The sequence below is a fragment of the Gordionus sp. m RMFG-2023 genome, chromosome 5, assembly GCF_954871325.1.
Source record: "Gordionus sp. m RMFG-2023 chromosome 5, tfGorSpeb1-WG-v2, whole genome shotgun sequence".
NCBI lineage: Eukaryota > Metazoa > Nematomorpha > Gordioida > Chordodea > Parachordodidae > Gordionus > Gordionus sp. m RMFG-2023.
The window spans coordinates 21,501,852-21,562,799 of NC_088779.1; the positions used below are offsets into that span (position 1 = coordinate 21,501,852).

Genomic DNA, 60,948 nt, shown 5'->3' on the forward strand with positions numbered 1-60,948 from the left:
GTTGCCGAAATTTGATTAAGGTTGTAGATTCTTCCGCATTCCACCAATTTTGTTTATCAAAGATATCATTTATTTTTATCCAAAATTGTTAGTTGCCTATATATGATCAATTATTCTATTGGACATATATCACACAAAGTTTCTTCAACGACAGACGATTTTAAAAATTTGTTGCACATTTTATTAAAAAAGATCACTTTGCTAAACTGATTATATTTAATTGTGATGATATGGCATGCTGATTTCTGTAGCTGGAAGGTACTACAGTTGGTATATGTTTATTTTTAAAAAATTTAACATTTTTTTTAAATAAAAGATACCTGAGAATTAAATAATTACTCGATCTTGATAAAATATTTTAGAGTATTTGACCGGTCAATTGACCTGATTTAACCCGTCAATTAACAGGATTGCCAATCCTGAATTAAAATGCTAAATTTAAATACTTTTTTGTATTCATAATTAGTATTTATTTGAATAACTTATAGAGTCTTTCTTTAGTATTTGTATTTTAAATGCTTAAAATAAATAGTATTCATTATTTTCTTTTTATTTTATTATATTATAATATAATTTATTTAAATATTATTTTTGTGATCTAAGTTAGAGAAAAAGAAAATCGAGCCCATCTAATTCATCCTATTTTATCGAAATGTGTGACGTTCATTTACTCAAGAAAAATATTTTTAAAAAAATTGAATTTGATGATATAAAGCTAAACAGTAATAAAAATCAGGTCCATATTTTTTTAGATGGACTGATATTTAGAAGATCAATCATATTATATAAAAAAATCTATCTTGCAAAATTTATAATAAAATTAAAGCACAATTATATATTAGAAATTATTTTATATATTTGCTTTTGCTCAAGGATGTGCTCCTTCAAAAAAATGAGTTCTGGTTTAGGTTCAGGGTTCGGTGACCAGAATATAACATTACAGAAACATCATTTTTTATAAATTTATTTTATTTAGTATTACCATAAAATTAATTCACTCGGGTTGTTCGGGCTCGGTTTGGTGCTCGTCTGTGGATTTGGTCGACTTTGGTTGGATTGGTTCTGGTTCATTCTTTCGACCAAAAACCCAACCAAAAATCTGCTAATTCCAACCAAGCAATTTAACCACACTACTTAATCTATCCTAGATAGATATTATTACATTTAATCATCATTTATAAAAAAACTTTTAAAATCTGCTTTGCTGGGTAAAATTTAAAAATTTTTACGAAAAATGGCCGACACTTAAATATAACAAAAAGGATTGCACGAAAAAATGATCAAATAATGTTATTTTTAAATTTATATATTTTTTGAATAAAAAAAACGATTGTTTCAAATAGGAACTCTTTTTAAAAGAAATCTTATATAAATGAAAATCGTAAATTACATGTTTTTTTAAATTATATTATTTTTATTTAACATATAATTTAAAATAAATAAAATGTAAGTTAAAATAAAAAAATAAATTTTTTTAAAAAAAAAGTTTGGACCCTGTGAAAAAGGTTTTGGGTTTGGGTTCAGCGAAATATCGAGGGTTCGGGTTCTCATCCCTGCTTTTTATGTACCTTTATATTATACGAATGTGAAATAGAATAACTGCAAATTTTTTGACCCGATTGTATTAATTACAAAATTTCTGACTTTTGATGACTGGTTAGTAAAACTCTTATAAATAAATAAAAATCTTATATGTATAGGCTACTATAAAAATCCTTTTCAAAAGTATTTATATTTAAATAGAATACATTTTTATTGAAAATCTCTCCAACCTTTTTTGAAACTGTCGTATTTGTAAATACGTTTACATTATATATTTTTTTCACATTAGATATAATTGTAGTTATAAATATATATAGTGTATATTATAACACGTCACTCATAATCACGTGTTTTTTTTATGTAATGTTGTAGTTATATAATATAGATTTGATATTATAATTATTATTATTTTTTTTGGAATTAATTTGAAAAATATATAAATTATTGATATTATCTTAAATAAAGATTTATTATTATTGACTTTTGAGTTATTTAAATTTTGGATTGTCATTTAGTTTTTCTTGGTTTTCTGATTTGTAATTTCGTATAATCTTTGATAGTTGTTTTTTTAGAAGGGTTGGGTTTAGTTTCGAGGATTTGTTTAGGTAGATTTAGTATTAGTTTGTGTTTTTAGGGTTTTTTTAGAAACACAGATTGTAAATTAAGAAAAATTGCTCGATATAAAGAATAGCCTAGATTATACACTTTCTTTAAAGGTATCATGTTTAAGGCCGCATTTATAGTGCCATCCAATCGGATACGATTTAAAAGCGGATCGATTTTATAAATCGGTTCATTAAGATCAATTTTTATTTAAGATTATTATAATGATTAAAATTAATATTATTAAAGATATATTGATCTCATAAACAAATTTTTAAAACTCGATCAGCTGTTAAGTCGTGTCGGATCGGATCCCACTATAAATGCGGCATAAGATATTTAGTTTAAAGACACATTTTTAAAGTCGCTTTATTATAAAATTTGTATTAATTGCATCATTGTCACATATGTTTCTTAAAATTTAAAAAAAAAATTATAAAAAAATACAACTTAAAATTCATTAAGTATAAAAATAATTATAAGTATTTAATTTTAATAATTCGTAGCAAAATATGATTATAAAAAAAAATATTTAGTCATAAATTTCTTTTCTATATATCTGGTGTTAATTCGTGAATCTGTTTTAATTATTCTTTCAAACGAAACATGGGTCGCCAATAATTAAACCGAATTGTTGATCAGGTCCGCCTATGTCAGCGACTGCAAGATCGAGGATAGGAAGTCTCGAAGTTTTTGAAGAGCTTATATGAATCACAGTTTGATGCCAGTTGCCGTCTTTTATCTTTTTTTTTTAAAAAGAAATAAATTTTATTAGTGCCATATTTTTATATTCCCATTTTTTAAATATAAATTATCAAGTTTCTCGCAAAGAATTCATAAAATTGGTTAACCACCATTTATTTAACTTCTAAAATAGATATTCTCAGAAAGATGTTATTTTCTCCTATAGCAAAACTTATATTTCTTTTCAAATAACATTTGAGGGGAAAAATTTGTTTTTACGTGACAATCATCTTGAATGATTTCGTATTCGAAATTGGGGTGATTTTTGGCCATCAAAATGAGATCATTGTTGGTAAGGAGTTTTATGGATTTTTCATAAGGAGCATCTGCATTAACGGGATCGAAGTAAGCTATGGAATTTAAGCAATTGTAAGTTATATTTTGACTGGCAGAGGAACTGAGTAATTGCAAGAAAGCTAACTGGATTTGATCAACTTTGTAAGTGAACTTTATTTTTTTATGTATTAATTTGTATAGAAAATTAGACAAAATAAGTAATTTTAAGTTAAAAAAAATTATGCCTTAATAGTTCCGTTAAAATATTTTAAAAAAGTTATCCTATCCCTTTCATTAATTTGTAGCACCATTTTATGGTTTGCACTTCGACTAATTATCTTATCTATCATTATCATAATGCCATTTAAATCGGCTGCAAACCAAAAAATGGCGTTAGAGCTAATTCCTACGTATGTACACTTTTAGATGCAAGAGCCGCGAATCTAGTGGTGTATATACACATCATTGTCTATCCCTTAAAAATAAGATAGTGAAAAGAAAACTTTTAACCCACACACCCCAATGTGGCTTATTTAACCCCAACCCCAGAAAGATAAAATAATGCGATTTAAAAAATCTGGGCTCCGAATTTTTTAAAATATTAAATCATATGAATTAATGAGTTGGAATATCATATAAATCGCTACTCATATTTTCGATATATTTTTGCAACAATTTACAAAATATTATATTTAATACCTGGAATCCATCGTCCATTTCTTTACTAAACCACACGTGATTGGAAGTTTTAGTTCTAAAATGTTGATCCTTTCTTACCTTATAATATAAAATATGAATTTAAAAAAATAAAAATAAAACTAGTTTGAGAATAATGTTATAATTTTAATTAAGGCATTTAATTATTTTTATCTCCGTTCCTTGTTTATTGTCCCCTTCCATTAGTAATATTATTGAATATCTCGAATTAATTTTCATATCATTTTAAACCAGGCCTTATTCGAAAATGCTTAAGAAGCGAATAATGATTCTTTCGTAATTTACTTTTTGTATAGATTACGAATAATAAATTTGGATACTCTTATTCGATTAGTATATTTTAGAAAATTATTCAATTTGTTTAAAAGAATCGAATACGAATAATTTATTATTCGGGCATATGAGTTTTTGAATAGGCCTGTCGTGAGAATAAAAATTAGCTTAAATTATAATTATTATACCAATTTTTTTTTGTGTAGATTTTTGTAATTGAAATGTTTATTAAATTGTTTTTTTGGTATATTGTTTATGTGTTCACCGTTGTTTTAAAATATTTTTTATTACCATTTTGGGACTGGAGAAAATACAAGTCGCATAGGTTTCTCGGTTGCAGTAAACTTCGATAGAATCGGTGGAAGATCCTTCATTGGGATCTATCCAATACATACCTTAAAAAAGATAAGTAAATTCAAGTTGTAATATTTTTGACTAATTCATTAATCAGAGTTAGAATTCGCCGCGAATTATAAAAAATACGCTGCATTTTTTGTATTCTCAACCACACGCGTTAACCATGAATGAGTGGTAATCCTCGGAATCTCTCAATTTTAAATTTATATACGAAGGCAGTTTTTAAATTTTAACCGAAATATATTCGACAGATATACAGATCTCGTAAAAATTGTTCTGAAATTTATAGGGTAATTATTATATTCATGCTAAGACCTTTTAAAATGGGTTAGGAACCGAGCTGAAGCGAAAGATCACCTTCTCCAGAAAGAAACTCAATATGATATAATTAACGTCAGTTTATTTACCAGAAGTCTTTTCGGGAAACTTGGCAAACAGATTTTTACAAGTCTTCGCGGGACTCTCTTTGCTTCCGTCCTTGCGCACAAATTTATCGAAATCGAGTTTGACCTTGTTCCATAGTTCAATCAATTTGAAAGGGTCTATCTGTTCAGCCTGCGCATCTTTCCCGTCTTTATCGCTAGACGACTTCCTGCCATGAACTGGCACAAATGGACTGTCTGCTTGAGTTAAATGATCGTAAACTGGTGGGCCCTTGGTCTGAGATTGGGCAAATAAAGCGGCCAATGTAGCGGCATCGAAAGAGTAACTGTCTCCTGGTGGTCCCTATTATAAAAAATTTTTAAATCGATAAAGACAAGATTTTACTATCAAAATATTTTAATATTGTCTAGATTTTTAAAATATTTTTTTTTTTGAATAAAATTATGACATTATAAGATAGAATAAAAATTTATTATTTTAGTCATAATGAGGTTTGGGGTAAAATTATTATTACACTTAATTTTTATAAAGTCTGCTGCATTATCTATTGATGGTGAATTAAGATGAATGCATGAATAAAATGTTGAAATTTTTGCCTATAAATTAAAGCTCTGCATGGACTACGGCGGAACTCGGATACGTCGGATTCGGACAGACATTCTATCGGCTTTATACCATCATTTTAAAATGTATTCCGAACCCGATTCCGATCTCTATACAAAATTATAAAGTATTTTATTTTTTCAATATTTTTATGAATGAACATGACAAATACCCATTCAGCTCTTAGAATTTTGCCACTTTCGTAGAAATATTATACGGATCTCAGATCAAGCCTGATTTTAAAAAAATGCGTCAGGTGCAGAGCTCTACTATAAATAATTATGATATAAACTTCTTGTGTAGTTATATATATAACTTTCTTTTTTAAATTGTAATATGTGTTTATTTTTATTAAATTACCGGAAGTCCTGGTTCTCCTCTCACTCCTATTGGTCCCTAAAATATAAAAAAATATATAGAATGATTTTTTTAAAAAAAAATTACTAGATTTTTGATAAACATAACCTCAAAGTTTTGATTATTAGAATGAAATGAACCCTAATATTTTATTTTCTCTTCTATAATGCGAGAGATAAGATATAATTGAATGATAAAAAAAACCTTTGGCCCATATTCACCCTGTGAGCCCGGCAAGCCAATTGGTCCACTAGGTCCTCGAAGACCTGGTTCTCCGTCTCTGCCTGGGAGTCCTCTTGCTCCTCTCTCTCCCTGGATAATTTTTTTAAAGATAAATTTATAATAAAATAAATGAATTTTAAAAAAAAGTGTTATAATCTTATTTAAAGAATAATAATTAAATATAAAATATTGTTTTACCGATACTCCTGGTGGTCCAGGAGCTCCATCTTTTCCTGGGGGACCAGCTTCACCCTTTTAATAAAAAAAAAAGAAGAGTCTAATTCATATTTTGTTAATTCAGAAATTTTCTGGAGACAATATTTAAGAAATTTATTTTCAAAAAAAAATGAATCGGCAATTTTGGATTTTATAAATAAGAGAAAACCATAATATATTATGGAAATTATAATACCAGAAATATAAGCGTTAAATGGCTGAAAATCTTTAAATGGGGAATTATTTGTAAAATATAAGATTTCCGAGACCAGAAATCTAATCAATTCACAACACTATAATCTATTACTATAAAATATTTTATACCGAAGGACCGGGCACTCCTGTCATTCCGATTAGACCCATGTGTCCTTTGCGACCCTTTTTACAAAAAGAAAAGAAAAATACAATTAGTTACCCAATTTTTTTTTCTTCAATCTTATAATTTATAAGATACATTTTTTATGGGATCATTTAATCTTTTTTAAGTCACATTAGTGCCCCTTTTTCAAAGGCAAAGTAACCATTTGCAATTTTATATTATTCATTTTTCCATTTACATGTGTTTAAAGGAGGCTATATGACTAAAAAAAATCTACATAAATAAAATATTTACTTGTTTTCCCTCCGCTCCAGTTTCACCTTTAGTTCCTTGTTTTCCAGGTGATCCCTATATGAAAAAAGGAGAATTTTATCATAAGATTTTTCTACACCATAATTATTGTTCATTACCTGGGATCCTATAGGTCCCGCTCTGCCTGGTATTCCGGTTAAACCTGTATCACCCTAATAATAAGAGTTTTATAAAATATATCATATATATATATACACACATCTTTTTACATGAAATTATTATTTAGTTATAAAAATTGAGTAATAAAATTGATATAAAATGTGTTTATATTATATTACCTTGGCTCCTCTATCACCAGGAGTTCCAGCAGCTCCAGTTCCTCCTATAGGTCCCTTTAAAATTGATTTAAAATTTTATCAATTAAATTTTCATACACTTTATATTAAAGTTATTTTTTTAAATTGATATTTCAATCTTATTTATTTAACATCATTTTGAATATTAAAACCTTAATATTTGATTTCCCAAACTTATATTTGATTTCCCAAACTTGATTCACCAATAAATTGTTTTAAAAAAATGCTAACGATTCTAAAAATTTATTCAACTCATATATCTTATTGAAGTTGATTTGGTATTAGGAGGAGTATATGGAATGAACACCTGAAAATATCAATCATCTTAAAAAAATGTAAAAATATATTAATCATTTATTAACTATAGATCCGGGTGGCCCAGGTTGTCCGGTAGGTCCTGTTTCTCCTTGACTTCCAGTTTCACCTCTCAAGCCTTGAGGCCCGGACTGACCATCAGATCCTCTGAATCCCTATATTTTTTAAAATAATATACACCTTTTCCAAGTCATTGTGATTGATTGAATTAAATTTTGTAATAATAATAATAAACCATGCAAAATAATTATATTTGGTTTTTTTCAAACATTTGATATAAATTATAAATAAGCATTATTTATTTAAAATTAGCTTTGATACAAATGTTCTTGAAGTGTCGTGATCTCAATTTTATCATAAATCTTTGTAAATATCTAAGACTTTCGAAGACACAAAAAGATTTCTAAAAATCTTTCTTAAAATTCTTTATAGTGAAAAGAAAATTAATATAATTATTACAACAATTATATAAATAAATAAACCTTCCCATTTCTATTATTTAAAAATGCTTTTTTGATACATTTTATCAAAACTTCAACTTATAGTTTTTTTGGTAGGGGGTTTAAAAAGCCCGACTCGGGTCAATTTTTAAAAACGTCCCGATTAAAATTTTAGCCAAAATAATATTATCTAAGCCTGGAGATTTTGCTCATAGATGGCATATAGGTTTAGACCACTCGAGGTTTATATAATATTATTTTGGCTAAAATTTTAATGGGGTCGGTTTTCAAAATCGAACTGAATCTTTAACAACCCTACTTTTTGGTTAAGATTTATTATTTATTTTAAACGAGGAAAAATTAATTATAGAGGGCAAAAAAATGAGAATCCTAACTTTATTTTAAAAATTCTTTCCATTTATGAAAAGTGTTTCATTTGATAAGTTGAATCCTAAATTCATTTCTCAAAAATATTAAAATATTATGTAAATTCGTGGATCTAATATTAGCTCTCATATAGACTTTCAACGGAAATTATTCGCCAAAAAAAAGGGTTTAAGGTATTATTTTTTAGCACTTTAAACAAAAGTATTATTAACAAAATCATCCAGTCACTTGAAGAAAAGAAAATCAACATAACAGATTGCAGCATTTTTTTTACATTTAATTATTTTATATCTTTTACACATCCCATCTATATTTATTCTTCTTATTTAAGTTGTACATTTATTTATGACTAAGTTATATTTTTTTGAAAATACTGTTTATTCGATTTATATTTAAAATAATTTACAATATTTTAACCAGAAATAATTTTTTAAAAGACTATTTTGGACACCCATTTTTTTATATATTTAAAAATCACGCTTTAGCTTCCGAAATTATATATTATATCCCATAGGACAAGACCATCTAGTTGGCTTCGGAAAAAAAACGTGGTTCTTTCTGAATACTTATCCAGAAACATCGGGTTGAGATACACGCACTCAACCGACTAAACCACAGAAGATCAACGAAAATGACTATTTTTTTAATATAAATAAACATTGGTTATCTCGACGATCGTATCAGAATTTAATTGGTTCAATGTCTCATGAGTTTAACATTAACCATACACGAATTAACTAAAATTTATGGTAACATATATAATTTGGGCAATTCTCGACGTTCTAATACTATCTAGCATTTTTTTTAAACTATATATCTTTTTCCGTTTTTTGTGGGGGTCATTTGAATAAATTCATTATTTATTGTAAAAAATATACATATAAATGAAATGTTTAAGGATATGAAAATAACTCACTGGGGCTCCTTGTTCTCCGGGTAATCCAGGTTCTCCCGCGGTACCTTGAAGTCCTGTAGAGCCCCTCTCTCCTTGAGCTCCTTTAGCGCCCTGTTTTCCAGTTTCTCCCTAACCATTGTTTTATAGTTTTGATCATAATTTTTTTTGGTGTAAGTTAGGATTATAAAAAATTTGAAATATGTTAGAAATTCAAGTATAATACAAAAATACTCTGAGATGCAAAAATCATTAGAGTCTTATTATTTTTTTACCGATTTATAATTTTATTTAATTTCATAAGGACTAATTTTTGGTAATCTTAGGGATAAATAATGGAAATGTACCAATAAGCCTCTAAAGCCTTGGGATCCTTTGATTCCTGGCAAACCTTGCAATCCCGGAGTACCAGATTTTCCCACTGGTCCTGCAGGTCCTTTCAATCCTTGTGGACCCTACAAAAATTATAAAATCATGTTTGAATTTATTGAAAATTGAACCTGAGTAATTTTAAATTTTAACAATGAAAAAGAGTAAAAATCAGGAATGTGACCCTAGATATAATTAATTTCACTTTGTTTTTGAAAATATAATAATCCTTTAATTTCGATCTGTCGTGCATAGTGTTATGTTCAAATTATCATATTTGAATCTCACAATAAATGTGTGTTGTTCAATGACATTAATTATTATCCTAGACTAGCAATTCATTGATTAAAGGTGTGTAGGGAAAACCGGGGATAGTGTTATCCGGTCAGGTAAATTCTGCTAAAACATGCCCCACTAAAGGCTAAAACGTTCCCTCTGTATTTCTCATAACTAATTTTCTTTTAAATTTATGATTATTAAGAAAAATAGGAAAGTGTTTAAATATTCATTTCTACTGTAGATAAATATATAAATAATAAAACAACGTTATTATTATTTCGATAAGTTACTTCTTCTTTTTTTATAGCCTCTCAATATTTTTTAAACAATATAGGTCTCTCCTATACATAGAAATTAGCTGTAATCAGTAATTGGCAGTAGTAGACGCTCTGAAAGACCTTTCATTGTAAATCTTTCACACCTTCCAATAGTGGAATTAATGCGTGTACACTTTTTAATGCTTTTAATGAATTAATGTTGTCAGTCTAGGCTAGTATTAATGTTAATGGTGTTGATATAGAACACGAGGTATAATCCCTAGTGAAGTCTGAAAATAATTTATCATTATACTTATAGGAGATGATACCTTTCAAAATAAAACTGCATTATCAAAATCAACTCCCCTTTTGTTGTGTGTATATAAAGTTTACTAAATCTCCAGTTATGCCTTTTTCTCCTTTGATCCCTTGAGGTCCTGCTGGTCCATTAACTCCGTCTTTTCCATTCTGGCCAGTGTAACCGATCTCACCTGGAGAACCTTTTGCCCCAGAAGGGCCTCTAGAACCTTGTGGACCTGCTTCTCCTTTGATACCCTAAAGGTTATGATATTTATTAATTATCTTTTGGACAATGAACGGCATTTAATCTGACCTTAAAAGGAAAAAAATTTTTTTTATTCTTACATTTTATAAAATACGTAAATAATCTCATTTTTAATGAGATTTCTTTTGAATAGTAAAAAATTAGCCAAATAAAACTTACAGATGGACCTTGAGGACCTTGTGGACCTGGAAGTCCTATTCTTCCTATTTCACCCTATAGTTAAAAATCAATATGTTAGAATAAATATAATTGATTGCGATAAAATATTTCATGAGATTTTTTTTAATTCTAACTCTAAGAATATCTTATAAAATGAAACTTACCCTAGGGCCTGCTTCACCTCTTCCGCCTTTCGCACCATTAGATCCTGGAAATCCCTTTAAAAAATTAAATTATACATTGAAATATATTTTATTATGTTCATATTATATTGTATACCAAAAACTTTGAAATAAAAATTATACCCTGAGGCCTTGTGAACCTGTTATACCCTGTGATCCTTGTCCTCCCATTTCTCCCTATATTATATTTTTTTTTAAATTAAAAATATTTTCTAAAGTTTTCATGATCTAAAAATAATATATGGGGCATAAATTTTTTTTTAAAAAAAAATTAATTTTTAATTATGGATTTTTGTTTAAAATAATTTTCAAATTAACTTTTGGTCCAGGTGAGCCATCACTTCCTTTAGCTCCTTGAGGTCCGTGTAAGCCCTAAAATGTTTAAGTAAATATGTTTAAGTTTTTTAAAAGAAAAAATATATATAATTTCTTACAATAGGTCCAGTAAAACCGTGCGGGCCTTGAGCTCCGGTTGGTCCCTTCATGCCCACATCTCCTCTTGGTCCTTGTTCTCCGGGATTACCTTGCGAACCTACTTCACCCTATAAAGAAAATTTTAAAATTAATTTTTATAAAAAGTTATTCACACAATTGCAAAGATTATACATTATATTATTATCGGAAATGTTGGCGCAAGTTTCTTTTTGGAAGCGAACTAATTTTAAAAAAAAACTTCTAAGAACTTCTAGATCGCGCATTTTATGGATGAGATTAGGGATGTCCGATATTATTTTATCGGATCGGGTCACCTTCTTTAAAATATCGGTTATTAGACAATATTCAGATTCGATCCGATAAGATGACCTCTAATTTCTAAAAAATTTATTTCAAATTTTGTAATATATATGTTTTATTACTTATTATTTAAATAAATTAATTTTATTATATAAAGTGATTTATCAATACAAATATTTTATATACTTTTAGATTCATGAATATAAACTAAAACTGATTATTATAATATATTTAAATGACTTTTATATGATATAGTTAGACTTTTTTGGTTACGCCGAAAACGCCGCCGTTTATGAAAATCACGTGGGGGCATAAATTTTTTCATATTTTATACATTTTTATTCTAATAATAATTAAAATAAAAAATTATTAATGTGAAAACTTTTTTGGTATTTTATACTTAAAATCTCATCAAATGAATTAGAGAAATTATTACTTCTCTAAGATATAAAACTGCAGAGGTTGAATTTGAATTATAGGCAGATCAAAGAAAATTCCTAGGTACAATAGATCAAACATCAGATATGTTAGATCTTGACAGCACTGATCCATACCCTGCCAGCAGGCCCACACCCGGCCCATTATTATATTTTCTAGCGAGTCTGGGCCGGGCCTGGATTTTTAAATTTTTTTTTAATGGGCTTGGGCTGGGCTTGGGGCTAAAATTATTAAATTTAAATTTAGATTATTTAAAACAGTTGCTAATTTAAACAAATATTGCCTTTTTTCCTCCTAATAATAATAAATGTCAGTATTGTAAACAAAATGATTGCCTAAATATATTTAAATATTGTTTATTTTCATTAAATAAAAAAAATTAAATTTTTGGATACGGGCTTGGGCAGGGTTTGTGAAATTTTTTTGAAATATATCACGGGCTTGGGCCGGACTTGGGAATTTTTTTTAACATTAGATCTGGGCCGGGCCGGGCTTAGGCCTAAAAAAAATTTTACTGCGGCCTGGGCCGGACTTGGTCAAAAAATTAAGGCCCCATGAAGATCTCTGACCCTGATACCGATATTCAAGTTGGTAATTCCAATGATAATAATAAAAATAATTCCACGAATATGAAAACCTTAAAACAAATGCAAAACCAGGTGGCAGATTATATTAATTATGCTAGAAAGCATATCTGGATTAAATAAGAATTTAATTAATAATGTTTTGAAAAGAAGTGGAAAATTTCTCAAATGAACTATTAGCATCTTTAAAAATTCAAAAAGACTGTCAAGTTTCTTCAAAAAGGGCCTAAATTTAACTTGGCACTACTTATTAGAAGTGAAATTGAAACGCATTTAATAGTAAATGATTTTGATAATTAGAAATAATTTCACTTAAGAAAAATATACAAAAAAAACTTGCCTTATGATTTTCGATTTGTCTGCAAGTAATAATATAATTTAAAAGATTATCTAGGTATTAGCTTCTCTTCTAGATCCCAAAGTAAATAATAGAGGAACATTGCTCATCTTAGAAATTTAAACATCTTTAACTTATAGAGAATGATAATATTCGGGTATTAAATATATCGATTGAGGATCAAAGGGGATTATTTAATTTAAGTTATTTAACAAAATTGGCAAATAAACATTCAACAAATAATTATGATTCCACGTTAGGTAATTTAGAACAAAATGTCACATTCGTAAAACGCTTCACAATGGATATTCTAAATTTCTGGAGTCAAACGAAGGGTTAACTTCGTAATCTCTTCATGCTAGTCATAGATTTACCAGTGGGGTTGACGTTGAATTTAAGGAGATGGTCATTATATCCCGAAAATTTAAATAAAATTATTTTTATATGTGATAATTATAAAATTATGAAATCGATTTTGGATTTATGAGTTTTCTCTTAAATAAAGATTTAAAAAAATTTGCCGATATATCTGTAATGTATATTTTATTTTTTTTAAAAAAATTAATTTGCAATTAAAAAAAATGTATGTTATAAAAATTTAACTGCCCCGATTTACGCCGCTTTTGTTGACTACGGCTAAAAATCGGCCGAAAATTAGATTTTTGAAAATTAGGTCTACCGCCGATAGTTTTATCGGTGCAAAGGTTTAGGTATAGTTAAATCATAAACTATTAAAAAGTATCTGAGACGTGTATATGTATGTAGAGTGATGCGAAATCGTTCTACTTGAGCCTGCTTTTAAAACATCGGAATTCAATATTTTAGTAAAAATATTTCCTGCCTCGAGATTTTGCCAATGGATGTCCAAACCTTTATGCCATCTAGGAACAAAATCTTCAGACTTATGTAAATATTTTTTCTGGATAAAATATTGAGTTAGCCGTTTTTAAAAATCGGCTCAAATGGAGCGATTGTACAATACTAGATGTATTAAAAATTAAAACGATTAATATGTTTACAGAATACAAAATTCGATATGATATCGGATCGGTAATCGGCCATAATTAATTTAATATCGTTAATATCGGATCAGATCGACCTTCAAATAGTAGTATCTGTACACCTCTAGATGATATATAATGCTTATATGGGTTTAATCCCTAAATGAGCTTGATAACGCGTAATCTTATAATTAACATTATATAATATACATCATCTTATGAATATAATTGGAAATAGGAGAGTTTTTTTATAATTTCAACTTTTCTTAAAAAATATTTATGATATCAAAATAAGTGTATTTTCGGTATGACAGGCAAGAATTTAATATGGGATATTTATCATTTCTTCTAAGTTTGGAAGGGGGATCAGAAATCTTCATAAGCCGGGTACTAGCCGGCCTGTGGCTCATAGGCTGGGTAAGGGCCTGATATTATAATTTATCTGGCCTGGGTTTATAAAACTTTTTTAATGGTATTAGGTCAGGTATGAGACTTGAAATTTTTCACTTAATTAGCTTATTTAAAAGAGTTGCAAACTTATAAAAAATATTGCATTTTTTTTCTTCTAAAAATAAAAACAAATTTCAGTATTGAAAACAAAATGATTCCCTAATAAATTAAATATTGTTTTTTTTTTCATTAAAAAAATACAATGGATATGGGCTTGAGCGGGGCTTGGGAAAAATTTTTGAAAAACTTATTATGGGCCTGGGCTAGGTTTGGTAATTTTTTTTAATATTAAATATGGGCCAGGCTTGGATCCAAAAAAAAATTTTTACTGATGGCCTGGGCCGGGTCTTATCAAAAAATAAAGGGATGAAGCTCTGAGTGAGAGGGAAAAGAAAAATATTAATTAGGACAAAAATTTTATTTAATGATCAAAATATTATATACATGTGATATTACATGTATAACTAACCTTCAATCCTGGCAAGCCTATATTTCCTGCAGGTCCACTAGGGCCAGTTGTTCCCTGTTCTCCTTGTTTACCTTCTGGTCCTTGTTGTCCCTGTAGTCCTGTTATGCCCTGTGGAAAATAAATATATGTAAAAAGTAATTTCTAGGATCCTTTTCTACTATTTATTTAGGTATTGTCCTGTGTAATGATATAGGAAATATAACACCAATATTATCATATCATTTAATAACTTGCAAATGCTTGTATCTGATTTGAATAGGCATGAAATTTAGTCACAATAATTTAAAACATGATTAAAATTTTAAAAAATGTATCACTTACTTGTTCTCCTTTGGGTCCAGCTTCTCCTGGGCTACCTCTTCCACCTGGTATTCCCTTTAAATAAATATAATAGACATTATTAGAGGATAGATAGTTATTATATTGTAGAAATTTATACACCGGATAAAAAATTAAAGAAGCTTTATTAAAAGCAATACTGTATATAAGAATATGACGTAAAAAAAGTTCCTAAAAGAGATGACTAAAAAAAAGGAACTCTATAAAATATAAGTAAGTTATTTTTAAAAAAATTGCTAGTTATGAGTTAATTTTTATGTTAAAGGGTTTATTTTGATTATTTTTAATTAGACTTTCTAATTTTACACTAATAACCAACTACATTCAAATATTTTATATTAATAATTATAATTGAGAATTCTGGCACACTACTAAATTCTTCTAAATTTTATAAAATTTGTAATAATATCTTAAATTCAAATAACAGATTTATTTCGACTTAGATATTATAAATAAGCATATCTGAATGTTCCATAATGTAGAGCAATCACACTACCAAGAAACTTCGTTAATAATTATCAGTAACAAAAATACTAAAAAAAATATTAAAATTACTTACTTTGATAATTGATCATTCTGTAAGATTTTATGCTTATAATTCTTTCTTTTTATAATTAAATTTTTTAATAAAGAAATAAAGCATATAAGATCAAAATTTAAATATAATTATAATAGTAAATCTATAGGCTAAATTTTTAATGACCTCATAAAATTTTAGGCATCAAGTCTGCTGAGGAACTTGATGTATATTTAACAAAAAAGTGTACAATTAATCCCCATCTCCTTTGATGTCTTTATAGAGCTCAGAAAACGGATGGCGGTATCATCCCCATTGCAACGAGCTCGATAATAAGCAGGATTCTTGCAAAATAATAAGAAATATGGACAATGCTCAGAAATCTGTGGGGTAATCATTAATTTTCTTAGAGACTGTGTCAAATAGAAAATCTGATCAAAGATTCCTGGCCCCATATGTATTCTCCCCATTACATATATTCGAAATATGCTAAATTACTAAAAAATAATTGGAAATCTGATAAATGATTCTCCTCCGTACTCAGCAAAAATTATATCAACTTGGTTCCAAAATAAAAAGTGAATCTAAGGCTGCCTTCTTAGTCAAATATTTTTGGAATGCATTGAAAACACATACTAACTTAAACTCGATTTTAAGAACACTCATGTTTCTTCCTTATTTGCCAAATATTCTAATTTCTTTTTTATTAGCAGTTATCCTCAATCTTCCATGTTTATAATATAATCAAGATCCAATTAAATCTGAACAAAGCATTTAACAGAGATCTCTAATCCTCCTTTCATCTTGCATTGGCATTTCGAAAATAATAAACAAAGTCCACCTTCTCCGCTTAGATCCTAAAGTTTGTCTACAAACTCCTTAAGGTTTTTAAAACATTGTTCATTGTCTCATACCGGACATCGATGAATATGACAATGTTTTGCAAACACCCCATTTCCTTAGAATCTCTCATTCTGGGTGATTATAAATAACCTTAACTCATTTAGGAACTCTTAAGCTGCCCTAATACTGTAAATATCATAAATTTGTTCTCGGCTAGTCCTGGCACAAAAAGTTCGGGATAAGGTTTAGGACAAGTTGGAGAAGAGAATTTCCAATGAACTAAATGTTCACGTGATAAAATAACTGAAAAATCTCGCCAACTTTAAATTTGCAAATCTTGATAGCAGTTAAGAATGGATTAAAGTCATCCCCTGCCATAACAATATTTGCACAGAATGTGTCATATTTGCTTATACTGTACCAATATACTGCAAATTCTCAAATGGCTTTCTTTTTCGATAAATAAAACAAACCATTACCACTTTCTTTCTAGCTCCAAAACCCATTGTTTTAAACACATTAAATGGGAAAAGACAAATAATTTAGCCTTTCATATTTTAGAAGGAAATGAGGGACATGTCATGGGGCTAAACCTCTATTAGTATAATTGTGAAATAAAATTTAAATGAGAAGTACATTTAACAACAAAAAATATATTCAATATTGGACAACATCTTTTTTGTTCCAGTGGCCACATGGATAATAGGCATCTTTAGACCACAAGGTTCTTTCCTTCCTAGAGAGACTTAGTTCAAAGAATGAGGCGTTTTCTTTCTATCAGAAAGTATTTTACCTTGGCCAAAACATCGAAATCTATAGACTATATATTTTTCATCAAAGCTCGGCTCAAATGTAGCCATTAAATTTTTTAAATTATTTAGGCAATCTTCCATTTAAAAAAGAAGTATTTCATCATTGCTTTTTGTTCTAATTGAACGAAAAAAATCAATCTGATTAGTTAAGTTAACTTTAGTTATTATAAAAAATTCAAAATGTTTACGATAATTCCAGGAGTTCCTGGTAATCCCTTTTCTCCGATCAAACCTTGTTCTCCCTAAAATAAAACAATATAAAATTATGAAATAAACATATTTTATAGAATTAATAAAACTAAATTATAAATTTTTTTAAGATTAATATTCAAAAATTAACAATTAAAATTATTTGGGTGATTAATTATTATAATTAGATATAAAAAGGAATTAATAAAAAATTTTTAACTTTTTGGCCTTCAGGTCCAGCACTTCCAATCGCTCCCCTTATACCTTGAGGACCACCTGGTCCTCTAGCCCCCCTTTCGCCAGGTGCACCTCTATCTCCCTATAAAATTATATTTGTAAATAAAATGACATCATTCATTCATCTTAGATTTCTATTTATGTATATATATTTTTTAAAATAAATTAATATAAAAACAATATAAAAATTAAAATATTAGTTGTATATTTTTAATGCCTTAAGAGATAATTAATTCAAAAATTAAGAAAATTATTTATTAATATAAAATTCATATTTATAATTACCCTAGGTCCGGCGGGTCCAACTTCTCCTCTTTCGCCCTGTTGTCCAGGATCCCCAGATTTTCCTTGGCTTCCAACTATACCAGGCAACCCCTGTAGACCTTGAAAACCTTGTGCTCCTATCAAACCAGGAGTTCCTCTTGGACCGGTTTCCCCCTTTTTTAAAAAAATATTTATACATGAAGAATTTTAAAAAAAACAAGTTATTTTTAACAAATTGGAAAAATAAAAATCTAATAATATCTAAGATATTGGCTTATTCTGCCCGCCCTAACCTCCTTCGCGCTAAGCTTGTAGTAAATTATGAAATATATAGTGAAACATTAAGACATAAGTTTCGTAAATTTGAAAGATTATCGATCTCCTTTTCATGATACAATAATTCTTCCTTCTTTTAATCATGAATATAATTTATTTTTAAAATACAAATCTAATCATATTTAGTTGAACTATGATATAATATTTACATGTGGTCCGGGGAGTCCAATAGGTCCGATAGTGCCATCTTTTCCATTCTCGCCTTTAGGTCCCGTAGGACCAATCGATCCGTGCAATCCATCATGGCCTGGTAATCCCTTTGAGAAAATGTGTTTTGCATTTTGTTGTAACAAAAAAAAACTAAAATAATAGTTCTAGTGCTCTGGCCTATTCCATTCTCTAGTTAAATATTACTAAATGTAAGTATAAATCTAAAGGTAGATATGTCAATATTCGAATGGTGTAAAAATAAAATTAAACATACCGTTGTTCCCCTAGGTCCACTTGGCCCAATCATTCCTGGCAATCCTTGCAATCCTCTAGCACCTGCTTCACCTGGCTTGCCATCTTCTCCTCTTGACCCCTGATGATAGTTTTATACTTTCATTATATGATATTTATTTTACTTGAAAAAATAATTTAAGTATGTAATTAGTTCTTTAGTTACAGAGATGCATTAGCTGTTAGGCTCAATATTTAAAAAAATTTAGGATAAACTTGTTTAATAATAATTTAATTTGAAAATATAAAAGAATAATGGCTATTTAAAATTATTTGTATGTTCAAAAAATATTTTTTATCTTACTGGTAGTCCTTGTTTTCCTATTCTACCTTCAGGTCCTTGATTTCCGGGTAGTCCCTATGTATATAAGGATAATTTAGTTTTAATTAATGTTTAAATCTATCTATCTTTCTTTCTTTCTTTCTTTCTTTCTTTCTTTCTTTCTTTCTTTCTTTCTTTCTTTCTTTCTATATAATTTGTATACAAAATTAGTTACTCTAAATCCTCTTGGTCCAGATTTTCCTTGAATACCTCGATCACCCTAAAAAATGAGATATATATAAAAATTTATTTCCAACGTTAATATAATAAAATATAATATTGCCTTTTTATAAATCTAACGTTTCTTTTTAAAAAAAAATCACTTTTCCCATTAATTATAGCATATGATTAAATGTTATATTTAAAGTTATTGAATTTTTTAAAGATGCTTGGAATAAATGGGATATCAGAAACCTGCAGGCCCTACTCTGAACGGCCTAAACGGTTTATAAAATAGTATGATTTGAGCCAGGTTTAAATATTTCCGAGCCCTAAATATTACTTTAAAAAAAACCAGGATCGGGCCAAAAATAATTTTGTTTTAAAATTCGGGATAAGCCTAAAAATTTGACTTATGAAAGTCTCTGACATATATTATATATATTTTATACAATGATTTATAGCTTAAAATTACTATAAATTTGTTTATTGAAATATTCCAAGAAAATGAGATAACTTTAGGATATAAATATAATTTACAAAAGTTAGTTATAATAAAAAACATTTCTTAAGGAAAGTATAATGCTATAATTTATTTCATTTTAAATATACCGTCGGTCCTTTACCCCCGGTCAGACCAATTAGCCCCCTTTCTCCCTGTAGACCTCTTGGACCACCAGGTCCTGTTAACCCGGGTAAACCTAAATCTCCTGGTAGACCCTTGATTTTATATAAAAAGAATATAGAATCAATTTTATCATTCATGCAGAAATAGATTTAAAATGTTTTGATTTTTAAGTATTTATTAATTTTGTAACTAATTGAATAAACCGATCTTTTCTGTTCTACATATACTATTAAACCCGTAAAAAACGAAATTTTCCAAAAATGTAAAACCCATAACAAATTTAAATATGTATGTCTATTATTTTTATTGATACTGGTTTAACTAAAATTAAATACCCTATCTCCTCCTGGTCCTTGTAACCCAGGCGTGCCGGGCAAACCACGTTGTCCCTGAATGTAATAATAGGAAAATTATTATTTTTATATAATACACAATGAGTGTCTATCTCTATATCTTATTTTAATTATTTAAATCATGATCTATACAACACAGATTTTTTTAAGTAAAATTATCTAAATTTTAAGAGAAATGTAATCTGTAATCATTCTACTATTCGAGTGATAATTATTTAAAAGAATAATTTTAGAAAAAAAATTTTATAATGATAAATTTTTAATACTCTAGGCCCAGTTTCACCGGCAGGTCCAGTTAGCCCCGTCTCTCCAGGTACTCCAGGTAAACCCTTTGTTCCTGCTTCCCCTCGGACTCCTGGCTCTCCTTGAATTCCCTAGATATATAAGATTTTATTTATAATTATATAATATCAAAAAAATAAAATAGTGTATTACCAGTTTTGGATTAAAAAATTTTCTATTTTTACACCAAAAATAACTCATTTAAAAAAAATTAATCACCTGTTCTCCTTTTTTCCCGGAAGGACCTTCCTTTCCTTGTGCTCCATGTGGCCCTCTAAGTCCTACCAGACCAGGAAACCCTATAGGTCCAGTTTGACCCTATAAAAAATATAAATCTTAGTATAATTATAGGTTGATTTTATGCATTTTTTTCTAATAAATTTGGTTACCGAATTGAGGTTTAAAAATATTTTCAAAATATTAATTCTAATTTTTAATTTCGATGATAAAATATTAAATAGATATAATATTGGAATAACTTACGTCTGCTCCCTTTTCGCCGGGTAATCCATCAGATCCAACTCTTCCCTATATTCATGCATACATGTTATTTTTATAAAATTTAATTTTGTTATAGATATTTTATTGTTTAAATAATTAATTAAGAAAGCTCCATATTTAATAACGAAACATTTATGAAATAGATAATTTTTTTCGCTCTTATTACAGCTGGGCCAGCGTCTCCGGGTAGACCAGGTTCTCCGTTGATTCCTCTCGGTCCTTGCAATCCTACACTTCCTTTAGGACCACTTGGTCCGCAATCACCCTAAAATTATAATAATTTAATTTTAAGTTTTAAAAAATAATAATAAAAATAGATAATATTTTAAAAGATTTATTAAATTTCCAAAATAAAAATGTATTTTAAAAAATTCAAAATAAAAAACAGATATACATGTATGTGATTATAGGAAAAAAAGTTAATTCTAATATCAAACTTTATATTATTAAATATTTTATATTTTAATTACCTTGGCGCCTGCCGAACCAGGAAATCCAGGTAATCCAGAAGGGCCGATTGCACCCTTTATTATAAATATAATATTGATTTGATAATTGCATAATAATATTTATAGAAAATAGATTCTAATTATTTTAATGCTACTAATTAAATTAGATATATAAAGAAAAACAGTTGGCTACTTACAGGAGATCCTTGAGGGCCTTGTATTCCTTCCACGCCTCTTAAACCCTTTCAAATATCATAATAAATTATTTCAATGTATATTATATATGTTAGGTAATTGCTCTATTATTTAGTCTTTTTATCATCTCAGTCTCGAGGTTTTAAAAAAAATAAAATTTCAAGCTTGAAAAAATCATTTAATGCTTGTAGGATTTTGGCACACATAGACAATTTTTAATTCTTACCTAGCTATATTTACAATATGAAGATGAAATAAATTTAAAGCAAAATAAAGTTAGCTAATAAAAACCTGTATTAGTAGATATCAACCTATCTAAAATTAAATATTGCTTAACCAAATGTCCTTTAAAAGAATAGGCAATCACGTATTTTATCTAATCATATTATAATAATACACTTACAGCTGGTCCTGATGGGCCTTCCTTGCCTCTTTCACCTGCCGGACCTCTAGGACCCTATAAAAATATTATTTTAATAAATTAAGGAACTATATTAAGAATATTTTGTCGTTACATTGATTTAAAATATTAATCATTTTTCTTGTAAATTTTTTTTTTCTCAATCGAATTTTTCAAAAATTGATAATAAAATACTTAATTCCCCATAATTAATGAATAAATTCTTTAAAAAAAGAGTAAATAACAATATAATTATAACTAGAATATTTTTAAAATAAATGATTTACCGTAGGACCTTGTAGACCTATTTCTCCTCTGAGGCCGATTTCTCCCTATTTACAATATAAGAAGAAAAATAATAAAATTTATTAGTTCTTTTTTTGCTTAATCAACCTATTTATTCTCTATTCCAAAATTTTAAATTTAACCATGGATTCAAACCCATTTTCATTCTTACCGAGTTCAGATGGAAAATGAGTTCGGATGAGCGTCTTTAAACGGCCCGTTCAAAATTTTAGCCAAAAAAATGTTAGGCAAGCCCTCCGATTTGGCAAATAGAGGTCCAAATCTTTCTGCCATAACATAAATGAGCAAAATCTTCAGGCTAAAATTGACCCAAATTGGATTTTTTTAACACTACTAGTTCTGAGTGAGCTGGAAGTAAGTGATAAATTAATTTTTAAAAAAATTGTTTATTTTTTTTATCAAAAAACTAAATTTATTATAATCTTTTTACGCAGGAATGTATAATAATATTCCATTAAATAGGCTACTTTAAATCTATCTCTATGAAAATAGTATATTATATTTATACCATATATTCAAAGACTGGTATGTCGTATAGTTATCCTAAAAGGTTCAGGTTTGGTTATGGCTCAGCTGCTTAAAAAGATTCTGGTTTTTAATATATGGGTTTTTTTAATATTTGTAATATTTATTCAAAATTAGTCTTAAAAAATGACAATATAGAAAGCCACAAAAAAAGCGTGAACTTGTTTTATTGAGAAAATATACAGTACACACCCTATAACAAAGTGTAATTAATATTTATAATTAATCAGTAAAGATAAAACGTATACGGCTATGAAAATACCAGAACGTTCATGATTAAAGCTAGCAAGCCAAAATCTGAGTGTTTCTAAATCAATTTAAAAAATTTTAATCGTGTGCTTGCTTATTGGTTACATTATTTTGAACAATTTCTACCAGCGATAAGCGCTTGCAGTAAACTAGGCCTAGAATTCCAAATCCATAAGTCCATAATATTTAATAAAATAATATTTGATTTGATATTAAAATTGTAGAGCATTTTAGTCAACCACTTTTAAATAATGAAAATTATTTTATCACGAAAACTACATTCAATTATTATATCTAAATTTTATATAATCAAGCAACAAATTAACAAAATATTTTAAAATGCTACAATAAAAATTTTTTTTGGTGAATGTTAAAAATTACCATTATAAAATTTAAAAATCAACAGGAATTATCAAACACATGAATCACAATTTATATACAAAACGTTTTTAACCGGTTTAGAGAAATTATTAGGTTTTATTCGCGCCTTTTAGAGATTTGGCATCAATGTTTGGTTATGGTTCAGAAAATTATGAGGTTCATTTCATAAAGGTTCGATTCGGTTTGCATAAATGAAATCTAAGCTAATTAGTTATTATCTGCAACAAATAATATTAAAGAATTATTGTTATTAAAATTAATATGGGAGGAAATGGCACATTTTGAATTCGCAACTTGTCATTAAAGAGGAAAATTAAAATCTTGGAGGAAATAAGATAGTCACGAATTGTAATATATATGTTTTCCTTTGGCATATTTATACCTTTTTTAAAAATTTAAACCAAACCTTCGTTTTTTCTTTAATTATTCAGTTTCAAAGCCAACTTAAAAATGGGTTCAGATTTAAAACTGGCTTAACCGAGTTTGGGCTTTTCTCAAACCATCTGATTGGGATATTGGAAATGGATAAAAATTAAAAATATTTCTAAATGATATATAACGCCAAAGCATAAAAATAAATTGCCTATTTTTTTTATTATTAAATAAATTGCCTATTTTTTTTATTATTAACCCAAAAGTAAAATAACGCCTCAAAGAGTACTTATGTAGATATAATATCTATAATTAATACTTTTGTGTAACACATATACATAAAATAAAAATATCAAGTACCTAAAGGTTTCGACTATAATAAATAATTCTCGTATATATGTTTTGTATACATTAAATTTCTACATGATAAATATTTTTCTTATTTGACCAAACTAAACGTTGAACTTTGTTTAAAAAAATTATGGACTATTTAAGAATTTAGAAGGATTTTGGTTGTAATGGATATATAATTTCAAATGTATATAAGCATTAATTGAATTGTTAAATAGTTAATTTGTTAAGAATTTTTTTAAAAAAAACAATGCTGAAAGAACGGGTTTGTTATGACTTCTGACTTAGTATGTTGACTTTTTTGTTGGAATTGACAAAATTTAAAGAATATTTAAAACTCAACAAAATGCTTGAACAAAAAAATTTTTATCAATTGTGTTGAGAATTTATTATTTGTTTAGTTGATACATTAAAAAAACAACATACAGATTAGTGAAGTAACTTATTTTGCTCTTAGAATGTGTTGTGTGTCTTAGGTGATTAAAGCTTTAATCACAGCCAAGAAAGACCTTAATAAATATATTATTTTAGGTTAGGGTATGGTTTTTATTTTGAATATGGAGTCATGAAAATTTATAAAAAATTAAATTCATTAGAATCTATTGGGTATGCGGGTATTTGAATTTTATGTGTATTTTTGAATAGCTTCACGATGAGTGGAAATCTCTCCCAAAAATAAGATTTTCTAAAGATTTCTTATCTTCCAAAAACTATGCTTAGCGGATAAGCAGTTGCCTATTTCACGCCGTAATATAGACAGAGTTATAGATAATTGAATTAAATAAATTATAGCATTCAGGTATAGATCTTTATGAAAATTAAAGTAGTAAAAAAAATACTCTCAAATCTCACTATTTATTTATGATGGATATTATCTTTATGAGAATAAATGATTATTAGTGGGGCTTTGATCAAGGAAAATTAGCTGCTTTCGTGTTGAGATTAGGAGATAGATTAATATCCGTAAAGATGATCGAAACAATTTTTTGAAAGATGATAAAAGTATTATTTGTAAATCTAAATTAAAATTTATTTTTAGTCTTGATAGCATATTATAATACTAATATTTCGGGTTATTAGCATTTTTTAATGGAGAACTCTCAACTGATCCTATATTAATCATCCCTCTCGCTTAAAGCCCCACAATTGATATTGTAAAATTCCAATTTTCTGAAAAATATTTTGTGTGATTTTATTTGTAAAATAATTATGGTAATCTGGCAAAGAAATGTTATTATAACATCTGCATCGTTGGGGCGTTGTCTTGCAATAGTTTTAAAATCATAGAATGATATTTTTTCTTATTAAATTATCAAATGGAAAAAAAAACTAATTTTTCAAGAAGAAATTTTTTCATCAGAAATTTTTTACCAAGATAACACGCAATAATCATCTATTATACTACTGTTGATAGGAATAGACGTTTGTTATTTTGAAAAAAAAAAATTAAAATAAATCATAATTTTTTTTAGAAAATATATATATTTTAAAAATTAAATTTATTTTAGATAATTATTTTTATGAAAAAGAAATCATTATATAAAATTATTCGCATGTACGCACATGTATGAGACTTTATAAGTTGCGGGAAGAAAGTTCACTCCCCCTACCCCCTCATCAATATAAAGAAAGCAATTAAATGGTGTTTTTTTCAAAAAAAAAATGTTACCCTATCTCCTGGTTCGCCTTTATCTCCTTTGGGTCCATCTGGACCTGTAAATCCCTTTAAATTATTTTTATTTAAGTAAAAGAATGAATAAATAAATGAATGAATAAATAAATAAATGAGTGAAAAAAAAAATGTTAAATAGCGGAAAAAGAATATATATATTCTTAAATAAACCATATGTCCTTTCGATCCAGGGAATCCGGGTAATCCAGGAGCTCCTCTAGGTCCCTACGTATTTTATATAAATTAATTTTTAAAAAATTAAATCGAGTTTAAGAATTTAAATAATAATTTATTTATTAATGAATTGTTTTAAATTATATTTTAAATAATAAAATAGTATATTTTTGTAAAAATATAAATAAATCATACTAATGGTCCCGGTTCTCCTCTAGGTCCAGTTTCACCATCTCTGCCAGGAACACCCTGAAAATATAGATAAGATTTGTTTTAAATGCGAGCTCATATATTTATTCGACCATTAAGGCAATTACTAATAATTCTAAATTAGTCTAATCCTCTGTCATATATCTAATCCTATATATTGTATATGTTGGCCAATATATATAATTTTAAATCTAATTAATCGACTCAAAAATAACAAAAATTTTATTGACATAGAGCTTAAAAATTCCCGCAAAAAATTAATAATACAATATTTTTTTTGTTCTAAAATTACGATCCAATTTTAATTACATCTTTTCCAGGTATTCCAGATATGCCTTGGGATCCTGGCATTCCTGGTGGTCCCTAAAAAAATAGTTTTAATTTTTATACATAAATAAATAAAACAAATTGTATAAATGTAAATGAAGCATCCATAAAATAATTCATCAATTGTCCCTCTAGGTCACTGCATAGAGCTATCTTGAATTAAATCATGATTGTGAAATTCGATTTGAATGGTCATTTACATATTACTATGCTATCATATGGCAATCGATATGGTATAATAAAAAAAAATAACATAAATAATTTATTACCAATGGCCCAGGATCGCCAGTTTCTCCTCTTGGTCCTTGCAAACCTTGGCCTCCCTAAGTTAAAAAAAATATATAACATAAATTTGAAATCGTTTAATTTTGAATAAAATAATATATATAAACTAAATATTTACAGGTAATCCAGTGTGTCCACTTGTTCCTCTAGGACCGGGCGGACCCTATAAAATATAATTTCAATATGCATTTTGTATAAAATAATAATTGGGAATCAATTTGGAGAAATTATAAAACGGTGACTATGAAGAGGAAGTAGAATAAATGATTTTAATTTATGTGGATATATAAAATATTATCTTATTACAACTTGGGCTTGTATATAATTCATCCTAGCGGCACCATATGTGTCAGCTTTATCGTCAGAGCCCGTGACGCTAACTACATTTCTGTACCATGCGTTTAACTATTATTTATGATATAAAATTTATTTTAGAAATATCAAAATTTGCATTATAAAAAAATATATTATAAATTAATTGTATATTTCTAGCTGATAAGTATTATATTTACTAATAAATACTAAGGCTGCATTTATGGTAATAGAAAAAAGAAAGCGATATCGCCTCTCAGTAATTAATAAGAGATAGCGAAATAAAGCATACATCACTAAGTAGAGTGATGTGATACTATTTAGGCACTTGATATAAACGCAGCTTAATATTTCAATCATTACTTAATATTTTATAAATAAAAATATATAATGGTGTTAAATAAAGTGTTATATTTACGTCAGGTGGACTTCCCGGGGCGCCGGTTTCTCCTGGTCTACCATTATGTCCTTCAGAACCAGGGTCACCCTATACATTTAATTAATAAATTAAAAAAATTATTGAAAATCATACATTTGTTCCACATACGTTGTAATAAAATAACGGGGGGGGAAGGGGGGGGGGGGGTAAAGCCGAATCTTACACTCCGCTTGAAATTCCTTTCTATAATAATAGTATATCTTGAATTTGAAACTAACAAAATTGAATTTAGTAGAGGTTTACATTTACACTAAGTTAAGTTTCATTGTATTATATATACAGCCCTATTGATATTAGAACCCGGGACTTAAAGAAATCCTAAAATCATTTTTGGAAGCATAACTTATTAGGGGAGACTGGGGAGACTGCGAGCCCTACATGGCAAACGTCAATAAAATTAAAACTACTTGATAATATTGAATAATGAATATCTCGTTTTATTCCACTTATTTAATGTTATGCATAAGAAATTCTTTTTAAAAATTATACTTTTTAAACAGTATTAATTTTTCTGAAAAACAAAATTGGGAAAGAAAGCTACACCCGGGGAAGGATGAGCTTTCCTATGAAGCGCTTTTGGGCTACAAAATATTGATTATTTTTAAATATAAAAAATGGATATATTATTGCTACTATTTTATTGATATAAATAAGTCATGGTAAAAAATAATTATAAAAAATTATTGACAATTTAAATAAATAAAGAATGGATTAAAATTGCAACAGGATCCATGTTCCCAAAAAGATCATTTACATGGAACAAGGACCCATAAACATTTTAGTTGCATTTATTAGATAATTGTATAATTTAGTTTCTTGTTCTTCCTAAAATATTTGTCTTCTTGATGTAGACAATTTAAAATCTTGTTGATTCAGTATTCCTGATTTATATCTTTTTATTGTTGCATAGCCTAAATTTACTTACTTCATAATAGTTAGCAGGTACCAATTAAATATATTAATGGTTTAATCATTGTTAGTTGTTTATTTTTTTTCTAATATAATTCCTTACCAAATTCAAGTTTTAATAAGTAAAAATAAATTCTAAATGCTCAAAAAGCTCATATTATTGAGAGATCAAAATAGTCTCCATTTAAGTTCTATAACATAGTTAGATCACTATTAACTCATGCTCGTGACGGCTTTAGTTCTTTTAAGCTGAGTTCAAATCAAAGTCTGTCTTTATTTTGGTAAGATTTTTTACAAATACTTAACCATATAAATCCCATTTTTAGATCTATGTTAACATGTAATGGCCTTTATTTAATAAAATCCAGATATTTTTTTTCGATTTGAATCAGGTCTTGATACAAACCATTCCAAAAGCCAATCCGCTGTCTAATAAAAATCTATTGTTCAATTTTGCTGTATGACATGACGTATTGTCTTGTTTAATAAAAATCCCTATTCGGAAACATATATTTATCAAATCAATGAGCACTTTCCATTCTTCCACAAAATACATGTTACCTCTAAATCTATCCTCGTCATACGACCTTTTAATATAAAACTTATTAAAATTTGAGAGCTCTTTTAAGACTGTCTGCTTTTGCTGGCATCTACATAAAGGTCTTTTTTGCCTTAAATATGGCAGAATTAGATAAAGATATTTTTAAGATCTAAAAATGTATCTAATAGAATAAATTTTTCAAATGCAAGTTATAATAGAAAGATTCTATCTGTGTAATGAATTCCATTTTAAAGTAAGACTAGTAGATAAATGCCTAATTTCCATAAATAAATTATTCAAGTATCTCAAACCTCGTTAGGGTTGTAAGACTTTTCCTATTTTCTAACTTGAGTATTTTTGGATCTATGAGTTTCACGAATAATAAATCAGTATTTTTGAAAATTTTATCATAGCGATTCAATCTTCGTGAAATTATAGTATGGTTTTTTTTTTTCAATGGATTGGACAGAACGTAACTTAAACTGTTTTGATCAATTTGATTCGCGATTTAAAAATTTAAATATCTTTAATTATTGTTGACATCATTTAATGAATAGAATATGCTAACTCGATAAGATTTATAAATTAGTTATATGACATTCTCTCTCTTTACGAATTTTTTTTTTGAATATAATGGTTACAAAAATAAAATTTATGGTATATAATTTGATTTAGGGTAGTAGATAAATGGCAAATGAGTTACAATAATCTATCTTCGATTAAAATAATATTAGCATTTTAAAAGGGGAAAGGGAACAAAATGATTCAATCATTAATAAAGGTAGCCTAAAAGATGATATATTCTTAATTAAATCGTATCGTATAAAATGTTTATTTACCCTTGAACCAGGTCTTCCATGTGGTCCAGGCCTTCCGTCCTAAAATAAAAATTAAATATATTTATTTTTATAAAAATTTTAAAAAGCAGTTAAAAATAATTTATACAAATCTTATTTTGGGGTACAAAATAAATTATAGCCAAAAATCAAAATATTCCTAGGGGTTTTTACTCTTTGTTGTGTGGTTTGTTGTGTTTGTTGTTGTGGGTGTTGTTGTGGGTGTTGCTGGTAGGCATTGTCCTATGAAAAAATAAATATTATATCAATATAATTATGATTTGATATATTTAATGTATGTTACCGATTGTCCCACTCCTATTAAATGTTTGGTTTCATTGTTCTAAAGTTATGGGATATAGAAAAGAAATTAAATAATTTTTTTTGATGTAATACAATTGGGAAATGAAATAGTATAATTATAAAATTATATGAGATAAATAGAGAAGTTACCATGTTTTCAACCATGTTCTGTGGGTAACGATGGTATTGATCCTAAAATTAAAACGTTTAAAATTATTATATACAATAAAATTCTTGTTACTCTACTTTTATTTGTATATATCTATCTGATGTCGTACAAAAATATATAAACCTTATTGAAAAAATAATAAAAGTTTAGCTAATTTTTTCTTTTTCGAACTTTCTGAATCCTGATAAAATATTAATAATTATAAAGAGATATTATCATAAAAAACTAATTATTTTTATTAAAAATTTGTGATTAAAATTTTAACTTTTACAAAATATTAAATATATTTTTTTAACATAAACTGGATCCGAAATATCATCCTCTTCATCTTCGTCATTATCTCCTTCTCCGTTATCCGAAGCTGAATTCCTATTTTCTTGTTTCCTATCTTCCTCAATATCCATAATGTTAGCCTTGGGATCGGGAACATTCAAAGGATGCTTATGATCATATGAATCTTTCTTGGAATAATCTAGATTTTAATTATTTTTTAAGTGAGTATATTTATATATATGTTATTTTTAAGGAAGGAAAGATAAGATGTATTTTCTCGAAACTGGGTATGGAGTAAAATTAATGTGGACTAGGATTAGTGTTTATGAAATGGTTAGGGTTATATATTTTTCATCAAAACCAGTTAATACTAAATCCTGATGTGGGCTAGAGTTTTTATCTTCATTGATATCTCCGAACTCTTTTTTTTAACAGCTAAAATAACTATATTCAAAATTTAAACTTCTTTATTATTATAAAATATATCATGAACAAAATTTATAATTAAATTATTATGAAATAAAATAAACCTATATAATTTCTGCATATTTGAAAGTAGGGATGGTCCCAATATTTTTTATCTGATCGGGCCGATATTTTATCTTTTTAAAAATACCGGTTAATAAAGTTTTCATATCCGATAAAATGGCGGCTTAATTTTAAAAAAAATTTATTTAAAATTTCATATTATATTTGTTTATGTATACTTTTAGATTCATGAATATAAACTATAATTGATCATTATAATATATTTAATAAGTGATTTATTTTATGTTATAGTTAAATTATTGATGTTATACTTCTATAAAGTATATGTGAGATGAGTAGATGTATGCATTTAAAATTAAAACTATTAGCATGTTTACAGAATACTAAATAAGATATGATATCGGATATGATCTGTAATCGGCAGCCGATATCAATTTAATATCTATAATATCGGATCGAATCAAATCAGCCTCCAAAAAGTGGTATAGGTGCCCCCCCCCCTAGTTGAAAATATACTAAATATTTACTTCACTAACCTATTTTACCATCAGAAGGTTGAAAACTAACCAAACTGAACCTATTTAATTTAATATTTATTTAATAAACCTGAACCTATTTTTTCTTAAAAAAAAAATAAGAAAGCAAATCGAACCATTATATAACCCCTATAAACTGTTTAAACATGTGCATATAGGTTATTTTATAAAATTTAATAATATAAAATAAAAAATAAATAATAAATAATAAATAATATATTTTTTAATATAAATTCTTTTTTGTTAATATTTTATTTATCTCTATGTGTTATGTATTAAAATTGTTTTTTTAACCACTAAAAATATTATGTAACTCTATGTTACATTATATTAATAATAATTTATAATTATAGAAAATTAATTTCTCTTGCCATTTTCTAATCCCTTCCATAAAATCAAAGGAAGTGGAGCTAAAAAATTATTCATTCTGTCCCTCTCTATATTTTGAATCTTCATCAAGGATATCAAATATTTGTATAGATGAAGGAAATAATATGGCTACAAAATATCTTATATAAACTTGGTATATAATTGAAGTCAATACACCATAAAATGCAAAACTTAAGCAATTAGTCGGTTCCATTATAAAAACTTTTAACGACATCGAGTAGATTCTCTGCTATTCTTGCAATTTTGAAGGAAGAAAATTAGAACTACCCAAACTCTATCTATTAGAGACAAAAGCCATCTATTCCAGCTAAAAGTTTCGATCGAGAGAGCAAAATATATTCTATTACACAGAGAACAAGATTGAACAAGTCCAGTATAAAAAAATTACCAAACCTTTATAAACCTTCATTAAAAGTTTTAAACCTTAACCAAACTTGAATCTTTATAGAATTAAATTCCACAACCTTACCTAAACAGTTATAATTTTGTAACTCCCTCGAACATTATCTGAACCGATTCTATATATATAAATGTTTGATACTTTAATCAAAATGACAGAAATTAGTTAACTCTCATTAAAATTTATATTTAAGATTCATAGTTTTTTTTAAAAAAGAGTAAATTTATGATTCATCCGTCATCAAATAAAGAAGAAATTTCTGATTCATTTTTCCTCAAATTAAGAATAAATTTTTGATTCCCCCGTCATTCTTTGTTGGGCTATTTACTAGTTTAATATGAATTTAAACATATAATTTATGATAAGAAACTTTATGCAAAATTATTGTCCTACTGTACTAAAATCATTACTTATTTGCCTAGCTACATTAAAATGTTTCATCCTTACCCTTTATACTAAGGGTGATATTCTTTATGGCTTTGACTTAAGATTCTGCCTCAAATTCTGGAATAACGATTTCCATATGAACGTTCATTTAATCTTCAAATAAACTTTTGTCAGAGATTCCTGATTTTTTAAACTTTCATTTGAGTAGACCCCATGCGTTTTCAGTAAGATAAAGAGGTAAGAAATTGATATTAAAATCCTTGCAAGATTGTAGTTTTGGCGGTATGACATGTACCTTTGGATGAAAAATCTTTAATTTGCTTAGTCAAAATAAATAAATTTCTGGAATTAGTATTTAGTTGAGGACACCTTTGACAGAATTTATTATATTATCTATAAAAATAATTCATCTGCACTCAGGCAATTCCATGCCATTTTATTAAATATGGATATCTATAACGCCTTAATTTTTTTGCAGGTATTTTAATCTGAGTCAAAGCTTTCTGTATATGTTCTTATTATACTATATTGTAAACTGATACAGAATTTTGAACCATAGAAGATTGTGTTTTCCCATTGCTCTTTTGTCTAATCGTTACTTATTTTTTAATGTTATTGAAAATGGTTTCTTCTAAGATTATAATAAAAAGTATATGACAAACAGAATACTAAAAAAAAATACCTTGTAGAAGGAATATCATATTGAGTTATTTGTTAATACTACGAAAACTTGTCCCTCTATATTTTAGTTATCTATTTAAATCATTATCAGAAAAAGAGGCAGGTCAATTTTTAAGAATTTATTTAAATAGACTTCAATCCTTTTTTTAAACTAGTTATCATTTGGGGACGTATATTTTGAATAGGCTCAAAAAATGTCAGTATTTTTATATTTATATAAGATATCTCTACTGATAGATCGACGATCGACCTATGGCTAATTAATTTACTATCTTTTGCCAGATTATCCCTTCATGGAGGAGTTAATAATAATCTCACACATTTGGATAATTATGGTCTTATCTCTACTTGAATTGATTAAATTATAAATATAATATAATTATTTTAAAAAAATAGATGGTCGTTAATTTAAAAAAATAAATAGACACTAGCAGAGGCGAACATTTTGGTGATCATAATGTAGTAAGAGGACACTGATAAAGATTTTAATTTTATACAAGAGATTAATAGATATTTTTGGATTAGAAAATTTAATTTCAGGTAAAAATCAAGGGTGAGCTGGCATAATTGAGATTGGTGGTATATAATATAATCCTTTCTCTATAATACTCTATAGGCATTTTCTTTATAAAAGTGATAACTCAAAAGAAATATTCCAAGTGAAGGTATCAATAAAAAAGAATCTACCTATACACATGGGGCAACACTCTCCTTCTGGAACGTATCTCTCATTTTCTGGACATTGTAATGGACTGCAAGGGTACGTCCTGCATTCTGCTTTTCCATAGACGCATTTACAATATGTGCAAGGGTTGGGATCCCAAGAATCTCCATCTTGATACATGGTTCCTTCGTGTATACAATGTTTCCTGTTACCTTTTAAAAAAATAGTAAGTATTTTATTATGAATTTCATTTTTTTAAGTTAAAAAAATGTATGCTCTCATATCTTAGCCTTAATTTGCATTATTTTAACTTAATGATCTAGTAACACAAATCAATATTTAATATTATTATTGTTTCATCTGCAATTAGTCGGGAAGAGCCCAACCCTTTGGAAAGATTTGCTTGAAATTCAACCTGGCTTTCGAATCGAAATTTATTATTTGAATCAAGTCAATATTTTTACAACTAAATCCTCTAAATGAATCAGGCCGCCGTTTATCTTGATGCAGCTAATTAGCATCACTAGTTTCATATATTAACAAACTCATTGGCGTATAAAAAGATTATTCCTTATTTGCAATTTTTTTTAAATATGATTTTAATAACTAAAAAATAATAACACTCATTACACTCCCAGCCTTTACCTACCATATAAATAAAATCATCATAAATAATAATATTTTTACCTGATAAAAACAATTAATATATTGAGCTTAATTTAAATTTACCTAGAAAAACATTTAAAACTTGATATATTCCATAGACTTGCAGAGGTATCATTTGCAAGGCCCGGTTAGGACTTATTTCTTTAAAAAAAAATTTCAGGCCCTTCCCGGCACAGGTATTTAAAAAAATATCAGACCCGACACGGCCGGGGTATATTTAAAATTTTGTTCAAATTTTATGGCTGTGTACCTTCATGGGTTCCCTTCCCCTCCCACTTTTACAAATTTATAACCTCTTCTACCCCACCTTATAATGAGGTCAGATAGGAGGAATGGGTAAAAAACATTTTAAAAAGGCATTCAAACCCATTGGCGTAACCAAGTATTTTGGGGTGGAGGGGGGATTCTTCGCAAATTTGGCAGTTTTGATATCATTCATCATTTTAAGCGAATGGAAAATCCCCCCCCCCCCCCAAAACCTTTTACCTCCCATATTTTTAAATATAATCTGTAAATTATTTATATATTGTAAAATATATTTTTAAAGACACAATTCAAAAACAAAAATGTTAGTAGTTCTTGCTAAAATCTATCAGGGTTATCATGAGAGAGGAATAAGATGGAGGCAACAGGCTACGATTTACTCTCCTATGCAATTTATTTTTACTCCCTACACATTTAAAAACATAATGCTTACCCACCTGAAGGATATATGATGGCTCCTACCCCTCCTTTAGGTCATGTAGTTACTGCAAAAAAGAACTGAAATACTTTAAGGATTATTGATAAAATACATGAATATTTTAAGAAAGTTAAGTGGCAATCAGAGCTAAAACCATTCTAAAAGGCAATGTAATTAAATTCTGTGAACCAATTAGTACAACAAGATAGTATTTGTTATGATTTTAACTTATTTTAATTATAAAATGGAGTGTTTAATGTTGCATTAGACTTAGTGGCTGTGTTGAAAATTTTAGAGATATCAGACATGTTCTCTATATTTTACTTCAAGGGTGTTATACTAAAAGATATGTATTAAAATTTACAAAATTGCCAAATCTAATGGTGCCATTTGCTTAATAGTAGATATAGTAGAAACGATATTTACATATTAATTAACTTCCAGTGGGATTGAATGAGAAACCGATACCGCAAATTATACCAACCATTTTTTTTATTTTTATCTGCCTTTCCTAAGTTATTAATTATTGATAATCACCTATTAACCATCCAATATATGCCCAACCGAAAAGGTGATAACATAAGAAAGATAAAATTAGTCAAAACTAGACCAAAAAACACAGCCGTTTAGAATATTTAAAAGTTGTCATAAACTTTCAGAAGGGGATCTTAACGTAATGGGCTCATGGAGGGATAGAAGGCACTTAAAGGAGTAACCCCTTCCTCCGAGAAAGTTAGAGATTTGACTTGATTTATTGATTTAACTTAGGACTACGATTCTAGCATGTGAATAAACATTATTATAAAACAATTGTTTAAAAAATAATATTTTGTATTTTGATCTTAAAACATATTATCTTTTAATAATGGGATTAAAATAAATTGGCAAAGTCTTCTGCGGTCATACTAGTCCTAGTTTATTTCTTTACTTACAAATTATTATAGCATCTATTATATATTTGATTTGAATATAATATTGATACTACAGACATTGAAAAGGAGAAGGAAATTAGCCTAACATCAGAAGGTGTATTTCCTTAGGGAATTCATAAAAAATTTTTTAAAGATAATATCTCATAGTAAAAACAAACAATTATATAGTACACTAAAACTGATTTGAACCGCAATGCATCTAAAAATACAGATTCAGAATGCTCAATCTATATTAAATGTTTAACTCATTTTCAATAGCTTATTAACCCATCGATTTTTGAAAAACTAAAAACATTATTCAAGTTATCTAGAGATTTTAATTATTGATTTTGATAAATGGGGTTGAATCATTTTTTTTATTAGTTAATAATCCCTCCTTTATGTAAAATCGCTCCATTTAAGCTGATTTTTAAAAACGAATAACATAATATTTTGGCGGAAAAATATTGCCCAATCCTCGAGATTTTGGACATAAACATTGTACTATCTATTAGCAAAATCTTCCAGGATTGCGTAATATTTTTCTGGACAAACTAAATTAGCCGGTTTTAAATCGGTTTAAATGAAGCAATTTTTCATCATTAATTGCCAGCCAACATTGATTCTTATAATTTCATATAAATATGATTTGAGATTTAGACATAAATTCTTAATTAAGAGATATTATGTATACCTTTAATATTTTTTATAATAAAAAATTGTATCGAAAATGTATTGCAAAATAATAGTATTTGTGTAGATACATTTTTTTACAGAATAATATCTATATCAATATCTGAATATATTTTTAAACCATGTATTGGTATTTATATCTAGACAATTTTATCTCTTCATAATTCTGATAATAATCATGATATTTTTAAGTCAAATGAATCGAATTCGAATTCAAAAAAAATAATTATAAGATTTGCGATCTAATTTTTAGATAGTTTAATTTTTCAAAAGTGGGTGGATCATTAAATTATCTGGAATCCCTTATAGAAAAAAAAATTTATGTCTGAATAATATTTAAAAATTTTATTATATGATTCAAAATAAAAAGTCAACTGATAGGGTTAGATCTGGGAGATTTGAACCCTGGTGAATGTAAAAATTATTTGATCACTGGAAGTTTAAATTTTGTCCTAAAATCCTCCAAACAAAATAATGCCCCCCTCCCCTTTCAGCGAAACTAAAAATATATATTATATGCAATATAAAAGTAAATTGTTTTTATTTAGAGAAAAGGAAAACACAAATATTTTCTATATCATCTTATATAAAATTGATATGATATTTGAATCTAATTAAAATTATCACTTTTAAAAGTTAAATTTAGTAAAAATGTACAAATTCACAACAGAAAAAAATGTACCCACTTTCCTTCTTCCATAAGTTCAAATTCTCTGTTAGGGACTGGTTATATTTTAATAAATGAATTTTAGTATAAGCTGTTGAGCCTAAAAAATTGTATAATTAGAAATAAAACTCACAAAAAAAAATTCATTAATTTAAATTCGAATTGAATAATACTAATTTTTTAAAAAAATTTAACTTTCGTAATATATCAATAAACTACTAACATTAAAACTTCCATATCACAAGTTAGAATATAAAATTAAACCAGAATTGATTAAAATTACTATTAAAAAATATATATTTTACTGATTAAAGTTTAAAATTATGCGTAATTAGTTCTAAATCTCAAGCACATTAGAACAAAATACATATAATATTTTAATGAAATATATTCCCGTATAGCAGTTTTCAACTGCATTTACTCTAAATATAAGGATGAAAAAATACTTCGATTTTGAATCCCTCCTCACCTTTACTACAAATATACGTTTTATATACAAATTATAACTAATTATTACGATTTTTGGTGAATTTTATTTGGACAAATAGTTACATTTTGATTATTTATATATAATACCTCTTATAATTTGAGCTTTGATCGAAGGGGAGAAGAATATGACGTAGATAATGACTAAAAATCCTAATGAGGACCACCTTCTTTGAGCCATTCTAGAGAAAGGATTTCTCAGAAGTAAAAAAAATTCCACTATAACAATACTTAGGAAAGGAATATAAATATAGGATTATGATAATATTTTTTTTTTTTAATTTTTAATATTTTTAATTTTTGTATGACTTTTTTAATTAGGCGATTTTCATTTTTTTTTTTAAAAAAAGTAATATTTTAAATAATATTTATTTTTTAAAAAATTAAATTTTTAAATGATTAAAAATTATTATGTAAAGAAGGAATTTATATATAAAACAAAATTTTGAAAGTTTTAATTTTTTTATTTTAAATAATAAAATTATTAATAATTTTTTTGGATCTTATTTAAATTTAGTTTGGTTTAATTTATTTATATCTGATATCTTTAATCCTTAAGTTATAATAGTTTAAATTCAAAGATATTAATAGTTACCCAGAAAGTTTCGATATAGGAGTGGGTGGAAGGGGAAGGGGGATTAAATATATGACTAAATTATTCATATTGTAAACAGAGAAAAGATGATCCAAATTCCGAAGGTATATTTTAAAAGCAATATAATGCAATTTTAATAAAAATTAGTAAATCTTATCCCTTTAAATCGCGCATAGCTCAATATAAAACATAATAAGCAATAATTTTTTCTGTAGTATATATAAATATTTTTCACAAAGAATAAAGAAAATATTATTAATACAATTTGGTAGAATAAATATAAAATTTGGTTTTAAATTTTACTATATAAAAAATATTTGTAATAGGAAAAAGAAGGAAATATAAAATTGAATGCAGCAGGAGTCATGAGGATTCATTGGAAGATGTATGAAGGAATAGAGGGAACGCATGGAGATTAAAGACCTTTTACATTTTCTATTTTACATTTTATTATATTATTTTTATTTATTTAAATTTAAATATTATATATTATATATATATAACTTTTTTAAACATTATTTTAGTAATATGTATTAAATAAATTATATAAGGGGTTGATCTTATATTAATTTAATTTACAAATTTATTTATTTTTTTAAATTAAACTTATTTTTAATTATTTTATTAGATAATTTTAATTTAAAAAAAATATATATAAACAAGATTACTAACTATAACAGTAAAAATATTATTTTTCGATAATTAACAGTGTATATAATAAGTAATAAATAAGTATACTAAAAATGCATATTTTTTATTTAAATTTTGTTTTAAATAAAAAAATTATTTTAAATTTTTAATAATTAATTTTTTGAGTTTATAATTAAAACACATGCTTGACCTGTCTTAATCAATTTGTTTTGGAGCAAAAAATAAATCTTTTAAATATTTTGGTTAAGTTTTAAAAAAAAATAAGCATGAATTTTTTTAAATCCCTCTTTTAACATTTTAAATCTAATGAAACCTATACATTTTTGAGGCGAAGTTAAATTGTTTAGTTTATTTTTATTTTTAGATCGGATATGGTATCCACGAGGAATAAGGATTTCTAGATTTTGAATCATTTATTGAGCGCCATTTTAGGAGTATCTTTTTGACCGGATATGTAATACTTAAAACTAAAGTAATGGCGTTACTCTTTTTAATAAAAATAACGCGAAATGTAACGACATTCATATTTTGCAGACGCGAAATGTAACGAAGTTATTGTTTTTTTGAGTAGCTTCTTCATTAGGTTTTTCAAATTTAAAAATTGCCCATCAATAAATTATTTAAAATTAAGAGATTACGAATGCTCATAAATTTTGTATCCACTTGTCCCCTCCTCCCATCCCTCGTTAAGACAAATAATTTTCCAAAAATTATAAAGTTCAGGTGTCCAGCTTGCAAAATTAAAACTTCACCCCAAATAATACGTGTGAACAATGAGGGGGGAAGGGATTAAATATAATGCAGCTAATACATAAAAAGTATTTGAGTAACTAACTGCCTTGTTTTTTCAAATAATGAGCCGTAATTAAAATTTTGGAGAAAAAAAAACAGTACTACTATGACTGTATCTTATTTGACTTAGCTTTTAAACTAGGGCATCCTATTTAGGTTTGTCTTCTTTGGTGACATTGTTTTTTTTTGTTTCCCCGAACCTACCCGAAAAAGTTTAAGGGGGAAAGGAAAGACCCGGGTTAATAATTCGATTCCTAAATTAAATTTAAGGAAAGAAAAATAGAGATTCATAGCTCCTAAATGTAATAATTATATCATTTAAAATATTCACCTTTATTTTCAAAAAAATACTGCATTCACTTAACCTCAGAAAAGAAATATAATGTGACTTGGGCGATGAGAGTTCCGTTAGATATTTTTTTTCTTCTTTAAGACATAAGCATTCTTTTTATTTCAATAGGAAAGAGAGACACCTCTCAGCTTACTTTACTTTTTCCTCGTAAAATTTAATAAATCTAGGGGGTAGAAAGAGGTGTGTCCAGAAATTTTATGAAAGTATTTTCTAGTAAACTTTAATTAATCGCATCATGAATTGAATATTTAATTAATTATCTAGGTTTAACCTTTTTATTAATTTTACACTTTAATTTCTTTTTTTTGCGCATGATATATAATATGGACAAAGGAAAATAGGTGTGGTTATAATTCTAAAAAAAAGGGGGGGGGGACTTCATTGAGCCAACCAGACTATGTCAATTACAAAGAAATATTACTGGAATCGATTTGATAAGAGGAATATTCTCTGAAACGATTCTTATATTTTAGGTTCAATATTATTGATATATAAGTTAATTTCCGCTATAAGATTTCTGGTTAATCACCTTTCCGTAAGCTATAATAAAATTTTAAAATATATAGTTGCTTATATTATATAATTTCCTAATATATATTTTTTTATTTTTTTAAATGTATAAAGAGAATTTGCTTGCATTTTAGAGCATATGTTTAATATATATAGTTTAAGATTTGTACTTTTTTTTAGCCATTACACATTAAGATAAAATTTCTCTCTTTTTTTAATTAATATTAAAGATTTTGGTTTTAATTATTTTGAATTTAGATCTTTTTATTTAAATTTATATAAGTTGAATGAATGTATAGAAAAAGTAATATTAAGGGTATAAGGTTTATAAGGTTTAAAGAATTATATTAGAATTGAAATCATACTAATTCCCTTAATAATTTATTTCTTTTATATGGGGCTCTAACTCAATGTAGTAGTGAATTGAGAGCTTATCTGATCAAGGAAACTATGGCAAGATATAAGTTGGCGAGTATAATGGTTGATTCTACGTAAGAGATGGAGAGCTTAGGCAATAAAATGAAGATATGACGAGAGATAATTAGCATATTGAATTGACACTCCCTCTATGAGGTTATGGAAAAATTTTTTTACATTATTATTTAATAATCTGATGTTGGTCACGGTTAGTTAAGGTAAAAAATTATGCAAAATAAGTTTTAAAAAAATAAATAGTGTAAGCATGCTTTACATTATACTGTTAATATATTTTCTGAGGAAAATATTAAAATTTAATTTATTAATATAAAATATTTTATCAGGATATATCGAATTTTTTTTGTTGAAATTTAAATATTAATGATAAAATATATTTCTCTAATGGAGTATATATATATATATATTCTTATTCTTTAAACTACATCTTTTTTTAGACCCATGATGTATTTTTTTAGAAGGATGATGATTTTTTTTCAAATAAACCTTGTTTTCTATGTATATTTTATACTATATTTCTGAAAAAGAAAAAAATATTAAAATTAAAAATTGACAAATATTTCTGATCTGAAAGAAGATTTCCCCTTCCTGTCCATCGCTTATAAACGTTCCGAATATTTTAGATGTTACTGAGCTAAAATTTTTAATAATCAAATATATCTCTCTAATGGTAGCTGCCTAAAATTTGTCAGGGTATATAGCATCTTTATTTTTAAAAGAATCTTCGTGTTAAATGCTAAGTTAATTCGATAAGAAATCTCTAGAGCTAAAATAAATTATAAGAATTCTAGGAAAGTGGGAGTGGTTTAATTTGGAACAATAATTTTTCCATAAGTTAAAATTTACATAAACAATAAGGGCAAAAAATAACCAAATAAGCTACAGGGTCGTCCTAGTTGATGCGTTTATTTTCTGGCATAGGCGATAAAAGTCTAGTTACTATTTAAGACAACCGGATAAATCAAGCATTGACATCACATATGAGTTAGACCAACATATATATATATATTAAATGGAAAGGAGCATTTCCTTTATTTGAGTTAGAAGAGATATATCCGTGTTCAAGATATGGATTTTTTAGTTAAAATTTTTCGACTTCTATAGATTTCAGTTGCATACTGATAAAAAAAAGAATAGTGTGTCTATCATTTTCGCTAAGGAATAGACCAATAAAGTTAAAAAAATGTAAGGGGGTGTTGGGATATGTTTGAAAATCAAAGGCGACGAAGACTATAAACTATTAAATTAGGTGAGCATTTTAGTGCTCAGTTTAATCCGTAAATAAAAATTAGGGAATGAAGATGTTTAAAATATTGTTGAATATTTTAAGTATCATGAGTTAGATATAGCATTCTTTTAAAAGCAGGATAGAAATTTAATTACTCATTAAAGTGATGAGATCTTAAGGCAGCAAATTGACATTTTAATCGAGTTAAAGCTATTCTTATTTTTTTTAGATAGTTTAAATTTTTCCAAGTGACCACTCATTGGATATGAAAAGCAAATGGCTAAAATTAAATTTAAGATAAAAAAAAAGCCTTTGAAAAGATATTTGTAGGATAATGGTTAGAAATGAGATAAAAATTACTAAATACTAAAGCTGAAAAGAATACGCACTACTGTTTCAAAAATGATAAAGGTAAAAGGTTGCTCTTTACACTAACAAATCTAAATGGCGATAGCAGAGATTAAAAAGTCATATCTTGTAAAAAGAGCTTTGGGGAACATAATAAAAACTCTTTAGTAGTTTGGGATTTTTTGGTTCAGACAGTACATTCTTTGTTCGGCATTTTAAACTTGGACCATGTCTCGGTTCGCTCTTTGCAAATAATAACTAGGGGGAACAATTAGATATTTTAATATAAAAAGGTTTTTATGCATTGATAAACGAAGAACTGCTAAAGATATTGAATTAAGAGTTTTTGGTGAGACATGCTTGTTGTTAAAAGCCCGATTTTTAAAAACGGTCCGATCTCGTTTTTAGCTAAAATACTTTTATGTAAGCCTGGAGATTTTTCCCATAAGTGGCAGAAAGGTTCGGATCTCTATTGCCAAATCTTGAGGCTTACATAATATTATTTTGGCTAAAGTCTTAATCGGGCCATTGTTAAAAATTAATCCATATCGGGCTTTTTAACAATATCACTTGTAATATAAATTTCTACTAAGACTGATAATGAGAATGGAGTATACTAGCATAAGTAAAAATTAACTATAAAAGCCAACCATATACTGAGTTGAAACACAAGAGAGTAGCTTTTTAAAAATGGGGGGAGAGAATCTATTTGCATAAACAAAATGTAATAACTATGTTAAAATGAAACTGAAATGTAGGATCACTAAATGTCAGGAAAAAAAGTTAAAAATTATAAAAACCCATTTGAAAGGAAGGGCTAGAAATTTAAATTATTAGGATAATGGATAACTGAGGTCAAATTAAAGTACTCCAGGCGAAAATATGAATGTATAATTTATAAATATATGGAGCGTTTGAAAATGACGATTACTTATATGTGACCACTCTTTAATAAATTTGTATTGTGTAAAAGGAATTCAAAAAATGTTTACTTTTCCACTTAAGCTTTTAGTAATATTTTTTTTAATCAAAAGAAGTCCATAAATTAATATCAACCATAAATACCCTAATAAATTATTCGTATCTAAAATTAATAATCCAGTATGTTTTTCAGTTTAATTTTACCGATGGGGTGTGTAAAATTTGCTTCTGTAAAAAAATGGCCCGTTTGTGATTCGAATCAACATTAAGATGCAAGTATGGCGTTTTGGCTACCTCTGACAAAAAATTATATTTCAACGTTACTTGTATACATTTTAAAAGTTATAAGATTATGGTCATTATTCAACACGTTGAATTTTCTTTAAAAAAATTACCATGTGGTAATTTTACTATAAAATGTTAAGCATTTCTTTTCAGAGTAATATTCTTTGTGTGTGATTATAAACTCCTATTCAAAAATGAACTTTAGTATGATGATCTAGTAGTATGTTATAGGTTATACAAATAGCCAATAATTATAGTGTGATATTTACAAACCACTGCAAAAATTTACTTAACACTCAAATTCAGAGACAAAAGAACCTTTGAGTAGGTCATTGTAGGATTTGTGGGATTTGTGGTTTTCAGTTATTTTATATATTGTAATTGTACACCTACAAATAAACTTAGTAAACTATATTTATCTAAGGGTTTGGCAGTAACGCGATGAATTTAAAATAAAATACCATTTTGTATTTGAATATTTTAGTAAATCGTAAACTATATTTATCTCAGGGTTAGGCAGTAGAGCGATGAATTTAAAATAATATAAATATTTTAGGAAAGTATTTAGTATTTTATACGATTTCACACACAATTTTCAAACGAATACAAATACTTTTTTATTAAAAAATTTAAATCCATATTTAATTATTTAAGTATTTGGCGAAAAAATTAACATCTTCCATTTAAAATTATATTTTATTTTTAAAATGAGTTTTACCGAAAGCAAAAATACGATTATTTTTGAAGATGAGGAAGATATATTAATAGAAGAAAAGGAGTTTTTATATTAAACTATTATACTTATATAGATATTTTGCATGAATTCTGTGATAACAACATCCTCCCAAATTAATTTGACAATTTTGAATGAAAAATTTTAAAATATCATCAATAGTTAAAATATTTGCTCAATTAAAAATAAAACCAAAATCATAAATGGAGCGATTACATCCTGCAGCAATTTATTATATTCATCTTAAAACGGTGATATTAATTATATAATAAAATTATTATATATTTTATGTGTTATGCAACTGTTGCAACAATAGATTAATTATTTATAACGCAGATATTTGATAATTTTGGAAAATGGTTAGTAATCAAATTATTATTTAAGTTTAAAAAAAATTGATAGTATGGCCATAAAAAAATCGACTTGTTAAATGTAATCGTCAAAGTATTTGTATTTAATTACTTTTTTTGAAAATACTTTGTAAGTATTTATATTTAAAATACATTTTTTCTCAAAACGTATTTGTATTTATATTCAAATACTTTTTTGGAGTGTATTTTCGACTTTTTTTTAAAAATTTGCCCAACCATAATTTATCTACAAAATCAATTTATCCTTATATATGATCCGACAGGTGGATATTGATAAATAAATTAATATCCATAATGAACCTAATTTTATTAAAGTGTTTAAAATATTTGAATGTTATAGGATTTTTAAATCGCGCATGAAATCTAAAAATACACATGAGTATTCAGTATTCAATACATTCTATTATAAAGTATCCATTATACATATTTCATATCCATATCATACTATTGAGCTTTGGAAAAAAAAAAAATTACAAAAATCAAAATTTATTTTTATTATGATACAGAAAAGTAGAGGAAAAAAAATTAAATATACATCAATGAAATACAAATAAAATTAGATATAAATATTTAATAAAAAAGTTTTCTGTCAAATCTTGTTATCTCTTTTATTTGTCGCCATTTACAATTCCACTTTCTCCGTCTTTTTAGGTAGGATGGCATCTCCCTCTATTTTCACGTCTGATAAATCAATTTCTTCTTCCAATTCCAGCTAAATATATTTTTTAAAAAAATTTTTACAAACTACTAAATGGTCTATAAGTACATTCGAATCTAATTCAATAGTACATAATATTTTTATCTCTAACATTTCTGTTATAAAAAACCTATTTCGCCCATTTTCCAAAAACGTTTGTCAATATTATAGCCAAATGAAAATACGCTTAAGATCTGGCCCAAAAAAATAGCATAAAAGTTTGGCCCTTTCGTAGAGAAATCTCGAGATTTAAGTAATTTTTTGGCTAAAATATTGATCAAATCTGCAAAATTGAAGTTTTAAAAACGTTATTTATGATTAAATCATATTTTAAAAACATTTTCGTTACTGATGTTAATTTGGTATTATAAAAAAGATTTTCCTAAATGATTTAGTATAATCTTTATTGAGAGTTCTTCAAATATAAGGTAAATAAATTAATAGAAGAAAGAAAAAAATTTGCTAGAAAAAAAACTAGCATAAAAACATTTATTATAAATAACGAATATCAAAAACATTAAAATGAAAATTTATATTGGAAGACTAGCTGAGATTCAAGGTAAATATATACAAATATATTATATTTAATATACACTATTAACATTATTGAGCAGTTGATTAGGTTTTAAATAAAGTATGTCATATGAATCTTAGATAATATTTGATATAATCATTAAATTAATTAAGTATTATAATGCATTTTTTTGTAAACGAGATTAAACGATTCCAATATAATATAAAATGTGTTCGATTTTTAATTAAATTGTCAAAAAGTCTAAAAATATCCGCCGCGATCTGGAATTAAAATTTTCGGCCTTCTCGGCAGCATCGACATTTCCTCCAGACGGTTCTTCGCCATTTTCGTTAACTCTCTCATCGAAATTTCCTTCCTCCCCTTCCGTTCCCCCAAAATATTCTTCCTCTTCCCCGGGTAAAAAGGAATTTATATCCATTACATTGGGACCAAGCCTAGGCCGAATAAGGTTTTCGAATTGAATGGTCCCGAAATCCAAACTACCCATTAATTTCGTTTTTAACATGAGCTTGAGCAAATGAAGTGGGAAGGGGCAAGAAGGGAGAGAAGGAAATTTAATTTTAAGAATGATAAAATTGTCTTTATAAAAGTCAAATGCAGAACTGGGCCTGCGACGATAAGAGAATTGTAAGCTTGATAAGTTATTATGTTGGAATCAAAATAGGGGAGAGGATGAGTGAAATTAAATTTATAATTTTTAAAAAATATTATCATTAAAAGTATAAAGATTATTTTTCCCCCAATTTAATTTTATTTTTAAAATGGCTATCTTGAGCATTTATTTCAATCATTCATACATAAAAACTAAAAGTCTCTGAGGCCGTGTTGCTCAGATTATTTCTGAAACTTATTTCTGTTTAGCCTAAGCTAATCAGCCTTTGAGGTATGACCTATTCTGGTTTGTTTTATGTTTGCGTACATTATATTAATATTAAGTTATTTATATATTTTCTCAATACAAATAAAACAAAGACAGATCATAATAGCATCTTTCTTTTTAGGTTGTTTAATGTAAGTTATATAGAGGGCTAAACAGATGGCTTTTTAGAAAATAATCTGAGAGTTAAACACGGCCTGATAGCTTAATATAAAGCTAAAAGGCCCAGTCTAATATAATCCTAAAATAAGCGTGTAAATCAATAGATCATGTATATTATAAAACAATCATTTGATTATTATTACCTTCCCGTCTTGTCCATCCCAAGGAGATAATTTCTTAATGTCCGAAAATTCTTTTTCCCTAACTGGAGCTGACGTTCCAGCTTTCCCATAATTGATATCCCTTCATTGGTAATTTAAAATATTTTTAAAAAATAAACATTAAACTAAGGGTACGTTAAAACTCAAAAAAAAATCAATAAGTTCACGCAGTTATGGCCCTTAACTGTCCAAAGATAATGATGCTTTGATTATTTTTCTTAAGTTTAAACGTACCCAAGATATATAATAAAAATTTGTTATTGCTTAAATGAGTTAATTGTTTATTAATATTTTTAAAAAAAAATAATATTAAGCAACACAGCAAAACTCACATGAAAAACGTATAAAATTTTTATACAAGCATTAAAGTATTAGTACGGAAGTTTAGAGTGTATAAACGATCAGTCAAAAGGTGTCCATAACACGAAAAAAAAAATCCCTTATTTTTTATTTATTCTTCACTACTTTTATCACAAATTTGAGATGTAATCAATCATGAACTAATATCCATCAAGCAATTTATTGCATGACACATATTATACTGAAAGGCCAAAAATTAGAAAAGTTTCGATAAATATAAATTGCTTTAAAAAACCTCACAAATTCCCTGATTCCAGCTTCGCTAAACGGCCCTCTTAGAACGGTATATATCTTCTTCTTGGTATTGACGGCCGCCATAGCCTTATAAAAAAATATATATTATTTTTAATTGACTTCCGAAATTGATCGAATCATTTCAATATATAATAGAACACATTAAAAAAAGTTTAAGTTAAGTTACGATATACAGTATTATTAACTAGCTCATAGTTCCCAGGAATCTAATAATTTATGATATCTTACCGGTGGTTTAAACCATCACGTTGCTTAGGACCTATTACAAGTGGGTTAAATTGTTAAAAATTATACTGTTTGTAAGTGTAATTGTAAAAAATTTATAACTGGATATCCGAATCCTCCTATATCCAAAGCTCTTTCGATCTCGGGTTGTTGTCCGGCTTCTGTCCATAGCCATCTATAATTTATTCAAGTGAAAATATTCAGATTAATCATAGGTCAACAAAAAAAAATTGACTCGTAAAAAATTTCAAGTTTTTTTTAAAATGGTTATTAAAAAAGAAAGAAAAATATTGAATATTGTGCAATATTAGGACGCAGTCATTACAGCATTTATAAATAAATATCTATTAGAATTTGCGAAAAACTTCTTGATAAAATAATTAAATGAGAGGCATTCCCATAAACAATTTTGCGGGACAGAATATTACTTATTATTGACCAAATTTTAAGTTCTCATTATAAAAAAATCATGCTTATGCCTATTATACTACATAATCATGAACTCTTTAACTCTCGTTCTCGGTACAACCTTAGCATCATAGGCTGATTAAATCATCATTATTTATGTAATAGTCTCATTTAATAAAAATAACATCTAACATTAACTTTATTTTATTTACGTAAGATTTAGCTTTTTCTTCCCTCTTGCCTAAGATGACAATAAATTTATTGCTTATAAATAATTACCCGAGCATAGACTTCTTGAATTCGCCCCCAAGTTGGGTGAGGGTATCAATATAGGCATTACGGCACTGGGATTGACAGTCGAGGATGTTTGGAAGGAAGGATATGATGCACAGTTTGTTTTTATCACAAGCAGCTTTCAGCAGTTCTTCGTTAATTATCTGAAGAAATAGTTTGTTATGTGTGTTTAGATACTCATTCGTAAAAGACAAATCACGTTGTAAACCTATCATAATTCTCTTAATAATGCTTCATGAGAAGTCTTTCACAATAGACATAAATACAATTAGTATTTATAATAATTTTATTAATATGGATTGCTAAAGAAAAAGAAGTCCTTGTATTATCTTGTTAATAGGATAAGTATAAAAAATAGTGTTCTTTAAGTATAAAAAAGAAAATTCAAGTTCTAATTTCTATACAAAAATATATATTTGTTGCGGCATTCTCTATTTCTTAAAAATGGCGCATACAATATACCTGTTTAACTTCTGGCGCAGGTTGATTATCCGCCAATTTATCATTGACCCATGTTACGATATCCGCTGCACGGCGACCACCATCGTAATCCTGGGGTTCTACCTCGACGCCTGGTCTAGTGGGGACAAACATTTTTATAGTAGGATAACCTTGAACCTGTAAAATACGGTAAATCATTTATCTTTATGATTAAATAAAAAGTGCTATATTTAACCCAAAGACTCAAGATCTTGCAAAATACGTTATTTACATGATATGAATAAAACAATTAAAATCTGAAAATATGGATTCGACCCGATTGTTCCAAACACTCAGTTTATAAAATAGAAATTTATCCAGGATTTAGAATAAAATTCGATTGAACTTTTTATTAAAAATTTGAATATCTTTTTTAAGGTAAAATATTTTTGTAAAATTTTTAAAAATGTCCAATCAAAAGTTATGAGATTTGGTTAAAGAGTAAAGTATCGAAAATAAATCCTTTAAAACCTTATATTTTCCGGCAATAAGAGGATGCTGAGTTGCATCGAGAGCCGCCAGCTTCACTGCTTTGCCTTTGAGAGTATTAGCGGCACTGGCCCACTCCGGAGCTAGTTGCTTGCAATGACCACACCAGGGGGCGTAAAATTCTACTAGCCAAAAATCGCCAGATTGATCGTTGAAAATTTTGTCCGCGAAATTGGCATCCGTTAAGGTTACAACGTTCTGAGGGTAAATAATTTGAGGTACACAAAATAAAAGTTTATCATAGTATATAAATGATTAGCAAAATAGTAATTGTTTTTAGGATTAAGAGTTTCATACTATGTTATGTAAATAAGAAAATTCGAAAAAATGTTTATTTTCAGTTAGGGATATGACCCATTAAAGTACCTAATGGGTTCAATTCAAAGTCAGGGCCCTCCCCAATCCAAAAATGTTTGCACGATGCATATATAATGTATAATTTGTTTTTAAATATATGGGTAATTATTTATTGCTTTATTTTATTATTAAATATTATGTTGCAATAATTATTTTGTCTGCAATATAATTCATTTATTGTGTATTTATTTTATGCATTCCCGAAAAAATTTGGGTTCATAAAAAATCACAAAGAAATTTTAGGTAAAATTTGATCAAAAAGTTTGTTTCTAAGCCATCTCAAAAAAAAGAGCCTCAAAAGATCAAAAATTTGTGAAGATTTGTTTATTTATAACTAAAATGTTTATATAACAACTATAAAAAAATCATTTAAGTTAATTTCAAATTTCAAACAATTCGACCTTTTACTTCCCAACTGTTTGGAATCTAACAATAAGTCTTCGAACACATGCATGATGTTCCTTAAGACACAAAACAAATGCAATTTCCCAACGCACCAAAACAACAACCCGATTAAAGAACAACCCAAGTGCAGTGTGGGGTCAATCGTATGCCCAGCATATAGAGAAACGTATTATCTATCAATTGCCCGGCTCAAATGAATACTCAAAGTATAGCAACGAAGAACAATCGTTAAAGCATTAAAATTTATGGAAAAAATGAAACAACTTATACATGCCTAAATGGTAACCTTGACATAAAATAAAGTCCCGGCCCAAATTGCTACTGGTATGGTGAGAAAAAGGGATGGCCGAGATTAATAAATTCGCGAATAATTAATCGATTTGATGATTTTATATGTTAATAAATCAATAAAATGTGTACATTCATAAAAGTGTCTAATGATTGTTTTTAAAAAAAATCGGATTTAATTTAAAATATAAATAGTTTAAAATAAATATTTATAAAAATAATTATATATAAAATAGATAAATTGAAATGTCTAACTTAATATTAAAAGTAAAGATTAAGGTAAACCTGTTCCAAAATAACGAAATAATAATTTATTTTAAAATAAAATATATATAAAAAAATAGTGTTATAAAATAACTTTCATTTTGGTATATAAAAGAAAACACTTTTTGTTTTAAGATATAAAAATAAGTACCTTTTTAAAAATTCTAATCACTTTATCCAATACATTTTATTTACCATCTTTGCATTATTTCTTAGATTTTATATTATGCTATCATTTTTTTGCCTTATGCTATTTATATTATTTGCTATATTGATAGCTTATATTTTATTCGCAATTTTACTCTTTAGCAACTAAGTCAAATTATCTTTGTGTAACATAGATATATGTATATTTTTAAAAAAACTCAATATATTATGAATTTATATATGTTTTGTTGAATACTTGTGATATTTAAATTGCATTTTTAAATAAATATTTGATATAATCATTAAAATAAAGTTACGAAATATAAAGAAATGTATATATTATATTTAAAGTTCGTAAAACGAATCTAAAATTTTTAGGCAAAAATTCGGAGTCAAAGGCTACAAATTTTTTTTAAAAAATTGGATATATTCTACTCCTCAAACAAAAACAAAAAAAGAATTCAACAAAAAAAAATCATAAATCGATAATAAAAAATATAATTTTTTGCTTTTTATTAATATAAATTAAATTATACCGTCTCATCTGATTCAGCTCCGTCAGACTTTTTAGATCTAGACTTGCTTTTTCCTCCCAGCCTAGAGTTGACCAAATCTTTCAATTGCCTAAAGCTTTCATCAATCAAGCCTTGAGAAGTTCTGGGACCTGAAAATAATTTAATTGACATTACTTTTTTACAAGATTTTAAAATTTGTAGAACATTGCAAAATTATGTTCTTCCATTCATATAATAATACTATGGTGTCCCGATGGCTGATTTAGTGTTGTTAAATAGTTCGATTTGAGCCGATTTTTAAAAACGGCTAACTCTAACTCAATATTTTAGCCAGGTAATATTGTATAAGCTTTGAGATTTCGCTAATAGATTTACAAACCTTTGTGGCATCTAGCCAAAATTTTCAGGATTGCGTTAATAATTTTCTAGATAAAATATTGAGTTAGCCGTTTAAAAAATCGGCTCAAATGAGCCAATTAACAACACTATATATACTAAATAACTGACATATAATTCGTATTGGGATATGGAATCCATGGGAGGACACAATTTTAAAAATCTGATTTACTGATAAATTTATTCCAGCACATGTAGTTATCTATCCTATAAATATCAGATATTCGCCATGAACTCTTGAGTATTTTTTGATTTACACAAAATATTTTATAAGAGTAATTTGAAAGTTTAAAGCAAAAGTGTCCGAAAATTACATTAGGGATATTCTATTCATGCTCAAATCCATTACCCGTCAAATCAGATTTTTCAAATTAAAATTGAGAGATCCCGAAACCCCAAAATTCTTATGCTTCAATGGTCTAAGTTTTTATCAATTTTTATTAATTGAAAGGCCTGGTACTGCTCAAATCGTATTTTAGCATGAATAAAGTACTAGCATGTGAATTTAAGATAATTCTGCCATGAAAATTTAAATGAAAAATCTGTACATGTATAAATTAAAGTAAAATAGGATTAGTTCAAGTTCTGGGAAATATTGTCTAAAATTCATAGGGTATAGGTGCTCTATAATGCTAGAATAAATTCAGGTAACACTAAATGTTTTTTTAAGTTTGTTAAAAACCCAAATTCACTAAACCGGGCTTATAACAGACTTTTTAGAAACCGCTGCTCAGTTTTTGTTTTTTTTAAAATTTGGTTTAGACCAAAAATTATATATGGTACTTTTCAATAATTATTTACGAGCAATCGAAACCTGAATAATCAATGGGTTCCTTAATATCGCTGCGAAATATTTTAATAGTAGGAAAGCCGCGTATATTGTATTGACTGGCAAGGTCTTTGTTATTTTCGACGTCCGAATCCAAGGCTCCTACTTGAATGATTCCCTAAATTTGGGGTTAAAGAGATATATGATTGATAATAAAATATAAGTCATATCTCTAAAGAATACACTAAAAAGCAAAATTCTTATTTTGTAACTGAAAAATAATATTATTTTAGATGATTGCTCCATTTTTTTAATAATTTCTTTACTCGTTAATATTTATGGTTTTATAACGTTGGATATCATATACTATATTTCAAATCTGATAGATAGCATATCTACACTATATATAACATTTACTTTAAAAGCGGATGCAAATTTCTTGTAATCCGGCGCCAAACTTTGACAATGTCCGCACCTATCACGTTTAAATATATAAAGGTGTTAAGATTTGTTTGAGTAAAGAGTGTAATCCTGCATTCCCAGTTAGCGCGAGTTTGCGATAACACCGTGAATTTGCGTTGACTGTGCATGCAGGATAGGCATAGTTTAAAAAAAATAGCCCCCATAAATTTCATTGAAGGTCTTTAGGTCAATTTATTGTAGTAATTGAAAATATCTTTGGGGGCCAGAAATATGCTAGATTTAATTCCCGGCTAAAGAAATTATCAGGAGTAATTTCTTTTCTGCACAAGAGTAAAAAAAATTATCCGCCCAAAATAGATGTGTCTCAATGAATGAAGCTTAATATTACTATTAATAAAAAATATAAAAAATTTTTTTAAAAAAGTGAAACCGCTTATTTACCCATGTAGTCATTTTAACGGATGGCTGCTTTAATTTAAAAAAAAAATTTAAACACCTGAGGTTCCAAAATAATAAATTAGATTTCAACAGATTTTTAAATTATATCAATTGAAAGCTTAATATTCATTATCGGTCATATTTTCAATTTATTCTCTTTGAAAGAATTTGCAAAATAGAGCCAAAATTATTCAAAATAACAAAATTCTGCTTAAGAAACGAATTTTTTTTTTCAACTTCACGCTGGACATAAAGTTTTGACTTCTCCTAGTCTTTGCGCAGTTTGAGTTAAATATGAAAGATGCTTTAGAATAATAGAATAATACATGTAAGGTATTATAGATATAGAATTCGGTATTATTCTATTCCCTGTACCTGGACACCACTTCCTAATTTTAAGCAAACTTAGCCTTGTTTAATCATAAGCCTAGTTTGTAATTTCAATATAATATTAATGTTTTGATAAAAATTTTAATAAAATATACATAAATTATAAATTTTGAAGATAAAAATATTAAATTACAATAAGGTACATATAGGTGAATAATGTAGGTTAAGTTATGCATTTTTCTATTTTATATATTATTTGAAATTAATATGTATTTTAAGATTATAGGGCAAGGAATTTAATTCAGTTATGAATTTTATTTGAAGATATTCCAGGCCCCTTAAACTGGCCCGAAATATTTATTTTCAATAATGTTTTTAAGTTTGACTAAACCAATTCACAAAAAATGAAACAAAACAATTTTTAATGTAAATTGCAGAAAATTATTGTGGTAGGGTTGAAACGAACTTTTGATAAAAAAAAATTATTTTCAGTTTTAAGGATTCAAAACAATCTTTGAATTATATTTTTTAATAAATCCCCTTATATATTAGCTCTTTTTTATTCTCCTCAACACTTAAAACTAGGGATGTACCGATATTTTTTATCGGATCGGATTGGGCCGATATTTCACCCATTTTAAAATATCGACCATCGGCCTATTAAAAAATTTTCCGATCCGATATAAAATGGCGTCTTTAACAAAAATAAAATGTTATAAAATTTTTAAAAAGGTTATATCTAAAATCATTTATTTTTATAAATAAAATCAAAATCCATTTTTATGTATATTTTTTTAAATAATAATAATTAATTAATAAACATTCTGTCATATTGTTTTTTTTGCGCATTCTGTTTATAAAGTGTGCGATAATCTCTTCAGAATATGTTTTTAATGAAGCTGGTGATATTGACAGTCACCATAGCTGTTAGCTGACCTCTGATATTGGAAATTTTGGTATTTCTAAAAAGAAATCTTCGATATATTAATGTTAAATATTATTTTAAATATTTATTTCAAATTTAATAATATATTTGTTTATTACTTATTATATAAAAGTGATTATACAATAAAAATATTATATATACTTTTAGAATTGCAATCGAATCGAATATAATAACTGATCATTATAATATATTTTAATGACATAAGTTATGGTATAGTTAAATTATAGATGTTACACTAATAAAAAGTATATTAAAAATTAAAACCATTGGTATCTATAAAGAATACAAAATTAGATCTGATATCGGATCGGTAATTGACCGATATCAATTTAATATCGGGAATATCGGATCGGAATCCAAAAAGTGGTATCGGTACACCCCTACTTAAAACTTTGGACACCCTTGATTTTCCTCCAGCGAGTTATTACAAATTAGTTCGCTATATTTCCCTTTAAAAACAGGTAGTGAAATACAAGCCAAATTATTAAAAATATAACAATATTTTTAGAATTCCGGGTCTGGCCAAAAAATTATCAAAAATAAAAATCCAAGTCAATTCAAGGCTGGGTAAAATGAAAAAAAAATCAAAAGATGGTATAAAATTTAGACATTGGGAAGGTCTCTGATTATTGGAATACAAAAATCTATTTAAAAAAATATATTGCTTGCATATTCTCAAAATCTGCTGAAGAAGATCAGCATTTTTAGCTTCTATTTGATGCTCATATCTATCTTTATTAAATTTATGCATATGATTCTAGGAGTGTACGTTGTCAAAAAAAACCTGTGCTTATGGGAGGAACCATTGAGCTCAAGATGTCTGTAAAATTTTATGAAACATCAGACTTAATTATGTGGATAAAAAAATTCGTCTATTTTTAGAATTAAATTTTTAATATCCCCAGGTTAGTTTATAAATAATAAGCCACAAAGACAGTAAAATTTCTTGTGATTGACATTGAAACTAATAAATTATCTATTTCTATTCCATTAATTAACAATTTGTTTTATGTTACTTAAATAATTACATTTAAAAAAATTTTTCTTTTAGTTACCCGTGGAAACTAAAATTAAAAATAGCCCTTACCCATATAGTAAGGTGCCAAGTATAGCAGACCACATTTGAAACTGATATATTTCACTCAAATTAGCATTTTAGCTTTGATATTTCTAATACTTATATCGATAACATCAAATTAATTAAAATTATAAATTTTGAAGATTTAATTATAAATAACATGTTTATTTGTAAAGGTAGTCAAAAAATTTATTTGTATAGAATTTTTTTATTTTTATTTAAAAAATTCAATAAAAAAACATATTTTTAAAAACTACTAGCTCAATATTTTAGCAAAAAAATATTGGTAACCCTAATGATTTTGCTCATAGACAAAAAAATTGGATATCTATTAATGAAATTTCGAGGTTTAGGTAACATTATTTATAAAAATGATTTATTAAGAATCATTTTTAAATATATTAACTCTAACTCAGCCTATCACTATCAAATTAATTAACCATAAACCATATCCCTTCTCTAAATTTTGATAATCGTTGATTATTTTGAAAGTGAATTATTTTGTAGTTAAATAATAATATTTTTATTTAAATAATAATGCACAACACCTTGGTTCTCAATTTGTATGATGCTAGAACGATTTTTAAGTTTGAAAGATTTCTGTAATGATTTAATAAAGGAGCATGTGAAGTCATTTTGTCGGAAGATGATTGGAACTAAATAAAGGACCTTACTAGTGTATTTGTTCTTTTAAAAATAACAATATTAAGATTACAATCAGAATTTTTATGGCAAGATGCTGATTAGATTTAGAAAAATTTACAGTCCTCTTTATACGAAATATTAGAAAACATGAAAATTAGAGAGCAATAATATTTGCAAAATAGTGTTGTGTACGTACGCTTCTATATATTTATATTTAGACCCTCGATATTAAGTTTTATTGTATATTGAGCAAAAACAAATGGTTAAAGACCATCTTGAGGATTTGTGGCATACACAAAACTCCATTATTTACAATATATTAGAGTCTAATACAATACCTACTGGTTGTAGTGATAATAATAAACATTGATGATCTTGAAATTTTACTTTTAGATAGAGAAAAAAAAACAAATATCATCAGATAGAAAGCAGAATCATAAAATGCCTATTGCATCTTTAATTGTCAGAAGTTAAGAGAATACATAATTTATGTATTATAAAGATAATTATCAATTTTAGGTAAGTTAGAATGTGGATTTTTATCTTTGAAATATATAATGTCATATCTAATTAATGTGGAGATCTCAAGGATGATATTTTATAAGATATTATGATTGTGTAATTGAATAAAACATTTAAAATATAAATTATTTCATTTGTAAATTATAAATGTGTATATATTGAAGTATAATAATAAATGAATGAAAAAAATTATATTTTTATTAATTATTTTTATGTACCCTGGACATGGGTCCTTTTTAAGTTTTATTCCTGTACCCGAACCCGGACCCTTTTATTTTGTTGAAGGGTTCACATCCCTGCTTTCTATGCTATAATATACCACTAAAGTGTTACATATAATAGTTTTAGGTTATGCTTTAGCATGCTATTTATTATGTAAGTGCTTACACTTCTTCAGTTAAGTCATAGCCTTAAGTTGTGATAATATTTAGATTCAAAATTTTTTTAATTTAAGATATATCATTTAAAATAAATTTGGATTATTAAATGTATTATTGATATCTGTGGATATTTATAGTTATATTCAAATTTTATAAAAATTAGTTTTACATTTTAAATTATAGTTGCATGTGCATGTAGTGCAATTTACAATTTTGAAAAAAATAACAAAAAATTCCTTAAAAATCAAGTAACTAGTTGAAAAAAAAACTAGTTTAATTTGTAATTAATGCATATAACAAGACATTAAGTACAATAATTAACTATTAAAAATTATAATTAAGACAATGTCAAGTAAATAAATTAACAAAAAAACGGGGTAATTATGTGAATGCTTACCATGGTGCATAAAATTCAACGAAACATACTCCATCACAGCCTATAATTTTGTTGTTAAAATTACCATTATTTAATTCTATCACGTCATCATTAGAGTCATACAAACATGAAATTTGATAGATAAGCCCAAATGTGAACGCTAATAAAAAATTATATACTAAATAATAAAATATAGTTGTTTGTTACTTAGAATTATTGAACTTTTCATCTTTTAAATTTTAGAAGTTCCTTTTTAATTTTTTTTTAAAATAAAAACACGTGTTTAAAAATGCGTGTTTCGAAATAATTTGAGTATTCTATCACGACAAATGCCCTAAATTTTATGTACAATTAAATACCTATCAATTAAAATCCTAATAATAACAAATGCCAATATCCGATAATTCCCCCTCCTCGGCGACACTGACCTTAACAATCTCAGGTGGCTCAACTAAAAATTTTGAGGGACTTCATTAATTCACAAGATCTAGCCATGGAGGTGGGGGGGGGGGGGGGGGGCAAAAAAATTTTTGCCCCCAAACCTGGCTCCCAGAAAATTTTAAAAATAAATTTTAAATATTTATTCAAAAAACATGTCTTGTTTGTAAATTTCTTCCTATCCATTTTTATCCAATAATAAATTATCATTCATTCATATTTTATCATTTTCATGTATGTTTGTGTCAATGATATTATGATTAGTTTGTGTATAACATTATATAGGCACTTAATTATAACTTTTAAATTGTACTTATTTCAATGATAATTATTTTATTTATTATGGTTCAATCACAATATTATTATCTTTTGAAGGTCTCTGATATAGATCTGGGTGCAAATAATAAAAAACCGCGATTTTCTGAAGCTAATCAAATGGTTACTCGAGGCTTGATGTCATAAGCGTAGCCAGGGGGGGGGGCAAATTGAAATCTCCCCCTTCAGAAATTTATCACCTATTGTGAATATCATTATAAGCTAATAAAAAATATCTCTCTAAGTCCTCCCCCCACTCTCTGACCCCCAAAAATAGATGCATATATCTTAAACAATTTGAAAGAAAGAATGTAAAAGTTAATATTTTTTTTATAAAACTATTCATCATAATTTATGCATTTTTGGGAAAAGGCATTTATATATGAAAAAAAGTGAACCAAATGTTTTTTAAGAATATGGAATATAAGCCAAAGATAAATTTATATAATTATTAATAATAGATCCATAAAATTATTATATAATATATCAAATATAATATATCAAATATAATATATCAAATATAATATATCAAATATAATATATCAAATATAATATATCAAATATAATATATCAAATATAATATATCAAATATAATATATCAAATATAATATATCAAATATAATATATCAAATATAATATATCAAATATAATATATCAAATATAATATACAAATATAATATATCAAATATAATATATCAAATATAATATATCAAATATAAAATATAATATATCAAATATAATATATCAAATATAATATATCAAATATAATATATCAAATATAATATATCAAATATAATATATCAAATATAATATATCAAATATAATATATCAAATATAATATAACAAATATAATATATCAAATATAATATATCAAATATAATATATCAAATATAATATATCAAATATAATATATCAAATATAATATATCAATAATATATCAAATATAATATATCAAATATAATATATCAAATATAATATATCAAATATAATATATCAAATATAATATATCAAATATAATATATCAAATATAATATATCAAATATAATATATCAAATATAATATATCAAATATAATATATCAAATATAATATATCAAATATAATATATCAAATATAATATA

At 26.7% G+C, this 60,948-nt stretch overlaps 2 protein-coding genes across 3 annotated transcripts; both read right to left on the bottom strand.

Annotated features, from left to right (window-relative positions):
• Positions 1–2,570: 2,570 nt before the first annotated feature.
• On the bottom strand, positions 2,571–38,870 carry LOC135929513 (collagen alpha-1(I) chain-like). The gene is made up of 55 exons (XM_065466124.1): positions 38,724–38,870; positions 34,552–34,740; positions 31,005–31,180; positions 30,690–30,731; positions 30,541–30,579; positions 30,411–30,479; positions 30,240–30,278; positions 27,930–27,998; positions 27,506–27,604; positions 27,318–27,362; positions 27,184–27,237; positions 26,897–26,950; positions 26,573–26,626; positions 26,375–26,428; positions 26,201–26,254; positions 22,635–22,679; positions 22,351–22,404; positions 21,950–21,994; positions 21,774–21,827; positions 21,470–21,568; positions 21,286–21,330; positions 21,022–21,120; positions 20,787–20,894; positions 20,503–20,556; positions 20,152–20,259; positions 19,556–19,600; positions 19,363–19,416; positions 19,042–19,140; positions 18,767–18,874; positions 18,303–18,455; positions 18,001–18,099; positions 17,780–17,833; positions 15,402–15,455; positions 15,081–15,188; positions 11,501–11,608; positions 11,385–11,438; positions 11,190–11,243; positions 11,049–11,102; positions 10,885–10,938; positions 10,554–10,715; positions 9,603–9,710; positions 9,280–9,387; positions 7,584–7,691; positions 7,204–7,257; positions 7,024–7,077; positions 6,908–6,961; positions 6,619–6,672; positions 6,277–6,330; positions 6,061–6,168; positions 5,860–5,895; positions 4,920–5,238; positions 4,447–4,550; positions 3,865–3,942; positions 3,109–3,336; positions 2,571–2,887 (listed from the first exon to the last, which is right to left on the bottom strand). Exons 1-55 carry the CDS (start codon positions 38,812–38,814, stop codon positions 2,741–2,743), a joined length of 4,713 nt encoding a protein of 1,570 aa, XP_065322196.1. The 5' UTR covers positions 38,815–38,870; the 3' UTR covers positions 2,571–2,740.
• Positions 38,871–46,254: 7,384 nt separating this feature from the next.
• LOC135929279 (protein disulfide-isomerase A6 homolog) lies at positions 46,255–59,364 on the bottom strand. Of its 2 annotated transcripts, none has more exons than XM_065465791.1 (12): positions 59,284–59,364; positions 59,098–59,236; positions 54,356–54,413; positions 53,984–54,116; positions 52,795–52,922; positions 50,780–50,995; positions 50,291–50,446; positions 49,814–49,971; positions 49,229–49,301; positions 48,882–48,967; positions 48,269–48,368; positions 46,255–46,566 (listed from the first exon to the last, which is right to left on the bottom strand). In XM_065465791.1, exons 1-12 carry the CDS (start codon positions 59,303–59,305, stop codon positions 46,477–46,479), a joined length of 1,359 nt encoding a protein of 452 aa, XP_065321863.1. In that variant the 5' UTR covers positions 59,306–59,364; the 3' UTR covers positions 46,255–46,476. The 2 variants fall into 2 exon arrangements, with proteins under 2 accessions (XP_065321863.1, XP_065321862.1); XM_065465790.1 differs by lacking the exon at positions 46,255–46,566 and adding an exon at positions 47,189–47,594.
• Positions 59,365–60,948: the final 1,584 nt, after the last annotated feature.

What these genes read in the sequence shown, in the direction of transcription:
- LOC135929513 (XM_065466124.1), bottom strand. Translation starts at nt 38,814, where the DNA reads ATGGCTCAAAGAAGGTGGTCCTCATTAGGATTTTTAGTCATTATCTAC. An exon ending in CTGGTTCGGCAGGCGCCAAG is followed by an intron (nt 21,569 to 21,773) that starts GTAATTAAAATA and finishes TTATAATTTTAG; the next exon opens with GGTGATTGCGGACCAAGTGG. An exon ending in TTGGACTCCCCGGACCACAT is followed by an intron (nt 18,456 to 18,766) that starts GTAAATATTATA and finishes TTTTTAAAAAAG; the next exon opens with GGGGAAACCGGTCCAAGAGG.
- LOC135929279 (XM_065465790.1), bottom strand. Translation starts at nt 59,305, where the DNA reads ATGAAAAGTTCAATAATTCTAA. An exon ending in AATTTGCATCCGCTTTTAAA is followed by an intron (nt 54,117 to 54,355) that starts GTAAATGTTATA and finishes CCCCAAATTTAG; the next exon opens with GGAATCATTCAAGTAGGAGC. An exon ending in GAGCTGAATCAGATGAGACG is followed by an intron (nt 50,996 to 52,794) that starts GTATAATTTAAT and finishes ATTTACCCTCAG; the next exon opens with AACGTTGTAACCTTAACGGA.